This window comes from Pipistrellus hanaki, assembly GCF_964339955.1.
Source record: "Pipistrellus hanaki genome assembly, chromosome: 6".
NCBI lineage: Eukaryota > Metazoa > Chordata > Mammalia > Chiroptera > Vespertilionidae > Pipistrellus > Pipistrellus hanaki.
Genome location: NC_140508.1, coordinates 32124179 through 32195787, shown reverse-complemented (window position 1 = coordinate 32195787; position 71609 = coordinate 32124179). Strand labels below are relative to the sequence as shown.

General features: G+C 47.2%; 1 protein-coding gene across 1 annotated transcript; it reads left to right on the top strand.

Moving 5' to 3' along the window:
• The first annotated feature begins 16403 nt into the window (after positions 1–16403).
• On the top strand, positions 16404–57181 carry STK35 (serine/threonine kinase 35). Its single transcript, XM_084886893.1, has 4 exons — positions 16404–17591; positions 18208–18823; positions 29772–30521; positions 52835–57181. The coding sequence occupies exons 1-3, from the start codon at positions 17292–17294 to the stop codon at positions 30482–30484; spliced, it is 1629 nt and encodes a 542-aa protein (XP_084743019.1). The 5' UTR covers positions 16404–17291; the 3' UTR covers positions 30485–30521; positions 52835–57181.
• The last annotated feature ends 14428 nt before the right edge of the window (positions 57182–71609 follow it).

Genomic DNA, 71609 nt, shown 5'->3' with positions numbered 1-71609 from the left:
GCCATCTTGTGAGGGTGTGATGATCAATTTGCATATTACCTCTTCATTATGTAGGATGTAGCACTATAAAACTTTCAGGGGGGAAAAAAAAACATAGGAGAAATTCTTCAGATCCTGTGGTTGGGTGAAGACACCAAATGCAGAATCCATAGAATAAAGGAAAAGCAGATAAGTTGAATCATTCAAAATGAAAACCTTTTGCTCTGAAAAAGACCCCATGAAGAGGACAAAAAAATATTTGCCAACTACTTCTAACAAAGGACATTCTAGAATACATTAAAGAAGTTTCAAAACTCAAGAGTGAAAACAAACAATCCAATTACAAAATGGGCAAAAGACATGAACAGACATTGCACTGAAAAGGACATAAAGCTGGCAAATCAGCGTATGAAAATATTTTCAACATCATTAGCCATCCGAAAGTGCAAATTAAAATCACAGTGTGATATCATTACAATTATTCGAATATCTAAAAAAATAAAAAATTAGTGACATCACCAAATGCTGGTGAGGATGCAGAGATACCATTGCTGGTAGGAAAGTAAAATGGCACAGCCACTCAGGGAAAAGGTACGGCGACCTCTTACAAAATTAAAAATGAACTTATCATACTGCTTAGCAATTGGATTTGCAGCATTTGACCCAGAAAAGTGAAAACATATACAGACCCAGAAATGTGTACATAAACTTTTATAGCAACTTTATCCGTAATAGCCAGAAATCAGAAACAAGATGAAGCAAAATGTGAGGCATCTATACCATGGAACACTACTCAGCCGTAGCCAGGAATGCATTATTGCTGCATGCACCAATGTGGATGGGTCTCGAGGGAATTATGCTGAGTGAAAAGAAGCCAATCTCAAAAGGTTACATAATCGACTATTCCATATATGTGACATTCTTGAAATGACAAAATTATAGAGGGGAAAACAGGGATTCAGGAGGGGAGAGAGGGAAGTGGCTGTGGCTACAAAAGGGTAGCATGAGGGTCCTTGTGATGAAACTGTTCTGTATTTTGACCTTGGTGGCAGTCACACAAATCTACACAAGGGATAGTTTCATAGACTTACACACACACACGCACACACTCACGTGCATGTAAAATTGGTGAAATCTGGACAAGAAGGGTGAATTGTATCACTGGCAACTTCCTGGTGGTGATATCATTCTGCAGCTATGCAGGATGTCACCACTGGGGAAAACGGGATGAAGGGTATACAGGATTTCTCTGTGTTATTTCTTACAACCGCATGTGAACCTGCAATGGTTTAACAAAAAGTATTGAGAACTGCAAAGAGGTTTTGTTTGTGTTTAATATCCATCAGTATTTACTATGTTAGAAATTAAAATGGAGACAGTTCTAAAGTATGTATTAACTTATTTTTTAAAATAATAATCAACCCGCGGAAACCGGTTTGGCTCAGTGATAGAGCGTTGGTCTTCGGACTGAAAGGTCCCAGGTTCGATTCCGGTCAAGGGCATGTATGTTGGTTGCAGGCACATCCCCGGTCAGGGGTGTGCAAGAGGCAGCTGGTTGATGTTTCTCTCTCATCGACGTTTCTAGCTCTCTATCCTCTCCCATCCTCTCTGTAAAAAATCAATAAAATATATTTAAAAAATAATAATAATCAACCCATTATATATTAATATAAACAAAACATTTTACAAAAAATAAGTAATTAAAAAAAAAAGCAGTGAGAAGAGGGACGATGTTTTACAAATTTACAAATGTCTTTCATGTCAGGCTTCAGAGACAACTGGATTTCAGACCTGCTGCTACATTACCGGTATAGTATGCTGTGCTATCACACATCACACTGCCTCTGGAAAATTCCATGGTACACACATGAAAAACTGGGTGTAAGAGGCAAGTACTGTCTTAGCATTATTCTGAAAATAATACCCATCTCCTCAAAGGGTCTCAGAGACCCCCCAGGCATCCTGGGCCCACCGTTTGGAAACTCCTGTGTTATTGGGATCATTCACCCACTGCACCCACACCTCTGCTCCTGCGCTTAGCGAAAGAGGACGGGGCAGCACTTTTTTCATCTCTGTCCCAAGAGCATGTGCAGAGCCTGGCATAAAGCCGATACCCACTAAATGTTTGATGAACCAATGGAATATTAATGACTTGTTGGCTGAGAGAGGTGTGTGTGTGTGTGTGTGTGTGAGAGAGAGAGAGAGAGAGAGAGAGAGAGAGAGAGGGAGATTGCCAAATCTGGTTGACAGGATATTGCTTTAGACTTTTAGTTCTGAGTCAGAATAAAGGTCAGAGTGTTCTGGCATAGTTTGATCCCACGGAACAAACATTGTCTGGAGAAACCAGGAGGCTCCTGGGGCATGAAACGTGAATGACTGAGAAGCCTTTTGAGAAAGGTCTCGCTGTGTCACAATTCCTCACAAGTTGTGTTTTATTTTGTTTTGGTTTTTTTGTTTTGTTTGGGGGGGTATGTTTTTTTCTTGACTTCAGAGAGGAAGTGAGGGAGAAATAGAAACAGTAATGCTAAGAATCATTAATTGCTGCCTCCTGCACGCCCCCTAATGGGGATTGGGCCTATAACCAGGCATGTGCCCCAACCAGGAATCAAACCGTGGCCTCCTGGTGCATAGGTTGACGCTCAACCACTGAGCCACACCGGCTGGGCCCTCACAAGTTTTGACTCTGAGGCCTCTCCACACCATCCAGACGAAGCATGGGGAGGAAGGGGCTCAGTGGGCTGTGCAGTGACATGATAAATTGTTCTCTCCTGATTTATTATCCTGTGCTGCTAACTCCCCTAGGTGATCCCCACAGCACCCATTAGTGGCCAGTCTCAGCCCACCGCACCCTCTGCAGCTCTAGGGGAGGAAAGTAGTTTCTAGCCGCCTTCCAGATTACAAATTGGTTCTCAGTTCTCATCTGAGGTATTCATCAAAGCACAATTTAGCAGGGAACATAGAAAAATGCACAGGCTCCCTTAAAATTGCCACTGAAGAATGTTGGTATTGACTCCGTGTCAGACACTGAGCAGACCGGTGGAACATTCTGAAGTGACAAAGCTCAGCCCCCGCCTCACGGAGCTCCCGTGCTAAGTGGGGAAATGATTCCACGCTGGCGCAACAAGGACTCTGAAGTGAAATGAGCACCAGGTGAGAGAAATCACCTCTCCTTGGACCAGGGAGAGGAGGTGCTTTCTATTAAGTCCTTGGGAGGCAGGAGAAGGCCATTGCCAGGCGGGGAGAGGAACCACACACCAGAGGTTATTGTGGTAGGAAAGAGAGCCTATTGTATTCACACAGCAACAAGTAACAGTGGGCTGCATAAAATGGAAGTTTACTTCTTTCTTTTATCATGGTCTACGCTTATATGATCTAAGGCAGTGGTCGGCAAACTGCAGCTCTCGAGCCACATGCGGCTCTTTGGCCCCTTGAGTGTGGCTCTTCCACAGAATACCACTGTGTGGGTGCACACATACGGTGCGATTGAAACTTTGTGGCCCATGCACGGAAGGTCAGTTTTCAGCTCACAAAAGAAATTTCAATCGTGGTACTGTTGATATTTGGCTCTGCTGACTAATGAGTTTGCTGACCACTGGTCTAAGGCTCCTACAGTGGCCCAGACCCCTTCCCTCCTCCTGCTCCAGCCCACCTGAGGCCCTGCCCTCGTCTGTTTACATGGTCCGAAACCATCTCGTCTGCATCCCGGCCAGTGGAAGTGGGCATGCTGCTTCCTTCAGAGGATCCAACTCAGGAGCTGCACACCTTACTGCTGCTCACATCCCACTGACCTAACATAGTTGCAAAGGAGGCTGGGAAATGCAGTTTAAATATTTGAGTTTCTATTGCTCTTTAAGAAATTGGGAGACAACTCTAAGTTCCTGCCCTGAGCACAGAGGTGAACAAGCAAAGGGAGGTTAGAGAAGAAGCCAGTAGCTAGGAGTGTCTAGAAGTTATGAGACGGGGAGGAAATAGAGTAAGGCAGGTGGGCTGGGGCCACAGGGCCACTGTGTTCTGTAAATCAGTGGTTCTCAGATTTGGGCACATGGCACCATCTGAGGGTTTGTCGAACCCCAGTTACTGAGCTCCACCTCCAGGGCATCTGACCCAGTAGGTCTGCGGAGAGCCCCCAAAATGTGCCTTTTCAACCAGTTCCCAGGTGATCCTAGAGCCACAGAAAGGTTTTTCTGTTTTTTTCAGATTTTACATTTTCTCTTTTTAATAGAAAGGCACCTCTAAAACAGGTCAATACACAGAAACCTTTTTTAAATTTTAGTTTAAGATGAGTGGATTAGAAAACTGTGGTACATCTATTACAATGGAATACTATGCTGTATTATATATAAAGGAATTCTTACTATTTGCAGCAGCATGGATGGAACTAGAGAGCATTATGTTAAGGGAAATAAGCCAGGCAATGAAAGAAAAATACCACATGATCTCACTCGTTTATGGAAAATAACCTGATGAACAAAAAGATAGATACAGAGGCAGTAAAGCATCGAACAGACTGTCAAATTATAGCGGGAAGGCTGGGGAGTGTTGGGGACCGGGGGAAGGAGATCAACCGAAGGACTTGCATGCATGCATATAAGCACGCCCATGGACACAGACACTGGGTGGGGGGAGAGATGAAGTCATGTGATAGGGGATAGGGGAGCCTGGGGGAAGGTCAATGGGGACAAAAAGGGAGATATATGTATTATTACATGTAATACTTTAAAGAATAAAAAAAAATTAGTTTAATTCTTTATTGTTTAAAGTATTATATATGTCTCCTTTTCCTCCCATTGCCTCTCCCCAGCCACCCCCACCCCCAGCACATGCCCTCACCCCTCTAGTGTCTGTGTCCATGGGTTATGCCTTATATGCATGCATACGAGTCCTTTGGTTGATCTCTTACCCCCACTCCCCCACCTTCCCTCTGAAGCTTGATGGCCTGTTCGATGCTTCTCTTACACAGAAAGTTTTAAAGAAAGACTGAGATGACAGGCGGTGTTTCAGAAAGCCGATTCTGTGGAGAACGGGGACCAGTTGTCCTGAAGCTTCCCAGTGCACTGGAGTTTCTCGTCCTCTTGGCCCTTAATATTCCTGAGAGATCTCAGTCAAGGAAAACAGGGGTGATGGAGAGCCTGCAAGGCAGAGTTCATGCTGATGGCATCAGTCTCAATCTGGAGCCACTAGCTCTTTGTTTTGTGTGCAGAGTCTGGACAGGGGTGGTGGTGGGCATGTCCCCTTCCTCCCTGTGCCAGAATTTCTCCATCAGTAATAAAGATGGGGACCATTTGTCTCTCTGGGAGCCAAGGGCTTTCAGATGGCACAGATCAAAAAGCTGGACAACGTCCCAAGGCTGTGGTGATTCAGGACTCACCTACACCATGGGCTGGAGCGAAAACTGGCACAGCCGTTGGAAGGCAGCATGACAATCAGAAAGGAAAATGCCCATACCCTTTGGCCCGATGGTTCCACGTCCAGGAATTGAGCCCACAAATACATTCACGTTTATGTGCAATAGATAGGTTATTCAATGCCCACCGTTTGTACTAGCAAGAGACGGGAAACAATATAAATATCACCCACAGAAGGCTGGCTATTCCAGAAATGAAATCATGAGAAGTCCTTAAAATAACAAGTTAGCCCTAGCCGCGTTTGGCTCAGTTGAAAGAACATTGGCCTGTGAACTGCAGGGTCCCAGCTTCAATTCCAGTCAAGGGTATGTATTTCAGTTGCAGGCTTGATCCCCCAGCCCTGGTCGAGGCATGTGCGAAGGCAACCAATTGACATATCTCTCTCACATCGATGTTTCTCTCTGTCTCTCTCTCCCTTCCACTTTCTCTAGAAATCTATGGGAAAATATCCTCAGGTGAGGATTAACATCAATAGCAAAAAAATTAGATCTATAAGAGCCAGTTTAAAATAATGATAGATGGGTAGATAGAATGAGATAGATATAGATCAACATGTGTATGAACCTCTCTAATCTATACATATGAAAGGGTGGACACTGCTGTGATGTGCTGCTATTAATATACATACATGTGCACGCACGTACACATGTTTATCTCTGCAGAGCGCATCTCTGGAGTATTCAGAGGGACATGCTGCATTTCGGGATAGGAACTGGAATGGGGGTCCAGGCTGAGGAGGAAACTTACTGTAACCTTTTTTGTTGTATTTCTTCAACCCTGCATATGCATTACTTATTTACACACACACACACACACACACACAAAAAAAAAAAAAAAAAAATGGACGCACCCCCATGTGCTTTCCATGCTCCATCTCACTAAATCTTCAGAATCAGCTGCCTGTTCTGACTATTCACGCAGCACAGGGATGTGAAGTCATTTGGGGAAGGAAGAGGGGATGGAAGGAGCCTTGATTTGTAGGGTTTGCCAATTTCCAGCTGTGCAGGCGATGCCACTGAGCAGAGCCGGGAAGAGATGCTCATGGTGAGCTCTCCTGACCCACAGGAAGCGGGCAGCACCCCTTAAAAGGGGCCTTGCACTCCCAAGGAAGGCACCTGTTTCTGCTACATACACGAAAGGCTTGCTTCCCATGAATAACGCAAATGTAAGCAGATCCACCACTTAAGGACCTTCCAAACATCCTTATAGACAGACACCGGATGTCTATTTATGGTGTAAACAACCTGCCTGTTTTTCAATGGATTTGAAACAAGAACAACAACAAAAACCGCCGAAACCGGTTTGGCTCAGTGGTAGAGCGTTGGTCTGTGGACTGAAGGGTCCCCGGTTCGATTCCTGTCAGGGGCATGTATGTTGGTTGCGGGCACATCCCCAGTAGGGAGTGTGCAGGAGGCAGCTGGTCGATGTTTCTCTCTCGTCGACATTTCTAGCTCTCTATCTCTCTCCCTTACTCTCTGTAAAAAATCAATAAAAAATAAAAAAAAACACAGAAATTAAAATAAGCATCTTGGTTTTATTTTTGCAAATTGCTTTGCCAATCTCTTTATGAAATATCACGCGTGGCTATCCATGTATAAGGTAATAGAAGAATAGTATATTAGTGTTAGCATTCTGACAACCCGGTCCTGCGTGCTAACCAGGGCCAGCAAGCTAAATTAGGAGAGTGGTTTGGAAATTTCGCCAGGAATTCAATGAGAAACGTGGGGGTGAGAGGATCAGACAGACTTGGATCCAAGTTGTATTCCAGATCTGCCACCTGCTAGACACCTCTAGCAAGTCACTTCTCATTGTGAGTCTCAACTTACTGTAAGTGAGGATAGTGCCCACCACACAGATTTGTACAGGGAAGCTGCTACATTTAATAGACGAGTTGAACATGTGGTCCATATCTGGAGAGAAGGCAGGGTGTTTCCCCAAAAAAGTACCCCTAAGGAGAAAAAAAGGGTTGCCTTATTTTTATGTTCTTAGAAAAGCTCACGGAATCTTTCATATTCCCTATTTTCAATTATTTTAAACAACAAAGTACTATTTCTGGAAGACCAAGTAATAGAATTGATGGTTTAAAAAAAAAAAAAAAAGAGCAAACCATTTTTCACAGATGTAATCATAATTCTGATGGGTTGGCCTCATGCTTCTTATAAAGATGACTTTTATTATTTTTTTAAATATTTTTAATATATTTTTCTGATTTTAGAGAGGAAGGAAGAGGGAGAGAGAGAGAGAAACAGCAATGATGAGAGAGAATCATTGATTGGCAGACTCCTGCACACCCCCCACTGGGGATTAAGCCCACAACCCAGGCATATGCCCTTGGCCATAATCAAACCTGGGACACCTTAAGTCCGCAGGCTGACTCTCTATCCATTGAGCCAATCCGGCTAGGGCTAAAAGGATTTTTAAATGCAATACATTAAAATGTTAAGATGTTGTGATCACACAAAGAAATCAATAGGACAAAAAGAAAAACAATTCTGTCCTAAGATTGAGTGAACTGGGACTTTGAGGATAAAATATTTCAGTGACAGCATTGTATAAGGGCTCAAAAAGTGATGGCTCACAAACAAGTTAGAGAGAATTGAAATTTAAGTGATCTAGAAGGTGAGCTGGGTGATTCAGAAACCATCCCCAGTGATAATAAAAATACTGAGATCAAAGGTACACAACAAGAAGAGATAGAATAAAATTGTTTTGTTAAAAACAAGCCCAGGGAGGGGGAACAGTATTTCTAAAGTAATATATTATTAACACACTAGAGGCCCGTTGCAGGAAGATTACTGCAAGAATAGGGTTTTCTGCGGCCTTCTCCACCGCCTTGCCTGCTCCCTCCTGACTCCACCTCCCCGCCTGCTTCCCTCCCGTCTCCAAGGCCCGGCTTGCTTCTCAGCAGCTTTGCTCCCTTCTGCAGTGCTTGGCTTCCTTCAATTTTCGCTCTGTGTCTGGATATGCAAATTAACCTCCATTTTGTTTGGGTTTATTTGCATACTTGCTCCTGATTGGATGGTGAGCATGGTTTGTGGGTGTAGGGGAGGTGCGGTCAATTTGCATGTTTCAATTGCTCTTGATTGGTTGGTGGGCTTGGCTTGTGGGCGTAGTGGAGGTACGGTCAGTTTGCATGTTTCTCTTTTATTAGATAGGTTAATATATTTATAAAATATATTATTTAAATAATGTCTTAATAATCTTGAGAGTATGTGCATACCTAACATAATAAATTAAATATTCTACATAGACATTTGATTATTTTATCTACAGCCTTAAGAATGTATATACTCAAGTTGGTCCCCCAAACATTTTCTTTTTGGCAATTTTCTCATTGTGAGAGAAAGAGAGGGTCATTTTATATTTGGGACCACCTAATACAGAGACAGGTCTGTGCAAGCACTGAACACTCGCAAAGCCTGTGTGATGTGTCGGGTGCTGTTACAGTTGTTAATGCCATGTGCATTATGATTGTTCCACCACAAGCTGGTCTCTCAGCTGTGCTCTTCTAAGCACCTAACCTGGGTTGAAATTCCCTGATCTTCTACTTCCTGGCTGTGTGATCTTGGGCAGGTTTCCTAACCTTCTTATGTCCAGTGTCCTCACCTGTAAAAGAGGAATACAGTAATAGTACATCACAGGGTTAAGAATGCAATAAATCAGTATATATAAGAAGGGTATGAACCAGTCCTTGGTAAGTGTTCTTAAATGTTATTTTTCTCACCAACAGGGAACTGTAACTATTGAGAAACATGGCAGTTTTCCTCACAATACCTGATTTTGCCAGAAGGGAACCTGTCTTAGTCATTTCAGTATCCCCAGCTCACACAAAGGGCCTCAAGCCCAGTAAATGTTGGTTGAAGCCATATGTTTTATAGAGAAGGAAAGGCAGTGTGTAATGCTCAGGGCCCAGCACAGCGCCTGGTTCCCATCAGTGGAAAGAGGCACCACTTAGAGGATTGACATCTATGGTGCAGCCTCATTTTTCACTGGTTGACCAAAATCTAAGTGAAATCACAATGCAATGGGATCAGGAGAGACTGTGGGCTGGGTATTGCTCTCTTCGTGTTCTCACCGGACTGTGAGTTACTTCATACCATGTGCTGGGTTTTGTTTATCTCAGCCCCCACACTGGCAAACAGTAGGAGCTTAGTACTCACTGAAAAATGAGCGATAGGGTACAGTCTGCATTATGGTATGCTATTTTCTTAATTGAATTTAATTCTTCTTCATATCTGCAAAAAAGTATTTAAAATTAACACCAAAAACACAAAGCGGCTTAGTGGTTGAGCATTGACCTATAAACCAGGAGGGCACAGTTAGATTCCTGATCAGGAGCATTGGCAGGCTAGATCCCCAGTAGGGGGCGTGCAGGAGGCAGCCAATCTCATCCCTGATGTTTCTCTCTCTCCTTCTCCCTTTCTCTCTGAAATCAATAATTTTTTTTTTAAAGACGTACATAAAAAGGTCAAATCATACAAAATGTTGAAAGTGAAAGAATCGCCTAAAGAGTTTTCTTGTCATCTAAAGCAGTGGTCGGCAAACTGCGGCTCAAGAGCCATATGTGGCTCTTTGGCCCCTTGAGAGTGGCTCTTCCACAAAATACCATGGCCTGGGCAAGTCTATTTTGAAGAAGTGGCATTAGAAGAAGTTTGTTTAAAAAAATTTGGCTCTCAAAGGAAATTTTAATCGTACTATTGATATTTGGCTCTGTTGACTAATCAGTTTGCCAACCACTGATCTAGAGTATTATTTATACAAATGTTTCCTTTATGTCTGCATAAATACACACAAGTACATAATCAGAGTGGCTGAATTGTGTTACGGTTTAAGATCACAAGCTTTGGAATCGGATATGCCTGGGTTTGAATCCAAGCTCCACCTTCTAAGTGGTGTGGCCTTGAGAAAGTGACAAAACCTGTCTGTGCCTCGATTTCTAAAAAAATAAAAAAATAAAAAATTTAAAAAATGGATATAATCATAAGACCTACCCTATAGGCTTATTGGAATAATAAAGTTAGTCTATATAGCACACTTTGGTCAGCTCCAAACACAGAGACACAACTCAAGTAAGATTAGCAGTTATATGTACATATTTAAACATGAGGTCACACTATAGGTCCTAGTTTACATTTGCTTTTTTATGTATGAATATATAGTGAATATTTGTTCTCTGGTAGTACACACTAGTACAGAGCTAATGCCTGCTTTCCTACATTATATTCAAATGTGTGATGGTACGTAACTAATCCCCTGCCTCTGGTACTTGAGTTTTCCTAATATTTTACCATTACAAATGACCACCAAAATCCTTGTTGCACATATATTGTTCCACACTCGGGTAAGTCTTCTATAGGATAAACCCCGGGGATAAAATGTCTGGGCCAAAGTACATTAGTTTTAACATACATTAATAAACAATGAGTGATCAAATTGCCTTCCTAAAAGGCTGTTATTGCTTTACACTTTGATCAATGAGTGTACTCTGTTGCCTTATGGTTGTGTACATTTCAACCAGACTCCACGATCATTTATTCTGAATAACCTAATATTACAGAATTAAAGACTGTGCCCCGCTAGTTCTGTAATGTATTCCTTTATCTTTTCAAAAGCCATAAGCAGCGGCTAGGAACTTAGCAACCAATTTTCTGCTGCAAATGCAGCCTGACGGAGATTTTTATGCAATTTCCAGGAGAGAGAGGAAGACATATTGGGGATTGCTGAGCCCTTTCAGTGGCTGATAGGAAGCACCTGTGAGATTTGAAACCGGCTGGCTGTGTTTGCTTCCATCGTGGGTTCTGTAACCCGGACCTTGGTTTAGGACAAGAGGACCTCTCTGTGGAGTCACACTGGAGGCAGTGTCTCCAGCGCGGTGTTCCCGGGGTGTGATATGGGCACTGGCTACTGGTAACCCTCCAGATGCTCTTAGGTAATGCAGGACAACAGGTGACCGTCATGGCCAGAAGCTGAACAGCGCCACCAAGCTGACAGGCTGGTCCAGTGGTGGCCAAAGCCCACGCCCACTGTTAATTTTAACCCTACTAACAAATGTACGTGATGTTTAAGATTAGTTGTTCTTCAAGTTAAATATCACTGCAGGCTTATAACAGAAATCCTATCCTGTCCCTGAGTCTTATCCCATGAAGCAATTCCTAAATCTGTGATTGCTTCTTCAATCCTGATTACAGGTGTCACCTCAAGATACTCTAATTTTACAGCTTCCCATTAACGACAGCTAAAGAAAAAAAAGAAGTTATTTTCTTTTCTTTATTATTTACACACATACACACACTCCAAGTTTCCACAAAAAATTACACCATAATTTTTGGTTAAAACAATGTGTTGATTTTACATTTGTAATGACAATATATGATTTCCAGCTGGGCACTATAGTTTATGATGACTGTTTTTCTTATATTTTTATTGCGTTGCCTGTAATTATCACCTCGTGTCTTATTTGCTCAGTTTTCTATGTAACAGCTCCACTTCCTCCCTAAATTCTCTGCAGTCACCTCAGCTTTGTGCTCACTCTAAGGACAGTGTAATGTAATATTGTCCGAGTGCGGTCCCTGGGCCAGCAACATCAGCATCAGCATCACTGGGACCTTGTGAGAAATGTGGATTATGGAGCTCTACCCATGCCTCGCTGGTGAGCCGCTCTGGGGATGGGGCCCAGCAATCTGGTGATGCTGATGGGCTCTCAAGCTTGCGAGCCTCTGTATAATGGTTAAGAGCTTGGATACAAAACCCTAAGGCTGCCAGGATTCAAATCCCAGCCATTCCACTCACTTGTGGCTCAATAGTGCCATTCATAAAATGCAGACAAACCATCTCTCCCACATAGTAGTAAGCTGCATGGTGCTAGGCAGCATGACAAGCTCGTTTCTTCTCAGAGATGGCCTCAAGGCAGCCAGCTCCAGCTTCTGTCCTTCAGTACCCACAAGGCCCTCTGAAGCCCCCCTCCTAGACCCGTGTCAGCTTCTCTTCCCTTAACCCCCTCTGATCCTTGCCTCCCTCTGCTATACCTGCCATAACCCCATGCCACCTCCAGCCCCCAGCCCTCCTCGCTTCCTGCTAACCTTTCACTGCCCATGAGAGCAGTCAGCCCCCTCCCAGTTTCCATCCTCCCACAGTCTTCCCTTCCACCCATCCTTCCCTTCCCAGGCCAGGGCCCCCTGCTTTCCCATGGAACCACCCCCAAAGCTGGTTCTCACCCCCTGAAGTACAAGGATGGGAAGGGGTCACCATTCTGCCTTCTCACTCTGGGACAGTCCTTAGCATAACGTCCTACCTGAGTGTCAACTCTCTCCAACGGCACCGCTGACCACGTGCTTGAAACACTGAGAATGCTTGACCAACCCAAAGTCTTCACCATGGTCCTCAGGTCCCTGCCTCATGACAGGCCCCCACTGCAGCTCCCTTCTCTCTTCTCTCTTCTCTCTTCTCTCTTCTCTCTTCTCTCTTCTCTCTCTCTCTTTCATTTTCCATAGCTCCTCCCAGCGCCCACCATGGTCTCTTTCCTCTGACTCGGAATGCTCTTCTAGTAAATCTGCATCTGGCTGATTCCGTTACTGCAGGCAGGTCTCTCTGCTCAAAGGTCACCTCCTTAGAGAGGTGTCCCAAACCATCCATTTTAAAACAGCACCTACCCTGCGAGCCCTTTCCCTGCTTTATTGTCCTCTGTAAAACTAAGGTGACTTGGAGTCTTGTAATTCCATTATGCCTTATTTTCTGTCAGTCCCTCAAAGGCAGGGAGGGGCCTACTAAAAGGGCCTAAAACCTCACTGTTGCCCTTCCCTTCCTTCTCCATTTCTTCTGTCACTAAATATGGCGCTCCAGCCATCTGACACGTCTGAGGCTCCAGGGTACGGAGGTAGGCATGTTTGTTGAAAATGCTTAGCAGGGAGAGTTGAGCAGGGTCAGGTGGCGTGAAAAGCCTGGGGTCTCAGCTCAAATCCTAGCTGTGTGACTTCCTCCCTCAGTCTCTTCTGCAACATGGAGCTGATGACAGTAACCATATCACAGGATTGGCATGAGAATTCTTTGTTCATTTCTGTGCCTGACAGATAAAAAAAACTTTAGTGAGAGCTGGCTATTAGCCATCCTAAGAATAGGTTACTGCTGGAACTCCAGAAAAATGAAGACAAAAGTGCTCAAGCCAGCAACCCTTTTGCAAGTAGCCGGTCCTTCTCACAGCATACAAAAGGATTTCACACCTTGTGTGTATCCTAGATCTTAAGACCCCGTCTCCCTTAAAAATCAGGTCAGCCCTGGCTGGTTTGGTTCAATGGATAGAGCATCAGTCTGTGAACTGATAGGTCCCAGGTACAATTCCAACCAAGGACACATGCCTGGGTTGCAAGCTTGATCCCCAGTGGGGGACGTGCAAGAGGCAGCTGATCAATGATTCTCTCTCATCACTGATGTTTCTATCTCCCTCTCCCTTCCTCTCTAAACTCAATAAAATATATTTTTTTTAAAATCAGGTCAGCAAACTAACCAGAAGAGAGACTCCACTGGCCCGCTCAACCTACAGGGCCGGTGACTGCAGCAGTGGGCAGCCTTTGGTCCTTCGAAGCTCTAAGTGAAGATATGGGTGTCCCTGGTGGCAGGGTTTTGTTTGTTCACCTTTTACATCAACTTTATTGCAGTATAATATGCACACAATAAAATGCTGTCACCCAGAAAATTGCCTTGTGGCCCTTAGTGGTCAATTCTCACCCCAAAGGTAACCACTGGTATAATTCCTGCCACCATCGCTCAGCGTTGCTTGACTTTACAATAACGGAATCATATATTTTTCCCCCTCCATTTTTAATAGCTTTACAGTATTAAGGTGGAACTGTAAAATTAATGTACACAAACAGCACTTCTTCAAAGTATTGAAGTGTTTTAGCGTGTGTCCCTTGAAACTATTAGCACACAAGAATTTCAAGATAACTAATCCATCACCCTGAAGTTTCCTACACCTCTGTATCCCACCTCTTTCTTCCCACCCCAACTACTGATGTGCTTTATGCCACTACAAACTAGTTTTGAATTTTCAAGAATTCTTTATTAGAATCATCCAGTATGTTCACTTTTGTGTCTGGCTTCTTTTTACTCGGTGTAATTATTTTGATTCATTCATGTTATTGTATCAATACTTCCTTCTCCCCCCCCCCCACCCCCCCAAACAGCATTTCATAGGGTATTTTCCCAATGATTTTTAGAGAGGGTGGGAGGGAGGGGGAGAGCCAGACAGAGAGAAACATTGATGTGAGAGAGACACATGCATTGGTTGCCTCCCACATGTGCCCTGACTAGGACCAGGGATCAAGCCTGCAACCTAGGTACACGCCCTTGACCAGAATTGAACTCAGGAACTTCCAGTCTACAGGCTGACACTATCCACAGTGAGCCAAATCAGCTAGGGCTCCGTTCATTTCTTGATAAACATCAGAGTCCAATTTGGGATTTTTATGGGAAAAGCCACTATAAACATTCTTATGCAGATGTTTTGTGAACATAAATAAATTTTCATTTCTCTTGGAATTGAAATAGCTATGGAATTGCTGGGTCATAGGTAGATGAATAAAAACAAATAAAAACAAAAAAAACTGCCAGATTATTTTTCCCAAAGTGATTGTACAATTTTTACATTCTCACCAATTGGCTGAAGTTTAACATCAATTTTGTTCCTATGACATGGTTTCTGTACTTGTCCCCTCTTCCTTAAATGCCTTTCCGCTAGTTTTAGCATGGCTGGCTTCAGGTCTCAGCTCAGAGGTTATATTCCAAGGAGGCTGTCATAGATTGAATTGGGTCCCTCACCCAACTTCAATGCTACCCAACTTTGCATGTTAAGTTCACAAGTCCCCACTACCTCAGCATGTAACATATTATATTTGGAGATAAAGTTAAAATGAGCTCATTGGGCCTCTAATCCAATATAATTTGTGTCCTAGAGGAAAAAATATCCCAGAAAAGGTTTTGTGAAGGCACGGGCAGAAGGCAGGCCGTCTGTAAACCAAGTAGAGGTCTAGCAGTTCAATACCAACACTTTGACCTTGAACTGCTAGACCCCAGAACTGAGAAAACAAATTTCTGTTAAGCCACCACTCTGGGATTTTATTATGGGCAGCCCTAACAGACCAATACAGAGGCCTTTCCATCCCCATTCTGCAACAACAATAATAAATCCACTTAAGAATCATCAATGAATGCTGAAAGTCTGGTGAAGAACAGGACCGTCTCAAAATATCTTTCCATAAGATGCTTAATAGTTACAAAGGGAAAAACAGTTAACTTTTCTGTGGAGTATCTTGGCAGACACCACCTTAATCAAATGATCAAAGTTAACATCACCAGCATTCGAACAAATCAATATCATGTGCCTCCCATTGTGATACATTGAGAACCCAACTTTCTGCAGTATTCCTGACAAAGTGCATAACCTGAATCTAATCATGAGAGAATGTCAGACAACTCTAAAGTTAGGCACATCTACAAAATAACTCTCCAATACTCTTTAAAAAGCCAAGGTCATGGAAGATGAAGGGCTAAGTGATTGTCTTTCCAGATTAAAGGAAAGTAAAGAGACAGGACAACTAAATGCAATAAGTGATCCTCATTTGGATCCTTGGGAATACCTTAAAGGACATTATTGGGACAATTAGCAAAATTTAAATATGGAAGGTGTATTAAGTAAAAGAATCATATTATTAAAATAGCTGCTTTTGATAATTGTACTGAGATTATGCACGAGAATGTCCTTTTTCTCAGGAAATACACACAGAGCATATGGTGATAAAAGGACATGATGTCTGAAACGTACTCTAAAATGATTTAGGTCCTAAATTCTAGGAGAAAAACAAAATTCATGTTTTACACACATATATACACAAGAGAAATGCGATAGTGAGAACGTAGCAAAATATAACAATTTGTTATTCTGGTTGAAAAGTATGAGAATTCTTTACTAGTCTTGCAATTTACACATAACGTTGAAATTTTATATACAAAAGTCTTTAAGTGATCACACTATTGCAATGGCCTGTCCCCAATCCTCAGGTACTCCTTAGCTTATTCTTTTTCTCCATTACACTTCTTGTCCAAAGCTATACTGTGTCTTTATTTTTTTATACTGTGTCTTTAATAATACCAATTTTTTTGTGTGCAAGGCCCTGTCCTGTTCTAAGTGCTTTAATAGGATAAGCTCAGTGAATCCTACCACTACTGTTCTTATCTTACAGATGAGGAATGGAGACACAAGAAAGCTATTAACTTGCCCAAGGTGACCTACTTGATTTGTCTCACATGGCACAGGACCTCAATTAAGGTACAAACTGTGGTTCGCTGCTCTTTAGCGACTGAGGAGGGAGCCTAGTACATTACAGGAATTTGGTTAAGTATCTGCAGGTTCAGTTAACAAATATGGGGCATTTACTAAGGCATTGGGGTACAAAGCGGTGAACACAATATTTAAAAATCCATGCAACCCTGGAGGTAAGTCTCAGTCTACCCAATGTTGCAGGAAAGGAAAGTGAGGCTCCAATCTGAGAAAGGATTTACCCAAGATAAAGGGATTATTGGGAGGCCCGGTGTGAATCTCAACCCAGTCCGGGCGGTCCCCAGGAAGAAGCTATTATAAATCCAAAATCAAACCGAATAATCTCGTCAACCAATTAGCATTTATTACGCGCCCCCAGAGTGCAGACCATCCTCGCTCCGCACGGGCGAAGAGAGCGGAGGCGGAGGAGGCTGGGGGACCCGGGGGCCGCGGCGGGTCGGGTCGCGGGAGTTTGGCGCCGACGTTTGGAGGCCGGCGGCGCTCGCCTGTGATTGGGCCGCGTCTGCGGCTGCTCCGTCGACCCCGGCGAGACACCGCTCGGCTCGCAGCTCGGCCGGCCGGCCGGCCTCCGGGGAATGGGCCACCAGGAGCCCCCGCCGGCCCGGGCGCCCGCCGGAGGAGGGGCTTCTTCCGCGAAGAGGTTATGTAAAGGGCTCAGCTGGAGCGAGCACGTGCAGCAGAGCCGCGGCCTCTCCCCGCCGCGCGCCGCCGTCGTCTCCGGGGCAGCGCCCGGCTCCGGCGCACGCCCAGCGCGCTCCATCGGCTCCCGCGTGGCCCGGTACCGAAGGCAGCCCGGGTCGGGAGCGGACCATCCTCCCCAGCCCGAGACCCCCGGGGGGAAGCCGGCCGTGCGGAAGTGGAGGGGCTCGGGCCAGGTAAGGGCGGGTGCGGAGGGAAAGGGAGCGCTAAGGCTGGCGCCGTCCCCGCCGCCTCGGGGGCTTGGGAAGGGCGCTGGGCCCCGGGCCTAGCGCACTCAGGCCGGCGAAGTTTTTTTAAGCCGACGCCCGCCACCCTCTTGCCCTGGAGACGTGAGTCTGTGTGCGCCGCTCGGCTCGGACTTAATTCAATGGACGGTTTACACGCCGGAGAACACTGGGCGGGAAACGGGGGGAAGGGGGATCCCACAGGGAGGCGCGCAGGAAAAAAAGATTTCCGCAGTCTGAAATGCTTCTAAGGCGATTGTAGTAGCGTGTAAAGTCTGTGAGGACTTGTTTCTCCTACTCCTAGGCGATAAGTTAGCTGGGAAGGTGGTGGGGGTGCTCCTTTCCTCTCCGGTTCCCCTCCGCGCCTCGGCCTGTGGTTTCGTCTTTCCCGCTTTCCCCGCCCCTCCCCGGTCCCAGCAGCCGCGGCGGCTTCCGTCTTAAAGGGGCCGCAGCAGCGGCCGGAGGAGGGAGGAGGAGGAGGAGGAGGAGGTGGGGCGCCTTCTGGCCTGCGCTCCCAGCCTCCCTCCCCGCCTCGGCCTGGTCGTTGAACCGATTCTTTCGCCCACAGGTCCCAAGCCAAGCACCCGCTCCTCCGCGTCCCGGGGCCGGACGGAGGAGGGATGAGGCAGGGGGGGCCCGGGCAGCGCCGTTGCTGCTCCCCCCGCCGTCCGCAGCAGCCATGGAAACGGGGACGGCGGACGGCGCCCGCCGAGGTACACAAAGCCCCGAGAGGAAAAGGCGAAGCCCAGTGCCGCGGGCGCTCGGCGCGAAGCTGAGGCCAGCGGCTGCGGCCCAGGCCATGGATCCGGTGGCGGCCGAGACGCCCGGCGAGGCCTACCTGGCCCGGCGGCGGCGGCGGCCGGAGGAGGGGGGCGGCGGGTCCGCGCAGCCGCGCTACAGCCTGTTGGCCGAGATCGGGCGCGGCAGCTACGGCGTGGTGTACGAGGCGGTGGCCGGGCGCAGCGGGGCCCGGGTGGCGGTCAAGAAGATCCGCTGCGACGCCCCGGAGAACGTGGAGCTGGCGCTGGCCGAGTTCTGGGCCCTGACCAGCCTCAAGCGGCGCCACCAGAACGTGGTGCAGTTTGAGGAGTGCGTCCTGCAGCGCAACGGCCTGGCCCAGCGCATGAGCCACGGCAACAAGAACTCGCAGCTCTACCTGCGCCTGGTGGAGACCTCGCTCAAAGGTAGGAGCCCGGCCCGGCGGGGCGGGGCGGGGCCCGGACCCGCTGCTGTGGGCGCCTCGGCCAGAAGTGACCCGGGGACCACTCACTAGGTGCTGTCACCCTGGACCCAGACACACCCTCCTCTCCGGGCCCTGCCATGGGGGCCCACGTCTGGGCCGTGGACCTAGAATAGTTAGTCCCTGGGACGGACGTTAACTGGTATTTTCATAACAAGCGCTCGCTAAGTTCTAATCATTGTCCTAATAAGTGCTCGGTATGTGCGAGCCATTCTTAGTAAAGGACTAGGACTTTTAAGATCAGGCGGGGAGTGGAGAGGGTTGGGCTCAGGGTTGGTGGAAGAAGTGTAGAAACCTCCCTCCCCCCTCATTCTCTAGGACCTCTCTTTTCCCCTCCCTGTCTGGTTCCACATAGCCTCACAGCCCTCTCCCCCAACTCCACGCCCCCAGCTCTTGCTTCCTAGTCTTCCTTTTCTTGTGAGACCACCAGCCCTCCTTCGTCCCAGGGCAGTCAAGCAAGCTGTCGGTTTCCTGGCCAAGTCCTCTGGGGCCAGTGGAATAATAACCCCCCAGGTGGGCCCAGAGCTCTCGCACAACAATATCTAACATCTTTCTCGCCTACTTTACAATCTTAAACGACTTCTTAATCCTCTGAGGCTGGCATGGAAGTGGTTCTATTTATAGGAAAGACTGGGCTCCGTGAGGCAGGGGGCTTTGCCCTCCTAGGGAGGGAGTTCACCCCGGGTTCTCAGTGCTCACATGTCTTGCTGGTGCTAACGGAAGTCAAGGGCCTGTTCAGAGAGGAGAGGGCCATGGGCTAGAAGGGTCTGAGGTATAATCCGAGTACCAACTATGTCCTAATGGTCTTCCAGAAGTGACTTTAGATAATAGTTCTAAAAGTCCTCCCTTTTCTATAAATGTTGAAATTAATGATTAGACATGAACAAGGATTGTTAATCAGTTTATAAGGGAAGTCACTATATTATTGCTGGTTTCTTTACAAGCTTTTTCATAGATCAAGTGTTGTGAATCCAGATTTGCCTTGATTCAAGGCCTAGATCCTTTCAAATTGGCGATGGTGCCCTCCATACCCCAGGATGAACCTTTAGGAATGGGAAGGATTTGGGGTGGGTGTGGATAGGGCGTTTTGTTTGAAATTTTTGCCTGACTTTAAGATCTTACAAACTCATCCCAAGAGAACTCCTTGTCCCATTTCAAGTCATTGTTTGACTGTGGGTTGAGGGACATGATGAATATCACCAGGGGTCCTTTTTCATAATAGGCTTCACTTTATATGAAGTGAAGCCTATTATGAAAAGCACCCCTTTCCCCCAGAGTGAATATATTTATTTTGAAAAGATTTTCCAGTAGATTCTTTTAGCTCACCTATATTTTATAAGCCCTTTACTCTCAGACCCCTTTCTCTGAAATGAGTGGTCTGGTCATTAGTCTCTGGTTAACCAGAAGCCTTACTGATGTATTCTATACACTGGTGCGGTAGGTCAAATCCCAGGTCAAGGGGGCAATTTGCATACTATGCTTTTATTATATAGGATGCTTACAATAGAGTAAACTAAGGGGAAAATGTTAAAATCATAAGGAAGAAAACGTTTACAGTATTAGTTGAAAAAAAATCGGCATATACAGTTCAAGCCCTTGTTCAAGAGTCAGCTGTACACTATTAAAACTTTCTCCACCTGGAGAATTTGTCACAGCTCCAGAGTAAACAGTGGTTGATGCCGTGGGCTTTGGAGTTAAACTCACTTTTACCATGGCTGTCTGAACTGATTGCATGGGACTTGGGACAAGTTGTTTCAAAGCTGTGGGGAGCATGCCTTCATCCCTAAGATGACATAGGGCTGCTGTGCAGCCTGAGAGTGTCACTAAGTGTTCTTGATGAGGAGGACTTCATGGCCTCAATAAGTTTAGGCTATATTTTGAATCATCTGCCATCATCCCCTTTGAGATTGCCAGTGTTCTTGTTCAAGTCTCCCAAGCTCGTTTGATTATGAACATACCCTATTTCCAAGTTGACAGAAACACTGCTATTTTCTTTTGCGAACTAAAACAGCTATGGAAATGAAGTATGTTGTTTTAGGTCACTTACTAATGTGTTCCTTTCAGCATTTGGAGTGTTGATATAGGAGCTTCTATCATGGGTCAGGTAATGTTCTTGACTCGGAGATGGAGCACTGAAGTTAACATTGCCTCGACTTAATGAAGCTCACATTGAAATTTAGATGTCAAGTGTTAATTTAGAAAGCAGTAAATAGGCACCCAGGGTTTTTTGTTTATTTGTCCTTTGCTATTAATATTAAAGTGGAGAACAATTTTTGCTATAAATATTTAAAGTGGAAAACAAATACTCAGATTACCCCCTTTTCCTGGCTTCAGCTTCCAAAGTTTAGCAGTCTTACTCTGCCGCGTGGTGCTGACTTTACAACATCCTGATATTCAGGAATGTTAGAGCTGGAAGGAATCTTAGAGATAATCTGGTTCAGCTGTCATTTAAGTAGAAAATCCTTTGTAGCCACCTTTTCCCAGTCTTCAGCAATTTAGGATAATTTTGAAACAGAACAAAAAGGGTTAATCTGCCTTAAGGTCTCAATTGAACCAAATCTGCTTCCAGGCATACCTCCTCCAATAGGTGTGGTTCCACATCATCACAATGAGGCCAGTCATTTATTTGCTAGTGGAAGGTCTTCAGTTGGTTAAAAAAAAAAACAAAGGGGGGGGCGGTGAGGGGAGTGACACACACAATAAACGAGGTACGCCTGAACTTTATACTTTTAATCTCTCTAGTTATTTAGTTCACTGTATTTTACAAGCTCTTCACTTCATTCTCAGACTGTCTCCTCCTTCACTATGGTTAATGAAGGCCTGGACTTGTCCTAGAGGAACTTAATTTGGGAAGTTTGAGGACCTGTAGAAGACTTCAATTCTAATCACGTCACAGGAGGAAAAAGCAGGCTGGCTCATTAACAGGGGCTTCCTATATATTGTAAAGCATCAACAGGAAGTCAGAAGTTGCTGGAGAAGGTGGGCTTGAAAGGAGGGAGCCTAGGACCACGTGGGTAGGTAGTGAAGAGAGAAGGGGAATCTTTTATTTCACGGTTGAGCCAAAGAGAGTAGTGTTTCCCCTAGCATTAGGATCAGCTCTCCAGTGAATGCTCAGAGGCATTTCTGTAGTCTGAACAAATTATTTCGCCATATAAATCCAGTATCCAAAAGGAGAGGGCAACTTTTAAATTCACTTCTTGGTGTTTTCCAGTCTTGTTTAATAAACTTGTGTGCCTGTCCTTTTCTCTCTGAACAAGTCCTACCCAGAGCATTACTTAGATAACAGCCCCGCAGAGTCCATCATGGTCTTAGGTGTCCCCCTGGCCTCTGTTTCACAGGGAAGGAAACTGAAGCCCATAAAAGCACAGGACTTGCCCCAAAGGAGTTAGTGGTGACATTTGGGTGAGCCTCCAGGCTTTTAAACACCAGATTAGCAATCCTGTAAATTATTTGGTTAATGAGTTGGTATCTTTATTTAACTTTTAAATACTTTTTACAAAAAGGAGTTAAGGCATCAACAGTTTATTTTTATGTCCTTGTTTCCTTTGCTAAAGCACCTAAAGCTAAATTCATGATTACTGCCACTTGGAAGACAGCAGGCCAGCCTTGAGTGTAAAACTCGGAAATTTCTCTTAAAGTGTACATTGATGCTAAGAATAAAACAAACAAACAAAAATACAGGACAAAATCTCAAGCTCATAAACCAAATTAGAAAGCTAGGAACCTAGCTTATCCAAACTTGGTAAACAGTAGCTCTGCTTTTCCAGTTATTTGATGTTTGTTGCTCTTGGGATACCTTTAGGTCCATGGTCGGCAAACCGTAGCTCGCGAGCCACATGCGGCTCTTTGGCCCCTTGAGTGTGGCTCTTCCACAAAATACCACAGCCTGGGTGAGTCTATTTTGAAGAAGTGGTGTTAGGAGAAATTTAAGTTTAAAAAATTTGGCTCTCAAAAGAAATTTCAATCGTTGTACTGTTGATATTTGGCTCTGTGGACTAATGAGTTTGCCGACCACTGCTTTAGGTGGCTTGACATGGGTGGGAATCGCAGCCCTTGGGAGACAGCCTTGTCTGTGCACTGATGCCCCGTGAGAGCTGTGAGCCAGGCACTGTATTAGTAGAGGCAACACAGTTTCCTCTTTTGGACAGAAGACATCTGCCCACATGATCCCAGCGGAAGGTCTGGTGATGGGTATCCCAGAAAACAGTAGAGGTCCCCTATGGGAGTTCAGAGGCAAGGGGAGACGGGGAAGGGAGTAGGCTTTAGTAAGCTGTGGGGGAGGGGGGTACAGCGAGGGGAGGGAGACCAGGGTCTTAGCAGTGGATTGTTAGTCAGCCTGCAAACTCCCCCCAGCCTGTTGATTGGGGAAACCTTAGGCTCAGTACCAGGCCACCAGTGCCAGGCCTCTAGAACAGTGGTGGCCAACCTCAAGGAGTGGTCCATGGACCACTGGCTGGGGACCAATGCTCTAGAAAGCAGCTCTGAATTCTCTCCTGTGCTTGGGGTCTCAGAGTCTAGAAAGTCCTCCAGGGAAGGCAGAGAGCTGAATGGTGGTCTTTGGCTTTCATGACAGTGACTTTATGACAGTGGCATAGATAAAAGGCAACATTTAGGGGCCTTGCAAATTAATGGAATACAGTAGAACACTAGTGTTTACTTGGAGTCAGGAGGTGTTGGTCCCAGTTTCACACTGTTAATAAGAGCTAAAACTTACTGATTGCAGTGTGCCAGGTCTGTTCTAAAGGTTTTACACCTGTTAACTGATCCATTCCTCAACACCACCCTTTGAAGTCAATACTGTGATTATCCCTGCTTCACAGGTGAGACAACTGAGGTTTTAACAGCTGTGTTGTTGCACTCTTGGGACAGGTGGCTTGAGTTCTTAGCGGTTCTGTTCTGGATCGTTAAAATGGGCATAAGCATATTTCACACAGAAACCAATGGCTACTATTTGTTTTTAATTATATATTAGTATTTCTGGCACTGCGGATTTCTGTCGGTGCCTTCTCTAAATGTCTCAGCTGCCAGGCACCCTTTACCTCCTTTCTGGTCTATTCTTGAATGTCTTGGGACAACCAGACAGACTTCTCTCCTGCTACCAACCAGCTGCCTTCCTTTTGTGTGCATTGGGGATTTTAGATCCCAGCCCCAGGAGATAGAAACAACACTTACTTGAGAGCTTTGGTTAATTGGGGTTGCATTGGGTAGGGCTTTTTATAGTATGTAAAAACTCAAGGAGAGCTTAGCTTCCTAATAGAACATCAGTTTATTTTTACAACAATATGATATGGCCTTTGGGGTCCTTATTGCCAGGAGCCCTAGTTAGTGATTCTCAAATTCTGGATGTCTTTTAAGTTACATAGCTGCATGCCCTATTCATAGGCCTTAGACATTTGCCCAGGGTCACATGGCCATGGAGGTGGAAGAGGGGGGATGGTGCTGACTGCAGACCTAGCTGTCTCCTTGATTTTTCAGATTCTGTGGGTTCATGAATTGCTTCTGTAAAATGTGGTTTCTCCGGCAGCCACCCTACGGGGTCCATTCTCTAGTGCACAATGACATTTGACTAATCTTAAAAAGTATTTTGAACACACCCTGCTGTGTTGACACTGGATCTCCCCACCCTCAATGTCTTACAGTAACAGCCCAAGGTCATTGAGACTGGGACGAGAGGTTGGTCTATAAGCTCATCTTTTCCTTGGGAAGACATGCTGAACTGGGTCCTTGTCTTGGGCAGCTTCTCAGAATGAGGTCTTTAGCTCTGCCACTTCCGTAACATGTTAATGTGTAATTCTTAACTAATCAAGAACAGGGATAGCTGTAGTCAACAAATTCAAACTACATTTTTCTAGTGTCCTTTCTAACCCGTTTTCTTTAATATTATAATTTTACATATTTTTTTTAACTTGATTTGTTTTTAAAGTAAATCTTGTTGAAATATAACTGGCCTTTTAAAGCATTTAACGATAATCATAAAATTAGCTGTTAATTACTCGTGGATAGTTGTTTCCAATGCTTCCCTTTTACTGAGCTGTATGGAATACCAGTTCTGGTTGTTTTTGGTGCTTGGTGTATCTTTTTTGTTACTGTTGATGGTAGGGGATTTTGTTTGTTTTTTGTCTTTTTGGTACTCTTCATTAGAATAAATTGCTTGAATGGGATTTTTATGTCAAATGGATTGAGCATTTTTAAGATCTGTGACACATATGCTGATCTAGCATCTCAGCATATTTAAAATCATAATTAGTTTTTTATTGAAAAATGAACCTGAATCGGACTGGATGAATAATCATTAAACTCCTTGGCAGCATCCTGTACATAAGAGTCTACTTAACAAGGAGCTTGGGTCAAAGTGGAAATAAAACATGTAGGTGTTAAATTGTGCTACTGGCACTAAGAGGCATAGTGGAGCTCACAATTAGAATACAGGCTAGCTGGCTATGAAGCCATAGGCAAGTTATTTAATCTTTTAAGGCTTAATTTCCTCATCTGTGACAGGAGATGTAATTATCTTCTAAGTAGGTAGGGGTTTGGCGTAAGAAGTAGAGGATTGGCTAGAGTCCTCTCTGAATTCTTCCTGTCCATCAAAAAACCTTCAAGACCTCATTCTCCCATCTCCTTTTCACCCCTTCCTTGGCAGTCATCACTTCTTTGGCTTTCAAAACCTCCTGGTGAGTATTTCAACTCTAACTCCTTATACTTCCAGAGGGAACTGTTTCATCAATTCTCAGACATGCTCTTTCACGTGTTAACATCTCTGAAGTCAGAACTCAGCTTTGTCAATGGCCTACCATGGTGTTGTCAGCAGCCTGTCGATCTTACTTAAATGGCATGTCTTAAAATCAATGATTTCTTAGGTTCAATAAGCAGTATCTTTTCTAAAATCAAGAACTTTTAGTTACTTCCCATGTCTTCCAGTTGAACTTCTAATCCTTTTGTCTGCCAAATACCATTTCTCGGGACCTGACTCCAGCTTCATCTCCAGGCTCATTTGTGACTATCTCCTACTGCAGCTCTCCTGATTATCCCAGCTTTCTTGGGTCCTTCGCTGCAAACTCACACCCCACTGTGCTCTGCTCACTCTCTTCATCCTGGGAGACACAGCTCAGGGACTCTGCTTGCAATGATTCTCATCCTGCCTCTCCTCCCACCTTTTCCTGCTCCTCAGGCAGAATGACACCCTATTTCATGTTCTCAGGCTTACTACCTCTAAACAGTGTCCAATGAGATGAGACAGCTTACATAATGAACCTTTAAAACAGTGCCTGCAATCCAGTGGACTCTCAAAGGTTAACTTACCTTGAATCCTTACAGCCTCCAAATAACATTCTTGCTATTTTCTTTCCCTCTGGGAAGCTAAATTTTTAACTCTCATTCATCTTATAGAACTGTCTGATTATACCAAACAAGGGAATTATAAAACTTAAGTCAAGTTCATTTTCTTTCTATCAGTTCAAAAAAATTGTAAATTTCGTTTGGGGATTCTGCCAGTTGCTGCATGTGCTATTCCAATTACACATCCTGAAACTGGGGAAATCACCACAGGCTGGCTCGGGGACCCACTGGGACCACTGTGAGATGGACCTGTGCTAAAAGCTCATGGATCACCTGACCTCTGTAAGCCCGACTGGCGAACCCCAGTGACATTTTGGGGCCCAGGGATTAGTGTCATTTCAGAACAAGTGTTTGGTAATTCCACAAAAGATTCCCTTCTCCCAAATCAATCACTTTGGTAAATTCTAAGACTAGGGCCTTGGCTGCTCAGAAAAGGAAAGTTACTTGGGAGATCAAGCAAGTGTAAGGTTGGTATTCAAGCTGGTCCCATAAAGTACATGCAGATTTAGGGAGAGGATGCTTTTTAAATAGAGATCACTTAACAAAAATTGTGGTCTGGTCTAGCTATGGGTTTGGCTATAGGCCTGTGAAATGTGATATGGAATCATGGACTTTCATTTTCTGATCTGTTTCATCTTTTGCCTAACACATGGCCGGCAGCACCAGGATTGTTGAAATCAGTGGCTTCCTAGGATTAGGCTGAGATCTGGTAGGAATGGTGATGTTAGTGGTAGGCAGGATGTGCTGCCCCAAAGTATCTTACACTTGGAAAAATGTATTTCATGCCTGTGACTAAACTCACAGTAATATGTGGAGCAGGTGTCGTTTCCATTTGGTAGATTACAAGATTGAGGCTCAGAGAGGTTCAGGGATTTGCCCAGAGTTCTAGCCATCATGCCTCAGTCTCTCCATGTTTTCCTTTGAACCAAGAAACCACTCAGTAAACCCATGGGACTCCTTGCCTTCTGGTCTGTGCTCTTCCTGCTACTTCAGCTTGGCCTGCTTCTCGAGAGAAATAAATGAATGGAGTGCCCCTCCACCTTGCTGTGAGGTAACAGAGAGGCCCAGGTAGGCAATCTGCCTGAAGGGAAGGACTGGAAGTCTGACCAGTCTCTTCATTTTTATTTATTTTTTAGTGGGCTGCTGGGGACTCCACCTAAAAACATCTTCAGCTTCTCCTGTGAAATAAGCCTGTGCAAAGAAGTACTTTTTGTCTCTAGGACAAGTAGTTGCGTTCCCCAGTTTTCCATTCTGTCATGCTCATGGATGCTGTGTCTGATTCTAAAAATGTTTCTTCCTCTCCAGTGCTTTCCTCTCAATAAACAGTCCCCACCACCACCACGAAGCCTCTCCTAAGCTTAGCTCACTTCCGAGTCTCTTCAGTCTTGGGTCCCATCTGCCCCACCCATTCACTCACTTAGGGTACTTTTTTCTTTCCCTGGATTCTCAAAACCTGGACTTACATTGTAGTCTGTTTTGCAGACTTGTTTTCTTTTTACTTCAGTTGCCATAGTTCCCAACTTTGTATATAAAATAATCACTCCCCACCCTTTCTTTCCCCACTGTTTCATTGAAAAAGTTGCACTGTTTTCTGATGGGGCCTTTGCAGAAGGGATCTGATGGTTTTTTAAATGTTTTCTTTTCTGGCTCTACCACCAGCAGACATTTCTTGCCCCTCTTTATGAGTTTTTATTCTGGAGTCTAGTTTGATTCAGGATTCAGATCACCACTTTCTTTTATAGATAAAGAGCCTCAGCCCACTAGAGCCGATGACCTAGAAAGAGGATTATGTGATGGGAAACAACTGATTTAAAAAAAGAAAGAAACCCATCTGCCCTAAACTGGTTCTACCTGTATTACTTTGATTGTGAGTGATTAAACAAACAAATTATATAATTACAGGGGAAATAAGTCCTGTCAGATCATGGTCAGAAACCTAAGGGTTTTGCCTTGCCAATTTTATTGCCTTAACCTAGAACTCCTAAACCATTGGCTTTGGTAAACTGTGTGCTCTGGTACTTTGGGTGCCATTTGGGTTAGAAGGGGGCAGGATATCCTGGATCACTATTTCTCTTTATAATGAAGTAGAGTAAATAACTAGTAAAAAGAAACCTTGCAGGAGAGGCTGTGTATAACCCTCGCTTTTAGTGAATGGAGATACCATACTGGGGATCATAGGACTTGTCCTTAGGCCCTGACATAGTCATGAATGACCCATGTGGCCACCTTGGGCAGTCCCAGCCTCATCAGCTAGGTAAGACATCTGTCTACTTGAGGCTTAACTTCTGGGGCACTAGTATTGTAGTTACCAAATAACTTCACATAAGGGCACCGTGGGTGGAGGTGGAAGACTACATAGAGGGAGTAAATAATGATGGAAAAAATAAAAAGATAGTAACTTAAAAAAAAAGAATATTAGGATTTGTGTGGAGATGCCAGTCACCAGCTTTTATGGTTCAAAAGGAAAGATGGAAAGAAAAGAGCTGGAGTTTAAAGCTAACACACTCCACCTATACATCTACTTCAGTCTCCACTGTTTCCACCAGACTTCCTATTTATACCTCTAGTTCATTTGTTTTTGTTCTGTTAATCCATTCCATCTCTCAGCCTAGAATTCCCTTCTTTCTTCTCCCTGCTGATGTACAGCCTGTCCTTTAGGGATAACTTAAGTCTTGTCCCTTCTCATATCTTTAGATCTGGCAACTCCTACCCACCTTTGAAATAGTGGTAATCTTCTTTAAATCAAGCTTCATTGGAGATGGGAGTGTTGTGTACTCACTGTGATAGGCACATGGTGGGCTAGCAGAAAACTGATGAGTTGGAGTGTGCCTCTGGAATAAACAGAATTGTAGGGCAGTTCTAGATGTATTGTCAAGAATCAGCATACGTTAATAAAGAAGGGAGGGAAGGTCATTTGCTTGGCATGGAGTAACAAACATTTGACAATCTTCTCACATGCTTTGCCTTGTCTCACCAGCAGCCCTGGGAGGTATGGGTGGTATGATGCCTCGTTGGAGACAGTATAAAGAAATGGAATGGTTTTGCAGTCAACTGGATTTGAGTATGAATTCTAAGTCTCTGAGCCACAGGTTCTTCATTTTATAGGATGAAGCTGTTTCCTTCTACCTCCTTAGGTAGTGGTAAACATTAAGTTGAATGTGAAGTGCCAGTGTAGGCACTCTGTAAGTGGTTACATGTGGCCATTTACAGGTGAAGAAGCAGAAGTAGAAACATGGAAAGGTAAACTACATTGCCTCCTGGCTGTTCACGCAGTCAGCAGTAAACCAGAGTCACAACTCAGGCACCCTTAACTCCAAATCCAGGTGCTTGATGCCAGTCCCTGCAGCCTGTGTCATGTTTTGTCCCTTCTCATCCTGTGTGAGTAGAGATGGGCTGGCTGTGTAGAGTTGGCTCATGCCAATTTTACTAGTCCTCCTGGATTGGAGCAGTTGTCACCACTGTCACTCTTAACTTTAATAGACTGCATTCCTGTAGCCTAAAGGTGGTGTGAATATGCCCATCTCACTCAAGCTCTTTCCGGTCTTCCTTTGATTTAGGAGAAAGGATCCTGGGTTATGCTGAGGAGCCCTGTTATCTCTGGTTTGTCATGGAGTTCTGTGAAGGTGGAGACCTGAATCAGTACGTCCTGTCCCGGAGGCCGGACCCAGCCACCAACAAAAGCTTCATGCTACAGCTCACAAGCGCCATTGCCTTCCTGCACAAAAACCACATCGTGCACAGGGACCTAAAGCCAGACAACATCCTTATCACGGAGAGGTCTGGCACCCCCATCCTCAAGGTGGCAGACTTTGGACTAAGCAAGGTCTGTGCTGGGCTAGCCCCCCGAGGCAAAGAGGGTAATCAGAACAACAAAAATGTGAATGTGAATAAGTACTGGCTGTCCTCAGCCTGCGGCTCAGACTTCTACATGGCCCCTGAAGTCTGGGAGGGACACTACACAGCCAAGGCTGACATCTTTGCCCTGGGCATTATCATCTGGGCAATGATAGAAAGAATCACTTTCATTGACTCTGAGACCAAGAAGGAGCTCCTGGGGACCTATATCAAACAGGGGACTGAGATCGTCCCTGTTGGTGAGGCGCTGCTAGAAAATCCAAAGATGGAGTTGCACATCCCCCAGAAACGCAGGACTTCCATGTCTGAGGGGATCAAGCAGCTCTTGAAAGATATGTTAGCTGCTAACCCACAGGACCGGCCTGATGCCTTTGAACTTGAAACCAGAATGGACCAGGTCACATGTGCTGCTTAAAATTCAGGGCAAAGCACCTTGGTTGTTTTTAAACTAGGTGAGTGTACTCTTTTTGTTGTGCATGCAGTCTTCCTGGACTGGATTTTTTACCCCGGGCTCTGGGGCGGGGCCCTTATGGATTTGGGAAATGCAGGATCGAAGAGATCTAAGTGCTTGTTATCAAAGATCCCCAAAGTCTTGATGAGGAGATAAGTGGGATTATTTGAGTGTGAGTTGGAATGTCTAGAGACGTTTTCCGAGTGGAGTTGCATTGGAGTTGAGTTCTTAACATTTCCTAGAAACATTTTCTCATTAATTAATAAAGGCTTACTGTAGAAAATGTACAAAAAGGTAACGGGCAATTTTTTTCAGGGGATAAATGCCATCCCTAATTGTATCCCTCCTACTTCCACATCCACTTCTACAGAGTTGACCATGCTGGGGTTAGTTAACAGTTTTGTCTCCTGCTCTTTCATTCCATGCTAATCTGAGCATTTCCCCAGGTCATACTTTGCAAGTATGGATTTCATCATATGTACCATAATATAGCCATTTTCCTACTCTAGATATCAGATGGTTTTTCCATTTTATACACTATAAAGACTGTAAGTATTCTTACCTGGAAGGCTTTGCTTAGGTAAATTATTCCCCACATTCATTGTGAGCTTTCCCTTGTCAAGTATTGTGCTAGGCTCTGGGGTAACAGTGGTAAGCAACACCAGAAATTTGCCCCCATCCTCAGGAAATTTGCAGCTTAGTTGGGGAGAGAAACAGTACTCAATATTTATCATAGTTTTCTCTGCAACGAAGGAGAAGAGTTAAGGAAAACTGACCTTTCAGGGGATGGTGGCCAGAGGCAAGAGTAGGAAATTGGGGGCAAGGAGGACCATTCCAAATAGGAGACCTAGTCCCTCTGCAAAGAACCTGCAGCCAGAGGGACCTCAGCACATTTGAGAGACTCCACCAATTTGGGTGAGTGGAGACCAATTGGATCAGTTTTAATCACCCTAGTAAGGGATGTTGTTGAATCTGCAATTGGGTACCACTGAGGATAAAGGAGTGCCTTGATCTCCAAGGCAGAGAATTGGCAAGACAACTGGCCAGGTGTGGAAGTAGAAGAAAGTAATAGATGTGGGAGATTAATGGTAGTATATGCAAATGCTAGCTAGTGTTCTGGTCAGAATTCTTTTCCTTAGAAATCTCCTTGTGGGAAGAACATTGACCCATATTTGCTAGGTATTTTTCATATGTACCATTTTGTTTCTCCTTTGCAACTGTATATCCTACTAAATTAAAGGCAGGTATATCTTACTCATGCCGCTCCTTTTGCCTTTTTTCTTAATATTGATATGGCAAACTGGAAGTAAACTACTCTTACATTTCTCTGAAGCCTTGAAATGTGGTGATGGAGATGGGGCTAGTCCCAGTGGTTGATCAGAAGGAGGGGGCCTCAGCACATGAGACACAGAGCCCTCTGACATCTGGGTGGGTTTTTAAGTCACCCTCCTTTCCTTTCATCATCATCGGATTTCTAGTTGGGCTTGGTAAATACTGTGTTGAGCTGGTTACATCTATAGTGCTCTCACTGAATATTTCTAGAGTCACTTGGTTTAATTGTTCCATTCCATGAACGTTTATGAGTGAGTACCTTCCAGATGCCAGACTAGTCCTGCCCAATGAGGAAGAGAATCATGTTCCCTAAAGCTAGATTTGGGCTAATACTATATTAAAACCCCCAAAAGGGTTGGCTAGAGAGTGTTTTAATTGTATTTCATGCTGTCACTTTCCATTTCCATCTCATCTTTTACACTTTAAAAAACCCCTTAGAATTCAAGTTTGCCCTGCAATAGGAAGAAGGTTGTCATTGGAAGAGGGACCCGGACTTGGGTTAGGATTATGGGATTGTCACAACTAATTGAGATCATGGCTTGCATTTGGTCATCCACACTTGAGATTTGTGCTGTTGTAGCTAAGTAGGAGTGGTACTTGCAAGAAAGAGAAATAGGTGACCTTGAGAGGAGAAAAGTTAGGTACATAGTGTCCCAGGCTGACAGCTAATAAAGACAGTACAATACTTGAGGTCTTTTGGTTCCTATTTGAGTGTAGCCTATCCTGCCCCAGCTGGGCACTTAGAATTATGGGCCTGGGCCCAGCTCTGTGTGACCAGATGCTGAGCCTTATGTTAAGTTTCAAATCAGTTATGCCCTGGCCAGTTTGGCCCAGTTGCTAGAACTTTAGTCCACAGAATGAAGGGTGGCTGGCCTGGGTTTGATTCCCGGTCAAGGTCAGGTACCTGGTTGCAGGCCTGATAATGGCCTGGATCAAGGGTGTTTCAGAGACAAACCATCGATGTGTCTCTTGCATTGATGTTTCTCTTTCTTACCTCGCTTTCCCTTCCAATCTCTAAAATCAGTGGGGGAAAATACCTCAGGTGAGGATTAACCAAAAGCTTCAAATGAATTATCACTTGAGCTCTATCTGACTGGCTAAAATTGGGAAGGTCTATTGAGTCCAAATACCTTTTTCTCCCAATAGGCTTTATAGATGGAGAAGCTGATTCCATATATTGATTTATTGGGAAACTATTTGACAGGGATGATTTTAGGCACAGAATATACATTAGTGAACAAAACAAATTCTTGCAGTTGTGGAAACAGATAAGCGTAGGTGATAAGTTAGAAAGTACTAAGTGCTGGGGGTGGTGTGGGTGTAGAACAGGATAAGAGAGATCAGAATGCTGGGAGGTCAGGCGGGGCTGGAGGTGTGTTTTGAAGTAGAAAAGATCAGGGTGGATCTCTTGAGACAGTGACATTAGAGCAGTGAAGGTTAGGAGTTTAGAGAGTGAGTCATGAGGAATTCTGGCAAAAGAGCATTCCAGAGGAAACAGCAAGCCTAAAGGCTTAAGGGCAGTTAGTAAAGGAAGAAGAGTGAAGGAAGAAAACCCAGAGAGACAATTAGGAGTCAATTAGAATAGACCTTATAGGCCATTGTAAGGAGTTTGGCTTTTAGTCTTGGGTAAGATAGAAACACATTGGTAAGTATTCAGTTATCTAATCTTTTAAGAGTCACTATGACTTCTGTGCTAAAAATAAGCTACAGGGTTGACAAGTGAGGGGATGGGATGGGGGCTACTGTAATAACCCAGTGAGAGGTAACAGAGGAGCAGGGGAGGTGATTATTGGATTTGGGGTGAGTGTTTGAAGTTAGCCAACAGGATTTCTTGTTGCATTGAATGTAAGAAAGGAATTGAGGATGACTTCAAGGTTTTGGCCTTGGAAGCCATTGGAAGGATAAAGTTATCATCATCATCGGCTGAAATTGGGAAGACATTAGGAGGAACAGGTTTGGCTGGAGAGTTAGGTTTTAGTCATCTGAAAGTTTGGAATGCCTATTAGAGATACAAATTTAGAGATGGCCATGGTACTACAGTGAATATAGAGGAGATTCCAAGGAACAACTGAGCTCTGAGCCATCCAACATTAGGATTGGGGAGAAAAGAAACCACGGATTGGAGACCTGGATAAGGTCTCCTGGAAGCCAGGTGAAGAAAATACCGAAGGAGGAAGAAATAATCAGCCATGGCATATATGCTGGTAGTTGAGTGAGATGAGGACTGGATGGACCAATGGATTTAACAACTGGGAAATCCTTAGTGCTCATGAACAATTTTGGTGGCACGTAATGGGGAAAACCATTAATTAGAATTGGTTTGAGAGGGAATGAAAGAATAATTGGAGGCAAGTGAGAGAATAGAGCAATGTCTCTTAGTTTTTGGTCTGTTACACTTGAAACTGAGGACTCCAGAGAGCTTTTGTTTTAGATTTTAACTATGGCTATTTGTGATACTAGCCAAATTTAAATGTTCCTTTCAAGTGAATATAAATATTGGTTAGATTGACTGCATGTTGACATAAGTATAATTTATGGAAAAAAAACTTTTCACATGAAACAGAATGAGGCACTGTTTTATAGTTTTGCAAATCTCTTTAGTATCTTCCTTAATAGTCAGCTGGATTCGCATATATGCTTCTGCATTATAATCATGTCTCTCATCATTAAACTTCTAGAAAACTCTACTGTACACTTAAGAGAGAATGGAAGGGAAAAGGCAAATAATGTCTGAGTGTTATGAAAAGGTTTATTAGTTTCATGGATTCCCAAACTGCATACCACACTGTGAGAATCAATGATGGTACTGATGACTGTTACTGAGGACTTTTACTGGGAAGGGGAGCTGAGAAGTAGGGGCAGCTGGAGACCAATGAAGACACTGAGTTGGGGTGTCCTGATTCTTAGCCTGCTTTTCTATTAGACCTGTTGTTGTGGCTCGGACTCTAGCTGCATATAGGAGACATACTTATCTCCAGTACCCGCACCAATCTAGGATTGTAGACTTCAGAGTAATATTTAAGTCAGGGTTACATGATTTTAGTGTTTTACAACAATGAATGGAAATGTACTTTGGGTTGGAAACAAAAGTTTTCTCTGAATGGTATGTTGCCTAGTGGATTATTTAAGATTGAGTCCCATTACAGGCTATGACCTGAGGCAAGTTATTTTATCTCTCTGGGTTTTATTACCCATAAAATAGAGTGGATCATACTTATCTTATTGAAGTTGTTGGGAATCACAAGAAGTTGTGAAAGTGCCTTATAAAAACTGCCTAAATGAAATGTTAAATGGTAGAATTTTAGATATATACACTCTGACTTGAAGTGTAAGTGTTCTTTTTTTTTCCTTAAAGGCAGTGGTCTTGAGTAGTGGCCTTGCCTCTGATGATTACCAAATATATATTAAATGTGAGATACATACATATATATATATATATATATATATATATATATATGTGTGTGTGTGTGTGTGTGTGTGTATGTATATATACACACACACATTTAATCACCTTTACTTATTTTTATTTTTGTTAATCCTCACCTGAGGATATTTTTCCATTGATTTTTAGAGAGAATGAAGAGGGGAGGGAGAGATAGAGAGAAATTGGTTGTCTCCTGCTGGAGCCCTGACAAGGGCCCCAGGACAGGGAGGAACCTGCAACCAAGGTACATGTCCTTGACCAGAATCGAACCCGGGACCTTTTGGTCCAATGTGATATCCACTGAGCCAAACCGGCTAGGGCAGATTTTTTTTTTTTCTAAGCAAAGCTGTACTCAGCAACTGTTCAATCATTTGTTTCAGAAAAATTATATATTTTTAAAGATTGCTCAGTGATGGATTATATCTTTTATTTGTCATTTTTTGATGATGCTTAATAATGTTTTCTACTAGCCAGCCACAAGCCTTACCCAAAGTGAGAGGCAGCCAAATTCATGTTCCAGGTGACACCACCCACTTGTTACCAGGGAAGTTATGGGATGAGGGAGTCTGCATTCATGGCCAAGTTTGCTGTCTGATATACAAATCTTGGTTACTAGGGCTTTTTGAAGCCAGAGCCTTTGAATGCTGTTTATTTGGAGCAGGCAGCTCAAGCCTGCTGAAGGAAATCAGATGGTGTGACATGAGGGATCATACAACATATTCTTTACTCCATGTGATTTTGGTAGCTGCTATCATTTAAATAAGAAATTGGGCCTGATTTCTTTCTCTGATGTTAAGCAGCTGCCATCAGAGAAAGAAATCAAGCCCAATTTCTTGTTGAAGTGGTAAGTGATATATTTATCCTTGGCCTGGGCTCAAAGATGTGGTTCTGGGGCTAACAAGCTGGTACCTAGGTTAGCCCCTTGACCTGGCTTCAGATTTTGCCCCTGTATTACAAGAGTTAAGGTGCTTTTAATGTGAGGTCCCCAAACCTCTACTTGGGTTCCTAATGGTCTTTTGGGAATTCATGATCTTTTCAGTTCATCTGAGATCAAGCAGAGCAAGTTTACTCACATTGAAGCTGTGGGAGCCAGTCAGATGTACTTCCTTTTGTCTGGAATTATACCCCAAACTGTGTCACGTTATAGGTATCAAGTTAACCAGGAGTGACACTAAAAATGGACAAGAAATGTTTAAACTTATGTGGTTTCTTGCAGGTTTTTTTTTTTTTTTTTTTTTTTAAGATTTTGTTTTAAACAGCAAAGACTTCAAAACAGAATCACTGGGGGATAAATTTAAATGGGAGTTTTAGGTAAGAAATTGGGAGCCCAGGACTAGATAGGTCTCCAGATCCCTTCTCTGTTGACTGTGACTTCCTGGCCCAGCTCTCAGGACAGCCATGAACTACCCCAGGAGCACCTAAGACACGCCCACTTCCCTCAGAGGACCGCCCTCCCTGGGGAGGTGGCAGATGAGGGGTCAGGCTCCTAAGGAGGAAGGTGACGGTACTAAAGATGACCAGAGATTATGATAATTATTGGTCATCTCTGGGCTAAGTGCTTTATGCCCATTATATTTCGTTAACTTTTTAAGTAACTTCCCGAAGGTCACAGAAGGTCACAGGCGTAAAGCCATGGGTGACTTGACCCAATATGGTATATTACCTCATTGAATCATCTTTAAAACTCATGTTTTTATGACTGACTTCAACAAACAACTGAGCACCAAGTACCCACTCTTTCTGAGATGAGTAAAGCCCTCCTAGCACCTGCTCATTTTAAGATGAGTAAAGTGGGTGGGAGGTGTCTGGCACTGGTAGGTTTCCAGTCGGGAGGTCATCTCTTCTCTGAAAAAGCTCAGTTGTGCTGGTGAACAACTCGGTAGGTAGAATAAAGGAGAGTGTAAGCAAGGGCAGCTCTGTGGGAAAGATGCAACTGCTGAAGGGGCCAAAAGCAGAAGTTTGATTTTTATACCTCAGAGGCTCGTCCACTTAGTCCCTGGTGAAGCCTTGAACAAAGGGAGGGTAGGAGGAGGGAAATGCCACCCTCACCCTAGAATGGATGATTAGATCATTAAACAATGGGGTTTTAGTTAAAGTAGAGAGAACATTGGGGGAGAAGCACATGTATTTGCCAATGATGGCAAATTCTTTTGTCCAAGCAGACCTGGAACCTCTGGCCCACTTGAGCCCCCTGTCTAGAAAGTGGGAGTCTCAGCCTTGCCTTTCTCACTAGACTTCATGATGCTGTGTGTGAAGGGAGGTGTTGTGAGTGAAGATCAGAGGGCTTGAAAGCTCAACCTTCACTGTAAAGACCTGCCATCCCTAGGAACTAGCATCTGAGACGTTTTCGGGGGCCTGGTCTGCCTACTGGTGTTTTCTGGGTGTCATCCCTGTTCTTCCCCCCCCCCCCCCCCCACACACACACACACACACACACACACACACACGGGGAAGGCTGGAGTTCGCAAGGTCAGTCAGCTTCCCTGAGCAGCTCTTGTGCCTTGTCTGCTCCTCCTATGAACAGGAGGAAGCTGGGCTGTAGATTATGTAATGTGGCTGGTGGCCCCCAAGGATAATCTGTCCCTTGAAGCTCAGCAGGACATCAGAGCATCTGTGAAAGGGACAGGCCTGCCCTGGCTGTTGCTGCTCACATTCTCCTCCCTCCCTCCCTGGCATCCCTGGCTGCTCCTAGACAGCGTCCCTCTGGGCAAATCAGAATCACTCTTACAATCTTCCATCTGTGAGGAAAGCTGCCTTGACTGTTGGGGTCCTTCCAACTCCCATTTCCTCTTACCCCGGGGACACTCAGAAGCTTCACAAACAACAGCTCCTGGTTATAAAAACCTGCTTTGAGGGGCCACCTGACTTTTTAAAAATTATATATATTTTATTTTATTTATTTATTTATTTATTTATTTATTTATTTATTTATTTTTACAGAGAGGAAGGGAGATGGATAGAGTTAGAAACATCGATGAGAGAAACATTGATTCAGCTGCCTCCTGCATACTCCCCACTGGGATTTGCCCACAACCAAGGTACATGCCCTTGACCAAAATCGAACCTAGGACCCTTGAGTCCGCAGTCCAACACTCTTGTCCACTGAGCCAAACCAGTTAGGGCAAGGAGCCACCTGACTTTACTGTCCTTTTATCTCTGACCCTGAATTAAGTACTTTAAATGTATTATCATATAGCATCTGCGTAAGTGTTCTGTTTTCTGCCTTCTTTCTGCTGATGGGCAAGCAGAAAATCACTTTCCTAAGGTTTTGAGAATCGGGATTTGAAGCAAGGTACTTAACTGGAAATTCCACTGTTCTATTCTGCCTCTTGCAGTTTCTTTAAAATAGCTTTTGATGGGTTTATATTTTGTGGCAGACTGCGATTTCCCCTTTAAATAGCATCATAGGTGGTCCTTTAGGTGTTAGTGGGCAATGCCACCTTGTGCATCCTTCAGAGTCTGACAAGTACACTGCAACAGGGCCACCATCTGATCCTTCAGGCGAGGTCACCTGTGTGGATTCCTCTTATGTCACACTGATACCGCCTCAAACATGGTTAGGTGATGCATGGCTGGCATAACCAAGGGTCCGGCAACAGTAGGCAGAAGTCACGTAAGAAAGGAGAAATCAAAATTACCAAAAGATTGGGAAGTGGGAGACCCAAAGCACACCCACGTGATGGCAGCCAGGAGAGCACGGGCACTGAGGGAATGCTGGCAGGACAGTCTGTGGCATGTGTACAAGGACCCGTTGTCTCTGTTCCCTAGTGCCCTCGCCAAAGTCCTTTCCAAGTGAACTTAGCCTGGGCATTGGAGGGTGATGAGAACTCAAAGCAAAATGGCAGGGTTGCTGGGTTCTCCCGACACACTTATTAGCTCATTGAATCTTGAGTCATGTATGCCTGTCATTGGTGTTGCTGCGTGCATCCCTGTGTTGAAAGGCTGTGGCCAAGGCAGATCTAATGAGCAAGAGCCCTCCTGGATAAGGCAGGCACTTGCCCAGTGGAGGTGTGGAGAGTGTTGACGCAGTGTTGCCCTCTTGGGGCTCGGGTTGGCAGTGGGGATAACATATGGACACCTGGTTGTAGTAGGTGTGACTTGGGAAACACATAGGAAGCCTGGAGAGAGTGGAGGGAAAGCTTTCCGGAGGGGGTGGTGCCCTGGGCTGGTTCTAGAAGGTAGGTTTAGGGGCACCTTGTCAGCCAGATAATAGGAGAAGAGATCACATCTCAGCATTCGTCAAACTCTCCTGGGCCTAGTGAGGCTTTGCTGGGTGCAGGACTGAGCTGGCAGGGAGAAAGGGTACTGTTCTAGTGATCCTAACCAGAGAGGCATTCTAGGCCCAGAACCTGGGGAGACTCCCCAAGGGTCTGATTTGATAAATGAGGGCAGCTGTAGATAAGCTCCCAGCCCCTCGTTTCATTTCCCCTAGTGAGTCCTCTGTGGTATTACAGAATCGGAGGAAATGGAGACCTCCTGCAGCATTTCTAGGATTCAGAGGCATGGCAGGCCTTAAAACTGCCAGCCAAGTTTAAAATAAATCAATATCATAAAGTACTGCAATGAATTTCCCAACGTAAAGGGATTTCACTTTCAGTTAGAGGTGTTAGGGGAAAGCTATAACTCAGCCTGCATTGTGCACAGGTCAGAATTCAGTATTTTGTTTCTTTGTAAAAGAAAGTGATGTCTCGGGACTCAGAGGAATGGATTAGAGCCACCTAGGCACACTGTAGGGCACAGTGAGGAAGCTGACAATGCTTCTGTGTCCCCTGGTTGCACCGAGGAGCTGATGTGGGCCTGGGCAGCTAATCTTGTAAATCTTGATGTTGATATTTCATAATTACAAGGCATGAGCTATTAGCAGGAATGGAAGGCAGGTTGGCTTGGGTGTATCATATGGGGTCTCAGTATTGATCATCTGTTCCAGTGGGAAAGTCACATGATGTAAGCCAGTTGACTCATTCTGTATTTACATCCATCCTTTTGGAAAAAGGAACCCCGGGAATGTCATGTACAGCACCCTCATATTTTTTCCTTCTGCTTTTTCAGACATGCCTAAGACATGTCTCCCCAGACAGCTCCAGTGTGGGGCAAATGTAAGGCAGGGACTGGAAAGTAGTGTTGTCAGATCTTGGCAGAGTACATAGGCCTTTCGAGCACCGCCCAGCCTTGTACCAGACGCGGGAGAGCTGGAAGTCACAGTGAAAACTCATTTGTTGTTAGTAACCAGATTTGCCTGCTTGTGTTTGATGAATGTTTGGAAGGAACTGCATAGAGCAGCAGAAATGGGTGTGAATATACCACACCCCCAGACAAACAACAGGGTGACTTTTACCTTTAAAAAAAAATTATTTGGGAGTTTAGGCCAATTGCCTAAACTGAAATCCGGATGTCACCACTGACACTGTCCAGAGATCTTCCTCCCTCGCCTGCCCTGAACCTCAGGGCATTGGCGTCAGGTAGGTGTAGCATGGAGAGCAGTCACTCCAGCCCAGTGTTTGGCAGTCCTGTAGCAGGGACACCGCTGTTCCTAGAACTCCAGTTTCCCACCTACTCTTAGGATTGTATTGAGTTTGGCGTAACATAGTGATGCTATAGGCAGACCCAGAGGTGAGTCTTCAGGACCTGCAGCCTAATGACATGGGCCTAACCATGGTTAGAAAGACTGTTTCCCTTTTATCAATGGAAGGAACTGAGGATGTTATGGGTAAGAAGTGTTCTGCTTAATAGATGGAGATTAAATCCTGTGAACTTGAAGATATTGACAAGCTATTGCCACACTCTCCTCTAACTCCAACCCCTCAACATACAGTGCCAGTGACAAACCTTAGCACAGTGGTTCTCAATGGTGGACCCCACACTGGCAGCATGCCGAGGGCACTTGTTAGAAAGGCGTATTTCTCACCTTGGACCTGCAGGCTCCAGTGATGCTGCTGCACACTCGGTCTGAAACTGGCAGAGAGGGTAAAGGCACCATCCATCACCTTATCTGTTAAACAGGAGCCAACTGCCTGCCCCTTACACCTTCACCCTCAGAAAGCTAGGTTCAGGCCTAAGAGCTGGGAGGGCCTGCCAGGGTCTAATCCTGGCTCTGTCTTCTCTAATTACCTTGCACCAGGACTTTGGGCAAGTCACTCCTAATGGCTTAGCTTCCTCATCCAGAAAACCAGACTACCCAAAGGACCACTCTTGGCCTTCTTCCCTACTCTCTTAGCCCTGACACATTCACAGTTCCACAGTGGATGTGGTTCTAGGACCGGGAATTTATGCCTTCGTTCACATGTCACGGAGGGAAACTGCAGAGACAGTTTCCCTCTATGTATGTGGACAAAGGAAATAGAAAATAGGGACCTGCCCAAGACGGAAAGTTTTTTTAAGGAGGTGACATTGAAGCTAAGACCTGAAAGGATGAGGCCTCTGCCAAGCAGAGGGCAAGGAACTGGCAGGAGCACAGGAACCCGAGAATGCCAAGTTTTGTCGATTATGGGAAGTCATAGAACGGTGGCTTTCTCCATCTGATTTACATGTTTACAGGATCACTCCAGCTCTATGGCCAGCGGGATTAGAGAGAGGAAGGCATGGAAGCTGGGGCCAAAATTGGCAAGTTACAGTTCTCCAGGTTGGGTGACTGGTAGGTACAGCATAAGGAGAAGGGTGAGGAGAATTCCAGGTATGTTTTGGAGGGCTGTAAAGAGCTCACAGGTAGGTTGTATTAAGGTTAAGGAAGGGGTAACTCCATTATCTGTGGGTCACCAGGCAGAGCCACTTAAGAGATCGTGAATGCTGCAGGAGAGGGTCTTGGGGTAAGGGATATACAAATGTCTTGGACATACGAATATCAACTCCTCTCCTCTCCTCCAGTGGATGCTTGGTGAGTTGTGAGTTGTGGATGTTTGGTGAGTTGTGAGTTGTGATTGTCTGGGTCTTCTTGGAGGGCCGTTGAGTCCCAGATTTGGGGCTGAACATGGGGTATCTTCACAGGCACCGAGTGACCTCAAGACCCAGGACTGCATTCACAGCCTTCATTTGATGGCTAGATCTTCCTGTGTTTTGTGCTTCTCCTTGTAATCAGCTTCTCATTAGGTGACTGATGTGTCTAGCTCTTCTGTGTCTTCATTTGCATGGGCTATAATTATGTCTCAAGAACATAGCATTTTCTTATTTGGGTATTTACTCTTGCTTTTTAGAGCTGAAAGTCTGCAGTGTCCTGTCACGTGGACAGGCTGGGTTCTGCCACAGAGCAGCTTTCTAGCACCCGCATCTCACTCTTTTGTTTTTTTAAATAGTTCTATAACAAAATCGTAATTGCTGGTTATAAAATTGATTTTGAGAGCCACTTTAATTTGTAAATTGAGAAATACTTTCTATTTTGGATTAAGGAAAGGAGGTGAGGGAGCAGACCTGGTTTCAGTTACCTTCAGATTTCTAAGTGCAAGTACCAAGGGCGGTCCTCTGGCCATAGCTTGACATCCAGCTAGTGGAGTAGGGATTTCAAAGTTAGTCCTTCAGCTATCCTTGAACCCAGGAGAGTCCCGGTCATTTTGTCCTGATTTAGCAGATGCTTACTGGGAGTTTCTGTGGCTTGCTGGTAGTCTTATATTCACTCTCTGCTTCAGGACAGGAATACATTTATGCAGCCTGGAATCTTATCATATGGCATGTGGGTGGGGGAGGGACAGACACCTCTCTCTGGACACCTGGAGGACAGACACCTGAGGTTACTGAGCTCTTGCCCTTTTTCAGACTTCATACTCCTGTTTATTGTGAAATCCTCACGTGTCCTGGTACGGTGTCCTCCCACTCCAGAGAGGAAGTGGGTTGCCCCACTGATGACGTGGCTGGAGCTCTCTGGCGCCATGGTCTTTTGCCTGAGCTTCTGAGGCTAGGTCACAATAGCAAGTCTGGTGGCACACGACCGACTCAGCGCTCCCGGGGCTCAGAGGAGGGAGTGCGGGCTTTCTGTTGGAGAAAGAAGTGGTGGCAGCATGCAGGACCTGTGGTTTGCCATGGCCCTGAAGAAAGGGCAAATGAGGGGAATCTCAGCAGGGGACAGTGTGAGCAAAGGCAGACACTGGGAATTTGTGGGAAGAGCCCATCTTTGGGCTGGTTCTAAAGAGGGAGAGCAAAAGTGCCAAGAATCTAAGGGGGAGAACTCCATTCTGTAAAAAGGTGAGGGTGGTGGATGAAGCTGTCAGTCCCTGTGGGGGGAGAACTGTCAGCTGCACCTGACACACCCGTCTTCAGGAGGTGTGAGACCGCAGAGCCACCTTCCCCAGCCCAAAGGGAGAAAAGGGCAGTGAGAAGCCTTAGGCTTCCCTATGGCGCTTTGGGACCTGATTTGCTGATAAACCTAGGTTTAAATCACAGCTCTACCACTTACCAGCCGGGTCACTTTGGACGAGTCACCTGACTTCGGTCCCATTTCCTTGTCCATTAAATGATACTCATTTAACGCTGATGCTCGCGGTATCCGTGGTAAAAGACTAAGTATACAAGAAATGCAAAGGCTCCACCGCAATTCCTTCACAGTGAGAGTTCAGTGGTGGCTGCTCTCTGTGCCGCCCTCGTCCTGTTTGTCTTTGCCAAATCCTCGTAGGCTAATCATCATTTTCACTTCAGTTCTCATGAACAGTTGCTGTGCCCTGTTTTCTCTGAGAGCTCCAAACCCCTTAGCACGTGCCTCCAGTGAGTTCCCCGTGGCCCCAGGGACTTGAGCTGGTGCTGTCACCAGAAGTCCATATGGTCTCCGTTTGCCCAGACCACTCTGGGCATGACCTTGTTTTGATTTTTCCTTTTGTAACCACAAATTGTCCTGTCCCCATATGGAGTGACCTCTCCCCTTTTGCTGTTACTGCACCTTAGACATTTCCTCCTGGCAAAGGGCACACAGGAGAATTCTCAGCAGCCCAGCCTCTCTCCCTCGAGCCCATCCCCTGCTGATCACAGCAGCCACAGCTGAACCTCAATCTCTTTGGGGGCCAATTGAGGCAGTTTGCAGCTTTCATCTCATCCCCACACTTAATAAGTTGAGGAAGGGAATTAGTTAAGGTGGCCCCTAGCCTACTGCTAATTACTAGTGTTGTTTCTGGAGACAAAAAGTTCCCCCTTAGTTTGCTTTGAGTGTGTTCCACCCAGGACCTGTTTACCAGCCTAGGTGCTAGGGAAGATCACCAACCCAGGGCCCTAAGGGTTTGGTTTCCACGTGTGAGGACCCAGCATGCATCCTGATGATTGCTGGTTACCAAACAGACCTGCAGATCTAAGAGTCTTAGGTCTTGCACAGTGATTCTTATTTTTGTGCATTTGGCAAACTTCTAAATACTAGCATTTTGGCAACACACTCCCAGGAATCGAAAAGTTGAAAACAATATTAAGCAAGTCAACAATGGTGACAACATGATCACTGCCATGACATGACCAAGTCTCTGTGTCTAAGCTTCCACAGTAACTGCTTGCTACAGTTCAAGTAGAACCATTCACCGCCCTGGCCGAAGTTTCTGGCACACTTGAGATAAAGCTGACATCTGTTTGTGTGGCTTTAAGCTCTGCTCATTGCCTTTCTCTCAGTAAGCCAGTCACTGCTGTCTGTGGGGCCTGCCATTTGTTTTTACAGAGTGTGTGTCCTCATTGTGGTAAGTGGATCAAGCTCAGCTGACACACGGCACAGAGCCCGTTTCCTCTCAGTGGCATTTGTCTGCTGTAAGGGAGTCGAAGGGAGAGGAATGTCACCCTCCTGCTGTTAGGAAGGGCTCTGGTACAAGGAGCTGAAGTCCGCCTCCCCTCCCCACAACACTCCCCTCACACCCTGACCGAGCGACACGGTAGCACCACCACCTTTGTTGTGGGAAGCCCATGGTGCCTTCCTGTGCAGTTTCTAGTTGGAATTCTTGCCTTAACAGATAAGGAGCCACCAAAGATCCTTAGTTCTCAATATTCCTTATGTCACGAAACCCTTCCTTCTTAGAATCTGAACGTTGGGGTATTCTCTCAGCAGAATGCACATGACTTACACTCTTACTTCATGTGCCTTCAGGGGGTTTGCAGACCTGTGTGTCCTTGGAGGTAGTAGGACCCCAGGTTGAGAACCCCTGCCCTGGTCCTAAGCCTCTCATTGGCACGTGGAGAAGTGATGTCCCCAGAGAGAAGTTGAGAGAGTTAGATGAGACCAGAAGCCTGGCCTCACACTCCTGCTGTCACCACTAGGCAAGACCCTCTATCATTTACCTGCATTTTACTTCAGTGTCTCCTAGTAAGTTGATACCGAGGAGAACATTTCTATCCTTATATTTGTGCTATCACAGCTGGGGCGACAGTCCACCTGTCTGAGAACTCCCAGGGCTGCTTCCTCTGCAGGCACCTAAGTAGGTGAAGAGGGTGTGGAAGATGGGAGAGGTGGCTTCTTAGGCAAAGGGTGGACCTCTGGCTGCCTAGGGCTGGAGCTAGGTTCCTCATAGGGCTGCCCTGCCCCCAATGCCTATTTCAACAACCTTTGTGTTTTGAATGCGGAGTAGGGGGTTCCGCCATAACTGACAGCACCCCGGCCAGGTTTCCACCCCAGCCTGTTGAGCTAAGGAGGGTCATTGGGCATTTTACCAACTTGCAGATGGTTGGGCCTAGCAAGAGGCCACTATGGTGGGTCTTTAAGATCTGGGCAAGTCCACAGAGTTGAGGCCAAACCTATGTCTTCCAGTCCTAACTGCCCTTTCCTTGAACCTCTTACCCTGATTGACAGTCTCAGGGTCATACTCTGAAGCCAGGCCAGCTCCAAGTAGCCACACCAGTATTTCAGGCTCCGTCTCTAGATCAGGCAGACAGCTCTGCGAAGAAAGCAGTAGCGGAGAGAGCTGGAATGGAGACAGGAGCTTCCTGGTCCTCTTACTGGTGGGCTGTGTCACCCTTGTGACCCTCATTTCTCCCACCCAGCTCCGAGGTGTTGGAGGAGAGTGGCGTGCTGTTGGGCGGAAGAGTAGCCCAGGCAAAATCCCGGCTCCTCTTCCGCTGCTGGAGCAGCCCTCTCTGCCCGGCTGGTTGGGAAGTTCCGTGGGAACTGGAGCAAAAGCAGGCATTTTCATCACCATAGCTTTATATAAAATCCTGTCACACTTAATGAGTGATTCTGTGTAGTCTGTAAATTTTTTATTGCCGTGTATGCACACCCAGTTTCTATCAATTACCCAGTATTTGAGCTCCTGTGCTTGGCCACCTGAAGCCTGAGAGAAGCAAGAGACTGTCCCTGTCCTTAAGCAAGCTTGTAGTTAGGGTGGTAAGAGTGGCACCCACAGCATGGCTAGGTGGGGGTGGGGGTGGGGGGGTCCATGTCCATTCTGGGCCTGCTCACTAGAGACTGGCTCCTCTGGGACTGCTTCCAGGGAGGAAGTGTGAGGGTGTCATGAAGGGACAGGTTTAGGGACTGGGACAGTGGGGGTGTGCAACCAGACCCTCAGGGACAGGCTCCTCTCAGGAGGTTTCAGGTTGCCAAGCACAGGAACTCAAATACTGGGTGACTATAGAAACTGGGTGGCAATAAAAAATTAATTTACAGACTGCACAGCATCATTCATTCAGCCTGAGGCCAAAGCAGAAAGGCTGTCACCTCCAGAGAAGTCTGACTGGGGCTGAGTCGCCTTGTCTGAAATTTTTGCCTGAGCTGGTGATGATTGTGAGGTTTTGTCTTGGGTTTCGGGGTGTGATTTTATGCTGCCATCGCAACTTATTAAGTACCTCCTGTGTGCCTGTTACAAACGCTGTCACTGGACTTCACACCCTGCAAGGTCAACATTCCCATATTTGTAGTTGGGAAAAGAGACTTGGGGGCCTTGACTTAGTAAGGTCCAAGCTAGTGATTGGGATGGCTGGGATATGGAGTTTAGGTCTTCCTACTCCAAAGTTCATGCGCTTGACAGCACCATTCTCTGCCATTCTAGCACGCTCTCTGAAAGATGCTCCCCCTCTGGGACCTGCTCCTAGATTTCTACCTGGTCAGGGCTTGGGCCCATGAAGCGCCTGGTGGGTTTGCCTTGATAATCTCTAGGCTTTTGTTTCCTATTCCCTTCTGTAGACCTGAAGATGGGAAACACTGTTATCACATTTGTCATCTCACCCCCATTTTTCTTACCCTGACCACGGGACCCCCGTGTACTGTGCAGGGGGCTGCATACTCCTAGCTCTACTGTTGCTAGCCAAGCCTGAGGGGAATGATGTATCAGAAAGATTGGCTTTAACAGGTTAGAATTGACAGTAGTGCTGGGCCACTGAACCCCCCAAGGCTGGCATGAAACTGAGTATGAAAGTCAGCTGCTTTGTTTGGTGTATTAAATAAGTGAAGAATGACTCATTTTGAAGCTAATCCTATTTAAATGAGAGGCCTGCCCTCTGTGACCCAGAGATGACCTTAACCTCTGTGCCTCCACGGCATGATGTGCTGAAAATTAACACCCGAGCCTCAGTTTGCTCATCTGTGAAATGGGAAAATTCCTACGTGGCCCTTTGTTTGGACAAAGGAAGCATTGCATATTAATCTTGCATGGTATCTAGCATATCAAATGTGTCATTAGCTACAGTGATAGCGCCACACAGGACTACAGGGAGAACTCGGGTAAGAGTGAATTCTTGGCCACCACCCAGTAGTACCACAATTTGAGTTTATTCTGTGCTGTGGTCTCTGAGCAGCCAGCCAGATGGTTTTCTTTGCAGTGTGCGAGCCCATTCCTTCCCCAGTCCCAGCCCCATCATTGCTTGCTCCCACCACAGCTCTCCCAACTTCTGAAAGTCTCCACACTACTAGTGGCCTTGTGGGAACAGTTTGGTTCCCTAGTGTCTTTTCCTCGTCTCAAACCCTGGAGTAACCGCAGCTCCCACCTCGGTTGTAAAACACTTGAAGACTGTCATAGTGGAAATACTGGTAGGGGAGGGGCAGCAAAATTTGAACTAAATGCTGGTTCTACTGCTCATTAGCTCTGTGACATGGCCAACTCCCTCCATCTCTCGGCCTATTCCCTTCTTAAAATGGGCAAATCCATTCTCACACGGTCGGGACAGTGAAAGAGTGTGCTGCAGGTGTCACCCACAGGTGTTCCACACCACCTTTTTTGCTCAGTGCCTTTGCCCTCTGGGCAGGGGTAGGGGTTCCCCTGAAAGGGACAAGCTAAGTCCTGTTGAAGCTGGTAACTGAGCAGGTAAGCCCAGCCTGGTAGTCAGGGGCTGAGGCCTGGACTCTGGATGGGAGTGCCTGGGAGGGTCTGCTGCTGTTCCCGCCCAGAACTGCGGCCGGGCCGTCCCCCTGAGCCTCCCTCTCCGTGGCCCAAGAGAGGACTCCTCTGTCTTCCGTGCAGCTTCTGCCATTGGCTCCCAGGAAAGCCGCCCCTTCTCTAACGGGGAGAGACTCAGTCCAGGTCCTCTGCACAGAAGAGAGGACCTTCTCATTTCCCGTCCCTGCCCAGAGTGAAGCCAATACACCTACCAGGAAGGCCAAAGCCGGTGCCGAGGGAGGGAGGGTGGAGGAGCCTGTGGGAAATGTCAGCCTTGATTCCTGGCAAGGGACCCAGTGATTCAGCGGTCATTGCGTGCCGGTGTCGCAGGAGCTCTTACAGAGTGCAGGACGAGTGGGTCGACCTTCTGCAGGCACACTCTGTTCCACCCATTTATTTTGGAAAAGGGACTCTAGCTCCAGAACCTCTGCCTCCTTGACCACACTGCTTTTCAGCTGTCAGGGGCCAGCTTCCTGCTGATGATCACCCTTTGGAGGAAGTTGTCTTTGATTGGGCCCTACCAGGAAGGAAGGAAAGCGGTGTTGAAAAGGTCATAACTGGTCCCAGAGATCATTTTAGCAGATCACACGTGACTGTACAATTTATCAGGCTTTTCTTGTCCTACTTCATGAGGATTTAGTGTGTCTCGGTTGGTGAGGTCCTCCCCAAGTCATCCCTTTCCTGTCTCCTGATTGCTTTTCTTTGTCTGCTGAAGGCAGTAGGCATGCTGACTAACACTGGATATGAAGGGCTGCTGGATCATCACAGAGCATGGTTTTATTTTTACAAACCAAAAATTGAGATGCGAGGCCCATCACTGGGTTTTTGTTGAAAGGACTTAACAGGCAGGGAAACAGAAGCAGCAGAGGAAAGGGTTGGGCCTGGGATTCCAGTATTTTCTTTCCACATTAGATAGCTTTCCAGTGCCTTTATCACCTACTAGTGGCCCGGTGCATGAAATTCATGCACTTTAAGAGGGGATTAATTAGAAGAAATATTTTAATATTGCCATTTGCCCTTTTTCTATAATAGAAGTGTCAGAGATGGAAAAAAAAAATTAGTAAAATGTATATGAAAATCTTCCTCCTGTTAGAGTCTGGGGCTCACCTCAGGACCCAGAGTCACCTTCGCCCACCCACGTGTGCCCAAAATCACTCGAGACAGACCTGGTTGCATGCCCCTTTCTCTCTCCCTCCCTCCCCCCCCCCCCCACATACACACATTGGGCTGGTGGGGGGCACAGCCTCAGGTCCCCTGGCCCAGTGGAGTGGGGGCGTGGAGCACCTTGAGGTCCCCTGTCAAGCCCCACCAGGCGGGGGGCATGACCTGAGGTCCCCTGTCAAGATCTGCTGGACAGGAGATGCAGCCTGAGGTCCCCCAGTCTGGTGCCAGGAGTGGGGGAGAGGGTGTAGCCTCAGGTCCCTGCTGATTGTGTTAGGCCCGTTAGGGGAACTCTGGGTGCAGCCATCTTGTGTTATGGAAACCCCTCCCTTTGCTGTGGGCACAGTCATCTGTGCAGCGGAGTGATGGTCAATTTGCATATTCCCTCTTTCTAATATAGGATTCTTTCTGTACTCCACCAATGGACACTGGGTCCCCTCACCTGGGAGACGGAGAAGGGAATCCGTCTCACCTCTCGGAGGTCTAACAGGTGTGGGGAATTCTCCATGTCCACTGTATGCGGAAGAGTCCAGAAAAGACGTGGGTCTGGTTTCTTGGGCTACTTGCTGCTGCATGGACCTCTTCGTCAGAGCTGCCAGCTTTTCCTGTTGATTAGAGTACACTGTTTCCATTACAGACCAGAGCGTGACAGTGTGATGTCACTCAGTACTAAAAATACAGGAAAAGTTGAAGAAGGCACACCCGTGACAAGTACAACATTGTGCTGTATTTTTTTTTTATTTTTTTTTTTTGCCAGATTTTCCTGTTTAAAAGTTAGTGTTTTCAGTTAAAGGCACATTCTGTGCTGTGGAACTTGTAGCCTGCTTCTCCCCACTTAACCCAGGGAAGTGCTTCTGCTGTGATATGTTCAAAAGGCCACACAGCCTCCTCATTTCCTCTGCAGATACCATTGCATGGATGCATCATTTGCTTAAATCTCTTCTGTGTGACTTGCTGCCTCATAATTTAAATATACTTTAGTGAACATCTTTATTCATCAAGTCCTTTTCATGTTTAGGATTATCAGTTAAGATACATTTGCCGCAGTGGAACTTTAGGATCTATAGGTCTGAACATGGCAGAAGCTCTGAAAACACGTGGCCAGGTTGCTCTCCAAAAGGCTTTGTTCCCTCCTCCCACGGTGTGTCCTTTGCGTGCACCCTCACCCAGCCCCAAGAGGCGTTGCTGGTTCAATGACTGAGGACCAAGGTGTTTAAATCTCATACATTCATCATTTCCGGTGGGGACAGATGGCTGGGAGAGAATGGGCTCATCAATTATGCCAGTTCCTGCTGTGGCCAGGTATATGTTAGTTATTCCCTTCAGACCTCAAAATAGAGCCCTCCCCATTTCTCAGAGGAGGACACAGAGGCTGACAGGAAGTAAACCGTTCCTTATCACTGCACTCCACTGCCTCTTGAGAAACAGCCAGGTTTCTCCCCGTGACCGGAGGACGATGGCCAGTTTGTGAGACAGCTCATGGCCAGTAATGTGGGAAGACAACTCTCGGCTGCACAGAGCTTACAGAGTACAGAAGCCAATGGGGGATTTAGCACACTATGAAAGGTTTGTCTGATTCCGCGGTTCAGGCTGCAGCATTGCTGCCCTGGGTGCCACCCTGCCTAGATTAGGGCTGCACTTAGCTCTGATCAGGCTCGAGCTGGGAGAGCTGGGCTGGGTGAGGGCTAGCCCAAGGCTGACCTCTGTAGGTGCTTGTGCTGGAGGCTCCACTAGAACAGGTCCCTGAAGGGCAGATGGCTTGTCTTGTTCCTGAAGCCCAGCCCCAAGGCCATTGATTCTCAAATAATCTATAATAATAAAAGTAATATGCTAATTAGACCAGACAGCCAAACAGCCTTCCAGAACGACCAGCGGCTGAGGCTCCGCCAGGCCAGCCATGGTAGTCCCCACAACCCCCCTTCAGCAGAGGTGGTACTGCAGTGCCTCAACCTCCCACAGCCCCTGCCCCAGCTGGCCTGGCCCCAGATTGCCCCCACCACCAGTGCTAAGAAGCAGTGAGCCCAGCTTCTGGTTAAGAGAGAGAGACACACACACACACACACACACACACCCCTCTCGCTCCTTCCCCAGCTCAGCCAGATGCAGGGCTCATGGCTGGCGAGCACATCAGAGGTGGTGTGAGCCTCTTCCACCTCCACAGCAGGCGGTGGTAAGGAGCAAGGGGACCTGGACTGTGAGAGCCCCGACTGCGAGAGGGAATTCCAGCTTAGGCCCGATTCCCGGGGGATCCTGAACTATGAGAGGGCACAGGCCAGGATGAGGTGCCCACCAGTGCATGAATTTTGTGCACCAGGCCTCTAGTAGCTAATAATAATAGAGCTAGGCAATGTTCTAAGTTTTAAGTGTGTTAGTTCATTTGGTCCTCAGAACAATCTGTGATTTAGGTACCGGTGACAAGACCAAGGAACCGAGGACTTAAATTTGTCCACAGTGAAGTGGTAGGGCCTGTTGAGTCTGCCACAGGCTCTGGCTCCAGAACTTGGTCTCTGACCCCTGCAGTGCATAGCTGTGCAGGACCAGCACCTGGCTCGGGGGCCCCCACTTCCCGAGTAGGATTCTGGCCTCTCCTAAGACAGAAGAACCCTGGCTACCTAGTAGTTAGTTTCTGTTCTCAGAGGCCTGAGTCTCACTTTTCTTGTCTCCTAAAATGGGATCAGTGAACTCGAGAGTTGCTTTGATGTTTCATGGCAGCATAGTTAGACAGATGAGGAGGAAGTATGAGGGGAACCAGGGCTGCCAAGGCCTGCGGGGATGGGTGCCTAGGGTCCGGCAGCATTTTTGTAAACACTGAAGGAAGCATCAGCGAGGCTCAGGATTCACGATGGACCGGATTTGTGGGCCTGGACTCCCGCCAGGGTCTGTTCCTCAGGCCCCGTGAGCTCGGGCATGTCACTTCACCTGCACCTCAGTTTCTTTACCTGAATAGTAAGCAGGTGTGTCTGGTGCAGGGTAGGAATAATGAAGCTAAATTCCCTTCAGATAAAGTATTTAGAAACCTCCCCTGGCCCCCAGCACATCACAGCCCTGAGGTCATAGGTTGGGTGCTGGCTCCTCGTGGGAGATCTGGAACTTGGAGGCACTCCGAGCCCACTGACCAGTGTCCACCGTGCCCTGCCTTCTGTTTTCCAGGTTGATCCCCGGGACCCACAGTCTCACAGAGGACAGCAGAGGACAGGTGCCCGGCCGGCAGCGATCTCCCGACAGCTGGAGCTCCAGCAATGTGAAGCTTTGTTTGCGTTTTCTCCCTTCAGTTTCGCTTAATTTTTTTGTCTTTTTTTTTTTTTTTTTTTTTTTTTTTTAATTTAAACAATTTAAGACTTCAAAAGAGCAGAAGCTCTGCTATGGACAGGCACCAGTTTCTTTAAAGAAATTTAATATGGACAAAGCATTTGTGTAAATTTCATCTTTAATTTTTATAAGGGGTTAGGGCTCTATTTCGTTTTTGTCCTTGCTTTTACCCATTTCTCAGTTCTGCTCATAACGCCTCACTTCTCCCAGAGAAAGCCCCTCTCCGAGGTGATGGGGGCATTTCTCCCGGAACGGAATGGAGACAGGAGGAGGCCCCTGAGCCACCTTCCCACCAGGTGCAGGACCTGTCGACCCCGCGCTGCTCCCGGCCAGCTCTTGGCCTTGGGTCAAGATCCACCTGGAGGAGGAAGACCAGCGTCTGCCCAGGAGAACTCAAGAAAGCAGTGCTCACCCGGGGTGTGTTCTCTTTAAGCTGTGGAAGCCCCCGGCCACTCCAAGACTTCTCACAGTGGTGGGGCTCCATTCTCCCGCTGCCCTTCATGACAGAGGCCTCTGAAGGGGCACGGGGACGGGGCAGACGTGATCATCTCCCACTTCCTGGTGGTTGAGCAGTCAGCCATCCCTGCTCTACATGCCTACGTTTCTGTTGGTGACCTTCCTCCCAGCAGGAGACCCCAGGAAGAAACTGTCGTGCCAAACCTCTGCCCAGGTTGTCACGGAGACCGCCTGAGCTCCTGCGATCCAGTCGTGACCATTGCCATAGAACAGGGTGCCCCGGACTGGCTGTTGCTGCACTGAAGGGTGTGCCTTCTGTGCCAGGTCCCCTGGTATCACTTATGGTAACAGTGTCCTGCCATCTCCCCCCCCCCCCCAGGGCACACGGTTAGATGTAAATGTGTGTGACCAGAAGAGGATGGAACAGCCCGGAGTAGGGGGGTGACTGGGCAGACCCCTGCAGCTTTTAGGTGCCTGATTGTGGGTTTGCCACCTAGAGCTTCCCCAGTGGTGGAACCCACCAGGAGGGTCAGTGTACCTGCTATTCTGCTCTCGACAGCCCCTTGTCACAGGCTTCTGAACCTGGCATCGTCCCGTCCCCCCGTGTCCCCCCTGCCAGCTCCCGGGCAGGACAGGAACCCTCGGTGCTGGCCCCCTGTGTCACCTGGGCGCTGCTTTAGCTATTCCAGGACTTTCCACCCTGTGACAGCCAAGCCGGAAAGGGTCTTTGGGAAGGGGGAAGGAATTCCTCTTTTGTGTTTGTGTTTGTTTTTGCTTCTCTAAGCCGGCAGTGGATCAGTAGGGGAGATCGCTGGAGGGCCTTTCAGTTCTGTATGACTAGGGGCCTTCCCCACAGCAGCTCCGGTCCTACAGCTCTGGGCGTTTGGGAGAGGCTAGCACAGTGTCAGCTCAAACTTGACAATATGTTTGCTCAAATTCTCCTCAGATATCAAGTCTTCCTCCTGGGCAGACAGCTGGCTGTGGTAGCAGGACCAACAGGGCTGCAGGTGGTAACCAGGCCCATCCATTCCTAGGCTGAAATCCTTTGTGATCGCCTGTCTCTTATCGCTTCTCGGGCGACCTGTGTGTGCTCTGAGCTGCACCTGGGCAGTGGGGAGCCCAGCATCCCCTAATTGCAGTGCACTCACCTGCCCTACCTCCTGTCTTCCCTGCGGCCAGCTGTCTCTGCACATGAGCGAGTGGGAAAACAGTCCCCAAACTCGCAGCTCCCTCTCCCTGCTGCAGCTTGGGTTCTGGAGTCCTCAGTGAGGGCTCAAGCCTAACAAGTTATTTGCCTTTTGCTTATTATCTTTTCCTTCTGCCCTCCCCAGCCTCTTAGCTCTGAGTAGGTCTTGGAGCTGCAGTGCACCCCCTAGTTATTTTTCCTGGTGCCAGGGTATCCCCTATAGATGACAGGATGTCCATAACTTCCGGGTGAGGTGGGGAGCCTAAGGAGCCAGCTTCCATGCACCCTTACCTGGTAGGGCACCCAGCCCTCCTGGGTTGGTGTGACCTCCTTCCCCAGCTCTTGAGGGCCAGCTCATTAGCCCAAGTGCCTGTCTCCTTTCCCCCGCTTCCCCCGCCCTCTCCACTGTGTCCACCTGAAGTTGGGCGCCGGTCCTGAGTCAGTCCAGTCTGTGGACTAGCCTGGGGTGAGGGGGTGGCCCCTGTCCTCTTTCTCAGCCTCTTGCCACCTGTTCCTGCCATGGTCGGCTTCCTCGCCTCTTCCTGCCTTTTCACCCTCTCCACCCGTCTCAGGCCTGGCAGCAGCTGGTGGTGCATCACCTCAGTGCCACCAAGTTTGTTAAGCTTGTCCAGGTTCCAGAAGTTTCCAAACCTTAAAATAGCAGTCCGTTATTCTCTTCTCCAGTCTGAAAAGGAGAGCCTGTTGGAGGGAGTGTCTGGGCCTGGTTGCCCCCTAAGTGAGAGGAGTCAGCAAGACAGGTCATACATAGTGCCTTATTCCATTGTCTTCCCTGGCCAGACCCCGCTGCCCCGGAGTCTGCCTTCCTCCTTGTTTGGGTCCATCTGTCTCTTAACCATTCACCCATAGCCACATGGGATTCCCCCATCCCTTCCTGAGGGCTGCAGCCAGGTACACATCTCCCCGCCCACCACTAGCAGCTTTAGCCGAGGATGGAAGATGCTTTAGGCAGCTGCACTCTGCCTCTTACTACCCAGCGCGTCCCTGCCTTTTACCTCTAGCCAGGAGGATGCCATGGTTATTCGTACAAGACTGGCTCCATCTGAGCCCTCTGGGCACTGGGGACTAAGTCGCGGGCCTCAGCCTCATCTCCGGGAGGCACTGGGAAGGAGGACGGGACCTCTCCTCCTGCCCGGATGTGGTTGCCCCTCGTGGCTGCCTTTCTGAAGGCGTGTATATGTTTACTTGAGAAATACCCTGTTTACAGCCAGAGGGGAAGAGTGCCCAACACTAGGTGGAGAGTGACTCGGCACAGGGCCTGGCCTCTGCGACACTGCCGGCGGTGGCCCCAGCATGAACGAAGGCAGGGGTGCCAGGGGCACTTCCTGCGCTCCCTCTACTCCCCGACCCTGCGGTGCTATGACCACTGGCCACCTTCCTCAGCCTCCTGGCCCGGGACATTCCCCACCTGCATTCCTTCCTCCAAGATCCTCCGCTCCTTAACATACCAGTTGCCTCCTAGAGCACCAGTGTGTGGAGCAATAAGATTTTTCTTCAGTCTTTTTCTAAGAAAAGGAAAAGAGTTGACATTGTGGGACTCTCCTTTTTATGCTGTTGACTGTTTGCCTTCTTAGAAGACAGACGAACATCTGGGTTCTGACTTTGGGGTATCTTGGAAACTTGGAAAAGCAAGTTAGTCTTTTGCCCCTAAGAAGGGGATCCTGACTGTTCTCACCATGCTCCATGTCACCTGGGCTTCCAGCCTTTCCCTCCAAGTGTGCCTCCCACCCTTGATCCTGCTGGTGCCCCCACACACATCTGGGGCACTGGTGGCCTGACTCTTCAGTGGGGCTCTTGGGTTATTGCTTCCTGTAGCACCTTTACCCTTGTAGGTCTGTCTGGTGGCCCCCAGATAGGCAGCTGCTGAGTCTCCTGGGAAGACAATAGCTAAACTTGAACTATTCGATTCTGGCCACCGGGCTTGGGGCTGAGGCCCAGAGACACTGCCTCAGCCATCATCCCACATTGGGCTGAGCCACAGCCTTCGGGACAACATAGGCCCAGGACCATCTCTGATCCTGTCCACCTGAGAGCATGGAGAGATGCCATAGGAGGGGAAGCAGGAGGTGTGATGTCAAAGTTGACTGTCACTGGCTGCCCGGAGCGCCCCTAGGATTGCAGGGGTCACCGGAGGGAGGCCACAGGAGGAAGGGAGTTTATTTAGTGACATTTTAAAAGACCACTTTCGTGCCCCAGGACCTCTTTCCATCAGAGCAGAGGAATATGTTGTGATGATGAACAGTTGTGTGGGGCCATTTCAGTGAGGGAAGATTTACCCAGGCTCAAAGTTTGTTTCAAATACTAGTTAATAAACCTATTTTCCTTATTTTCTTTTTTTGCACAGAAGCTGGTAATCTAGGACCTACGTGTGAACAACTTTATATGAGTATTTTTTGTACTTGGTTTACTTGGGTTGGTATGATACATTATATTTAAGTTCCTTGAACACTGTGGAGCCCCTAATGTGTATGAATGACTGAGGCTTTGTAAATTAAGGGACGTTTGTGTGAATAAAGTTATTTGATGGGGTCAAGCCATATGTGATTTGAAAATGTGTGTGTGGTTTTGTCAACGCCTATGTGGGGAGGAGGAGAAGCCAGCCCTTGTGACAGCTCCCCAGTCCCATATCCCGTGCCTGGGCCCCGTGGGTGAAAGCAGGAGAGAAAAGGAAAGTCAGTCACTTGATGAAGGACTGACAGCAGATCGTTTTCTCAACTGGTCTCCCACTCCACACCTGGGAACATGTGCAGACTCAAGGAACCTGCACTTGGGAGCAGGGATCCACCAAACATAAAGTAATAGAATATTTTAACAAAAATAAGTACTTTTTCTTGAACATTAACTTACCAGACACTGAATAACTGCACAAATTAATAAGCATAACACAAACCTATTTTTCTTGTTTGAAAGCAAAATATTTCCTGTTGCACACACCAAACAAGTCATTACAAGGCTAATGACATCTCAATTGACTGCTAAAATATCAGCTGCTGGTATTAGTGGAGAAAAATGGGTGTGTCTGCAGTAAGGTGCTACAGGGGTCCTCAAACTTTTTAAAGTGGGGGCCAGATCACGGTCCCTCAGAGAGCTGGAGGGCCGGACTATATGAACTACTAATTCCTACTGTAACACCTCGGCTGCGCTCACTGCCCAAAAAACCTGGCGGGCCGGATCAGACTCCTCTGCGGGCCGCATGTGGCCCGCGGGCCGTAGTTTGAAGACCCCTGTGCTAAGAGAAATGAATGCAACAGGATTATAGTAATCAGTCATTAGCAAACCTAGTTAATAGCTAGAGGCCTGGAGCATGGGGTTGCTTGCCTGATCACCCCTAACTGCTCACCTGCCTGCCTGATCACCCTTAACCACTCACCTGCCTGATCACCCGTAACTGCTCACTGGCCTGCCTGATTGCCCCTAACTGCCTCTGCATCGCCCTTCGCTGCTGCAGCTTTGACAGAAGGACATTCAGAATGATGTCCAGAAGGTGGTTTGTCTGGTCAGCCTATTATACTTTTACTATAGACTAAGGTCCCGGTGCATGAAATTTGTGCAAGGGGGGAGGGGTGCTGTCTCTCAGCCCAGCCTGATTGAAGCCTAACTGCTCCCCTGCCAGCCTGTTTGCCCCTAACTGCCCTCCCCTGCAGGCCTGGTCCCCTCAACTGCTCTCCCCTACAAGCCTGGGTCCCCCCCCAACTGCCCTTTCATGAAGGCCCAGTTGCCCCAACTTCTCTCCTCTGCCATCCTGGTCACCCTTAACTGCCCTCCCCTTCAGGCTTGATCACCCCAACTTCCCTCCCTTGCAGGCCTGATCCCCCCCAAACTGCCCTCCCTTGCAGGCCTGGTCCCTCCCAATTGTCCTTCCCTACTGGCCATCTTGTGGCAGCCATCTTGTGTCCACATGGGGGCAGCCATCTTTGTGTTGGAGTGCTGTTCAATTTGCATGTTTTACATAGGATAGAGGCTTGGTGCATGGGTGGGGGCCAGCTGGTTTGCCCTGAAGGGTGTCCAGGATCAGGGTGGGTGTTCCTTGGGGCTTGGGGTGGCCTGTGGTTTGCAGGCCAGCCCCACACCCCAGCAACCCAAGCAGAGGCCAAGGCAGGCCAGGACAGGTGGAACGCTTGGCTTCCTCCATTGCCGGGGAAACCCAAGCCTCCTGCTTTCTCCGTGATTGCAGCTATCTTGGTTGGGCTAATTTGCATAGTTGACTCTGATTGGCTGGTGGGTGTGGTTTGTGAGTGTAGTGGAGGTATGGTCAATTTGCATATTACTCTTTTATTAGATAGGATTATGTATAACAGGAATTGTAAAAATTAAGTTACGACATTTTTATTAAATCATTTCTTACATGCCATTATATTGGCTGGGCCACAAAAAAGTATTCGTTGTGGGTCATGAGTTTGACATGCTTGCATCAAACCTAGTCTGCCCTTCGCAGGGATCCAGGACCATAGCCAGCACGAGTCTCCTCCAGACATCTCAGTCCCTTTAGCCCCAGCAATGCTTCTGCAAGTTCCACCCTCAAGGGTATTTAATGTATTCAGAGATAAGAAGGATCTCCAAACTGCAGCAGGAAGGGGCTCCCACAGGAACAGGGCCTGGAGAGCAGAAGCTCTAAGGGAGACCATCCATTGGGTCTGGGGGTGGAAGAAAGTACCTACAGCCCATCTACCCCTGCCTGGCCAGCAAAAGCCACATTCCTTGAAGAATCACTGGCACTCAACTAAAAGCCAGGCACTCTGATCCTCCACTGGCCTGCATGGTAGGTGTGTGAGCCCCTCTGCCAGTGAGAAAACTAAAGCCCAGGGAAATGCAGGCCACCGGGTGAATGAATGCGTGGTGCTCTGGGAAGGACGGGAACTGCGCCACTTGCCACTGGGCAGGTGATTATCTCGCTGTCTCTTCCCCCACCTGCAGTGGAGGTGATCGCTACCTCCAGAGCAGCTGAAGGTTCAATAAGAACCTGATTGGCCCAGCACTTAGTAGACTCTCAACAGATGATTTAGTTGTCTGTTTGGGATGCTCTCAGTCTGCAAATGCTGAGCCCCTCAGGAATGCTCATCAATCCAGAAAGGCTGGTGTTTGACATGGGACCCACCACTTGGGCCTTTTCTCAGGAGACCTGGTGAATACGGGAATCAAAACTGCAGAAGGACAGAGTCACGACTTTGGAATGTGTGTTAGAGGAAGAGATAAGACAGGCTTCCTGCCTAATCGGAGGGAACAAGCTGCATTCAGACCCAGGCTTTGGTGTCCAGCCACTGGGAGGGGGCTTCTTGCAAAGGATGCTTCTGTGCTCAGCCTGGACAGCGGCCTGGAGGTTGGAGAAGGATAGCCAAAGTTGAGCCATCATAAATTGGGAACTATCTCTATTTAAATAATCTCTATGGCCTTGCACAGTGCCTGAGGTGGCTTATAGTAGGCATTCAATGCACCATTAGTAAGTGGATGGATGAGAGCACATGTCAGGAGCATGGCCCAGTGGAAGGAATGTGCTCAGGAGCCTATGGCGGGAGCAGCCCTAAGACATGAACCTGGTTCCTGGGCCCCTGCCCACCCTCGTGGGTTGGCCTGCAACTTCTCTCCATTCCTGAGGTTTAGCCACAGTTTATTTCCTTCCCATCAACCCCTGAGGCAGGGATGAAACCAGCTACTTGAGAAGGAATCACCAGATGTGGATGAAGATACCATTGAGCTTTGATTTTCAGCTGGAACAGGAGTCAGCAAACTTTCGGTCCAGGGCAAAAAGTAAATACTGCAGGCTTTGCAGGCCATGGACCCTTCAACTCTGCCATTATAACACTAAACAGACAATATATAAACAAATGAGCGTGGTTGTGTGCCAGTAAAGCTTTATTTATGGACACAGAAATTTGGATTTCATATAACTTTCACCAAAGTGTCACACACTATTATTTTTCTTTGTAAAAAACACACCCAGAGCAGTCTAGGGTTGGCTTCTGTGAACTGGGCCTGTGGTGGACAGCGTGGCCCCTAACTGGTGGGTCCAGTTCAGGGGGATGTGCCCGCGTCACGTGTCAGGTCTTAAAGGTGAACGAGAGGACATTGCAGAATGGTGCTGACCAGAAGTTCTGCGCACGTCCAGCTGGCCTCTTGGTCACAGCTCTGGGGTGTGGCAGGGAAGTGCCCTGAGGGAGACGGATGTCACCAACCAACTGACACATGTTCATGAATCCAGATGCAGCAAAGTATGAAAAAAATAGTAACAGGAGTCAAGAGACTTAAGTCCAAATCCAGCATGGCCTCATGCCCACTGCAAGGAATGTGGCAAATTCTCTCCTCTCTGGGCCAAAGAGTATGGTGTCTTCTGGAACCAGACCGAAGGGTTTGGATTGCTGCTCTATCACTTACGATCTTGTGATCTTGGCGTGTTACTCTCTGAGCCTCCGTTTTCTTACCTATAAAATGTCAACAAAACCAGTTTCCACTTCATAGATTTTTTCCCCCTGAGAATTAATGAGACAGTATATATAATCTATAGCACAGTGCCTGGCATGCAGTAAACTATGCATAAATGGTATCTATTGATAACTTTTTTTAAAGGGGAAAAACATCATCTGAGATACTCCTCCCCCCAAAAAGGACTCAAAATTTAATACTGTAAAGGAATGCTATATATTTCATTCCCCTCCAGGAGTGTCCCAGTGCATGCATAGTTCTGAGAAGTCCTGTAATAAGTCCTATATGTTCAAGCTTCTTGGGTCACCGATGCTTCCACATTGAACACCTGTTCTCGGCTCCTGATACCAGTGTTCTGTGGCAAATGTTTCGGAGCCCATTTCGGGAGATGCTGAACGAGATCCTTTTTGCAGCCCTCAGACCCTAATTCTCTGCCCGGGGACTCCGACCACCCCTTCCTGTTTCACATGGGGCTGGAATCACTTTCCCCTGGCTAAAGCCTCCCGTAATTGCCTCTGCTTGGTCTGCTGGTTCCTTGAGGGCAGATCGGGATATGAGGAATTTCATAACCGTGGTCTGGGGCTCCCGCCAGAATGCTGTAGGGCCCTGGCCCAGACAACTCCGATGTGGTGAGAACACAGAGAGCAGCTGCCCCCGCCAGCAGACCAAGGCCACTGCCAAGGCCATGCATTCCTGGTTCCCACGTCGGCAGAGCCCAGACACCCTCCAGCTAGTGTTTACCCTGCGCAACTCGCAATTAGCGTTCCGCTGGGAAGTACCTGTGGGTTAGTGGTTCTGCACACAGGCCCACTGCGAGGCCGTCTGGGATCGAATCGGTTTTGTCATATGCACTAGGAAAACGGGGATAATCACTGCACCTGTGTCTGTGGCAATTAGGTATGGCTGCCTACACAGGAGACCCCCAAATAGCAGCAGCTGAAACAAGAGAGAAGTAGGTTTCTCTCTCACCTAACAGAGCAGTCGGGGCTATTGTGCTGGTTCCACGAGGTCACCTGGGATCCCATCTCCTTCTGTCTTCTGGCCCCAACATCTTCGGCAAGCAGCTTCCATCATCAGGGTCGCCTCCCGGTCCAGGGTGGCTGCTGGAGCTTCAGGCCTGTTCTCATCCAGGCAACAGCACAAAGGGGGAGGAAGAAAGAGCTGTCTCCCTCCCCCTTTTATGGAACCTTCTCTGAAGGCCCACACTGCCCTTCCACTTACATCTCCCTGGCTAGAACTTAGCACATGGCCACATCTGATGCCAAAGAGACTGGGAAACAAGGTGGGCAGTTGTCCTGTTACTACATAAAGGGGAGACTTGGTGTTGGATAAGGCAAGTAGCCACTCTGCCCCACAGTTGTGCTTTTGGCTCATTCTAACAAAAGTTAGGGGTTATCATTATTAGTAACTAGAGATCCTGTGCACAAAATTCATGTACTTGGGGTGGGAGGGTCCCTCAGCCCAGCCTGTGCCCTCTTGCAGTCTGGGAACCCTGTGATCCAACGCCCTTCAGAGGAAGACTCCACCCACCCACCACAGCCCACCGCTTGGTGGCCTGGGCCTCCCTCTGTGGGGCAATCATGGGATGATGGTGGAGCGCCCCAACCAATCACATCACACCCACCTTGGCTGGCCTGGTGCCAGTGGGTGTCATAGCGTGGTCGTCCAGATGTTGTTCTACAGTTTGGCCGTTTGGTTGATTTGCATATTATTTTTTTATTGTACATAGTTCAACAGACCTGGGAAGGAAGGAAGGAAGGAAGGAAGGAAGGAAGGAAGGAAGGAAGGAAGGAAGGAAGGAAGGAAGGAAGGAAGGAAGGAAGAAGGAAGGAAGGAAGGAAGGAAGGAAGGAAGGAAGGAAGGAAGGGGAAGGGAATTATCGAGAGAGGATCCAGGGCACCTTATTCAGAGCTGGGACAAAGCCACCTCTGTGGTACAACCAGCGGAGCTACCTGGCACTGGGAGAACTGTGGGCTTGGGCTCTTTTCTGTTGGCATGTCATTTGCTCAATAAACACGTATTGAATGCCATCTACGTGTCCCACTCTTCTACGGCTGCAGATACAGAAGAGTTATTTTGAAGGTTATTTTGTGGTGATTGAGTGGGATCTGAAATACAGTTCTGCCACTTGCTGTGTGATCCTGGCAATTTACTTAACCTCTCTGGGTTTCTTTTTCTTCATCCCTTAGATCACATATGTCAAACACAAGGCCCGCGGGCCAAATCCAGCCCTCCAGGCCTTGCAATGTGGCCCGCACCGCACTGTCATCACTGCACTCCGCTGTCAGTTTATGACATTGTCAGTTTATGACTGTTCAGTAAACCATTCGGCCCGCGATTTAGGCTGGATTTTAGATTTTGGCCCCTTCTCTGATTGAGTTCAACACCCCTACCTTAGATGATAAACATCATCACAGGATTGTTCTTTTTTAAAAAATATTTTTAAAATTGATTTCAGAGAGGAAGGGAGAGAGAGAGAGAGATAGAAACATCAGTGATGAGAGAGAATCATTGATTGGCTGCCTCCTGCAAGTTCCCCAATTGGGATCAAGTGCATAACTCGGGCATGTGCCCTTGACTGGAATTGAACCCGGGACTCTTTAGTCTGAGGGCTGATGCTCTATCCACTGAGCCAAACCAGCTAGGGCCATCACAGGATTTTTCTGAGGATTCAGTGAATTAATAGAAATAAAGTGCTTTGAACACTGAAAAAAATAGCCCTGGTCTCTTCCATGGACCGTGGAGCCCTTGATACCGACTTTGCTTTCTTCCTGCCTGTCGTGAGCCTTCACTGAGCACCTACTGGGCTGGGCACTGGAGAATCAGAGATGAAATACATCTATACATGATTCCCTCATCACAGGGATTTTTCCTGAGCCCCTACTGTGTGCCAAGCTCGTGTCACAAGCTGACAGTCCTGAAGGAGACCAGGTGGAGGGGTGGAGTCAGAAGTGGAACACAGAGGACATACCCTGAGCGCTTTGACTTGGGCAAGATGAGGCTAAGGGGCTAAGAGAATGAGGTCTGGTCCCAGCTCTGCGGGCGGGATGTAGCCTGTGAGCATTAGTTACATAATTCTAGCCAGGCTGCCAGGCCAGGCCTATGCGCAGGCCGGGAGAGGAGGCCACCCAATCCCCACACAGGAAAATAGGCCTTTATTCTCCCGGGTCAGCAGATGGACAGTAATCTGCTAACAAAGGACGATTAGCCACGGCTGCCGTGAAGCCAAGCCAGTGGCCCTCACCCCGGAGCCCAGCCGGTTTTCTGCTCTCAGGGCCCCAAACTTGTGTCCCAGGACTGACCCTTGAACCCCTTCCCCAGCCCTGCCCTGTTCGGGAGACCCTCACACTCCCTCTGTGGAGAGAGTTTAAAGGGTAAGTTCTACCCACCTGTCATTCACTGCCTCAGTTCCAGCTGCTTCACTATGTGCTCTATGATAAGCAACAGAATTCCTAAAGCATTTCTCCGCAAGCGAGCATGGTTTTAAGCTCTCAGCAGAGGACTCTGGAGGGACATTGCAGGAGAAAAAGGCTTCCTGCCATTTCCAGCCCTGGTGAGGGGTTGCAGTGGGTTCCCACCCCAGCCACAGGCACAGGACACCGCTGGTCTGCGACCTCGCAGCTCAGCCCAGCGGTGGGCTCTCCACGGCCCGCCTGACGCCAGCCCCTTCATGCGGCACAGCCGCCTGAGCCCTGCAGTCTCACACAGCCAGCACTTCTCCCTCCACGAGCCCGTGTGTGACTCTGGTAGTCTGAAGGCTACCCCTCCTTCCCGCCCCTCCGCCCCAATGCCCAGTCTCCCACTGCCCCCAACACTGTTTGCTGAGAGCCTGATGCCCTCATATATACACACTTTGGATTTCTTGTCCAGAAACTCCAGACCAGCTCCATCCTGGCTGAACCATCAAACTTCTGAAATCAATAAAAAATATATTTAAAAAGCCAAAAAAAAACTCCTCTGCTATCCAGTGACTAAACTGTACCCTTTCCAAGGGGTTTACTAGTAGATCCCTTCCAAATCTGTCCTTCCTTGGAAATTTATTAAAAACTACAGCTGACATCATATTTAATAGCAAAACGCTTTCTCTTAACATCAGGAACTCTTACCACTCAACATAGTACTGGAGTTTCTAGTGCCAGCAAAGAGTAAAATATAAAATTAAAGAAATTAAAGGCATGAGATTAGAAAAGTAAAAATTGTTTTTATTTGCAGATGGCATGATCATCTGTTTAGAAAAATCCAATGGAATCTACAAAGAAAAGCTACTAGAATCAATTGAGGTTAGCAAAGTTGCTGGATACAAGATCAAAATACAATTGTGGTTCTATTTGCTAGCAATGAATAATTGAAAATTGAAATAGAGGAAAAAATACCCTTTAAGGTATCAACTACTTAGTAATAAATCTCACAAAAGTTATGAAAATTTTGTACAATGAAAACTACTAAGTATTGCTGAGAGAAAACCTAAAAAACAAACCCAGAGATATAAAGTTGACCCTTATCATTTGTGGATTCTGTATTTTGGAATTCACATACTAGCTAACATGTATTTGTGCCGCAAAGTCAATAATGGCAGTGCTGTTGCAGTTACACACACACACACACACACACACACACACACACACACACACACGGCAGTCAAACATGATGCACACATCCCCGCTGAAGCCACACAGGGGATGCCTCCCTGCCTTCCTGTTTGAGTTCTCATACTGTAAGCAAATGTCCTTTCTGCAGTCTCTTCAGCCACATTTCTCACCTTTCTGTTTTTGCTGGTGATTTTAAAATGGCCCCAAGCATTGTGTCGGAGTGCTTCATGGTGTCCCTGTGGGCAAGAAGGCTGTGATGTACTTCACTGAGAAGATTTCTGTTAGATAAGCTTCATTCAGGCATGCGTTGTAGTGCTGTTGGCCATGAGTTCAATGTCAATAAATCAACAATTGTTACTACATATGGCAACTTTAAACAGAAACACATCTAAAATGAAATTACGTCTGATTAATTGATGAAACTGCTGTAACTAGAGGCGCACAGGAACCTAACCCTGTATTTCCCCCTAGGAGCAATGGCTCAGTATTCATTAATTCAGTGTTCATGAAGACTATACAGAACATAACAGCCAGGAATAATAAGAACTGACTGTACTTTGTTCATGGGCCAGAAAACTCAATATTGTTAAGATGGCATTCTCCCCAAAGTGATCTATAGATTCAATACAACACACACACACCCCGCCCCTCCCCCCCCCCCAAAAAAAAAATCCAACAGGCCATTTTGTAGAAATGAACAAGTCAATTTTAAAATTCACATAGAAATATAAAGAACCTAAAATGGTGAAAACAGCTTTGAAAAAGAATAAAGTTAGAGGGCTAAATACTATCTAATTTCAATAACTATCATGAAGCTATAGTCATAAAAATAGTATGGCATAATGGTATACACATTGATCAATAGAATAGAATAGAGTCCAAAAAAATAGAGTACACATATTTAAACAATTTATTTTTTACAAAGACAATGCAATGAACAAAGATTAGCTTTTTAAAAATGGTGCTGGAACAACTGGATAAGCATATGAAAGAATACAAAAAACTTCAATTTATGCCTCATATTGTATAGAATAATTAACATGGATCATAGGCCTAAGTATTAAACCTAAAACAAAAAAACTAGAAGAACACATAGGAGAAAGTCTTTGTGGCCTAGAGTTAGGCAAATACCTTTTAGATATGCCACCCAAAGTACAGTCCATAAAAAAACAGGTGAATAAGTTGAAATACATCAAAATGTAAAATTTCTGGACTTCAAGAGACACTTAAGAAAATAAAAAGACAAAACAGATTGGAAGAAAATCTTTGCAAAGTGTGTATTTAATAACGGACTTGTACCCAGAATATTTAAAGCACTCACAAAACTGAACAATAAGAAAACCAACAACCTAATAAAAAAAAAAAATTGGCAACAGATTTGACTAGACATGTCACCAGAGAAGATAAACATCTGGCAAATAGCGTATGAAAAGTTGCTCAACATCATTTGTCACTAAGAAAAAACTTAGAATTTTAATGTGTTAACTTAAATTAAAAAATTAAATTACCAATGACACATACCTAAAATACCAATCCTACACACCTAATAGAATGGCTACAATTAAAAAGACTGGCCGGGACCATCCTGGTGAGTGTGTGGAGGAAATGGAACTCTTCTATGATGCTGGTAGGAATGGAAAATGGTAGAACCACCATGGAAATACTTAGACAGTTTCTTAAAAATTTTAAGTTTCTTAAAAATTTTAAGTTTCTTAAAAATTACATACACCTCCCATATGACCCGTCTGAATCCATTCCTAGAATTTTACCCAAGAGAAAAAGAAATATGTGTCTATACAAAGGCGTCCATGAATGTTCATAGCAGCTTTATTTGTAATAGCTCGTTAAGCTGGAGATAATCTATTGATAGATGTCCATCAACATACCAACACGTGGATAAACAAATCGAGAAATATCCATACAAGGAAATGCCACTCAGCAACAAAAACGAATGATCTTCACACACTAACTTGGATGAATCTCAAAATAATTCTGCAGAGTGAAAGGAACAAGACATAAAAGAGTACAAAAGCATGATTCTATTTATATGGAGCTCGAGAAAATGCAAGTTAATCTACAGTAACTGAAAGCAGAACGGTGGTTGCCTGGAGACAGTGAAGGGCCAGCAAGCAGGAGACAAAAAGAAAGTGATAGTCGGCAAGGAGGCGTCTGTGCACTCTGGTGAATGCGGTGATGGGATGTGCACTCTGGTGAATGTGGTGATGGTTTCATGGGTCTATACGTACATCAAAAATTACTAAATCATACACTTCACATATGTGCACTTTATTCTCTGTCAACTAAGCCTCAATAAAACTGGAACATCAAAAAAAGCGGGGGACAAAAGAGTAAGTTTGAAAGGACTCTCACAGGCCAAACTTGGAACAATTTGGACACCAGAAATAACAATGATGACGATGGAATTTTCACATTGAAGAGTAATAATAATAAAAGAATCCACAGAGGGAGCAGGGGGGAAAAAATCCTCTTTCCAGAAGAATGTAGACAGGAATAATAGAAAAACTGGGAAATTCTCTATTATGCAATTACCAGATGAAATAATTCAGAAAAGGTATCAATGGCTGCTGGAATCACCGAGTGAAAACTGGTGAGGGAATGAATTTTCACAGGACAGTCAGGCAGGCTCGGACACATCCCTCATTACACAGATGAACTGGCCTTGACAAAGCGGAAGCTTAACCGCGATGGAGAGGTCTGCTGGGTCCACCTTCCTCAGATGTGACGTTAGCATCAGGACAATAGGATGAGCTGGCACGATGCCCTCCTTACATAACGAGGACGTGACCTCGCCTCGGCAGTGTTATTGCCCAAAATGTTCCACCCGAATCTAACCACAAGGAAACGAGCAGATACGCCCAGATGGAGGGACACTCAACAACACAGCGGGGCTGTCTCAGCAACGTCCATGTCACGAAAGAAAAAGACGTGTGTGCATGGCACCACGGCCGCTGCGCATTCTGGATCAGACCCTGGAGCCAGGCACCAGCCGGAGAAGTCTCTGATGCTTGATGTAATCAAGGGTTGACAAGAAGTGAAAATCAAACAGCTGTGGAAGGGTATTATCATACATTCGGGGAAACTCAGAGTCGGGGCATATGATGACAGACTGTATGCTGATTGTAGTACAACACCGTTAACCGTTTTGGCTATTTTAGAGTCCAGTGTTGTTGTTGTATGGAAGAATGCCCTTGTAAATGACGATGGGAAAAATTTTTAAATTAAAAATAAAAAGAAACATGCCCTAATCGGTTTGGCTCAGTGGATAGAGTGTCAGCCTGTGGACTCAAGGGTCCCAGGTTTGATTCCGGTCAGGAGCATGTATCTTGTTTGTGGGCACATCCCCAGTAGGGGGCGTGATTGATGTTTCTTTGTCATGGATGTTCTAACTCTCCCTCTCCCTTCCTCTCTATAAAAAAAATCAATAAAACATATTTTTAAAAAATAAAAAGAAATAAAAATGCTGTCAATGAAACTAAAATATAGAAGAAAGAAAGAAGAATGCCCTTGCTTGAGGAGGATACATGAGTATGGGCTGAAGTATTTAGGGTGCAATGGCCTGATAGCTAAGCTTCTGTTCTCTCTGTCTGTCTCTCCCTCTTTCCGGAGAGAGGCCAGGAGGGAGAGAGGAAGGGAGCGATAAGGGACGGGTATGTAGGGGGTTCATTTCAGGATTCCTTTCATTTTCCTGTTGGTATAAAAATACTCCCGTTACACGTTAGAGGAGAATGGTGTGGGTCGCTGGCCCAGAGGGCCTCTCCAGCTTAGAGAATCAGCTTCAGGCTCAGACCTTGGACGGCCAGGCAGCACCTGGGCTCTCCTGGCCTGCCGCCTGCCCAGCAGCTTCTCTCCCCTCATGAGGCAGCCACAGCCCGGTCTGGGCTCCTGCCTGGCCCTCCCCCTCCAGCTTCCCTCGCAGAGCCCCCGAGTGGAGCTCAGAAGACAGTAGGAGCCCATTGCCGGGGACGGAGCAGACACGGAGCAGCAGAGCAGTGGCGGCTGAGGTGTCCTTTCTGCTGCCGCCGAGGCCTCAGAGACACGAGGCCACCAGCTCCGTGTGCAGACGGGGATGTGGTGTGCTCAGCGGGCAGGTTCGCCCTGCGGTGGCCTCCCTCTCGTGGAGCGTAAGAACTCAAACCCTACCGTGGCATGCAGGCCCTTCGTCGGCCACTGCCCCCTCCCAGACCCCGCTACTCTCCCTGCCTCCCTCACACGGCTCCTGCCCACCAGCGTGTGTGTTTGGGGGGACACACATCGCGGCACGCTTGCCTCAGTGCTTTGCACTCATCTCTCTCCTGAAACACATCCCCCCTTCACCCCTCCCCGCCCCTCCTGATAGCTCCCCAGCTCCGTCCCTCTCCTCCTGTCTTCCTTGCCGGCTTTACTTTAGGTTTCCTCCTGAGCGCACATCACCACCTCCTGCATCGTCTGTTTGTCCCGTTTATTGTCCACAGCGCCCACTGGCATGCCAGTTCCCCGAGGGCAGTCATGCTCGTCCATCCTGTTCACTGCTGTGCGAGCGCCTGGCACACAGTAGGTGCTCATAAAGAGCTCTGAGTGACTGACGCCAAGTTTCTGTTTTCCTTCGGACAGTGGTGTGCGGGCCTGTGAGTGAGCGTGTGCGTGCGTGTGCGTGTGTGTGTGTGTGTGTGTGTGTGTGTGCGTGTGTGTGTGTGTGTGTGTGTGTTGGGCAGGCTGGGGCACGGGGAGGTGAGCACCGGGCCATCCTCCTGAGACTCATTTCCTGGGCTGGAGGCAGAGTTCTCAGGGAGTCAGTGGGTGCCACTGGCAGCACCAGCCCATTACATAACCTGGCACCAGGCAGGGGGGAGAGGGCTGGTAGGCCCTTGACTCTGTGTTTACCGGGAGCAGCGGCACAGACCACATGCCAAGCTGCCATCCCTAATGGAGCGTGGAGCTCCCTCATCGCCCTGACAGGACCCACTGCCCATTCGCTCTGCCCACTGGCCCTGAGGAAGCTGCATGCTTGGCGCCCGGGCCTGGGAGGGGCTCAGGCACTGCTGGGCCCTGAGAGGAGAGGGGGGGCGCTGGCGGGTGCGGGGCCTCGGCCCTACCCGGCCTTGGTGACCAGGAGGCTGCGCTCGCCTGTTCACGGCCCACACGTGTGGGGCACCAGGGCTCACTCAGGCATGGCCTCTGCCCTCTGCCTTTTCCTGTGCCTGGACTCATGGCCTGAGCTGCCCGGAGGGGTCCCACCTGGTGCCTCAGACCTCCTCCTCCCCACGGAGGGGCCCTGGCCGGACACGGGCTCTGCCAGCCTCGGCCCCTCCCCTGTCTACCAGGGAGTCACACTGGTCACTGACCTCACACAGTGATGAGAGGAACAGTCAGAGGCGTGGCGCCCTCGCAGGGTCAGCAAGCGAGGGCGGCTGTTACGGTCCCAGCCACGGAGGGGCCACCCCGAGGCAGGCCCAGGCTGACAGCTGGGGATCGGGAGGCACCCACACACGGCACCCCAGGTTCCTGGCCCTTAGAGCTCAGTGCAGGGAGACAGACAGAAGTAACAGCTAAAGCAGGCAGCAGGCAGCGCGGGCTTCGACGGGAGAAATCGGGGCAACGTGGCCAGGGTGGCGGGCGGGCTTCCCGGCAGAGGTGGCGTTTGAGCAGAGGCCTGACTGAGAGAGCGGGAGCCAGGGGAGAGGGCGCAGCAAGGGCACAGGCCCTGAGGGGGGTCTCGATGGGTTGAGGCAGGTGAGGAGGGGAGGGAGGAGCTGGGAGGCATCCGTCATGCAGGGCCTGCCTGCCGTTCCTCGGTCTTCGGAGGGTGTGAACCTGGTGACAGGACCGGCTCCCATTGTCGAAGGGTCCCTGGGCTTCCGTGTGGGGAACAGATGTGGGTGGTGAAGCAGGAAGGGGGCCAGCACACACCGTGGGAGAGGGGGCCACCGGCCGGCTGGCCGAGGCGGAGGTG

Coding starts and splice junctions, on each gene's coding strand:
- STK35 (XM_084886893.1), top strand. CDS start 17,292: ATGGGCCACCAGGAGCCCCCGCCGGCCCGGGCGCCCGCCGGAGGAGGG. Junction 17,592..18,207: donor AGTGGAGGGGCTCGGGCCAG/GTAAGGGCGGGT, acceptor TTTCGCCCACAG/GTCCCAAGCCAAGCACCCGC. Junction 18,824..29,771: donor GGTGGAGACCTCGCTCAAAG/GTAGGAGCCCGG, acceptor CCTTTGATTTAG/GAGAAAGGATCCTGGGTTAT.